The sequence below is a fragment of the Gigantopelta aegis genome, chromosome 10 (genome assembly GCF_016097555.1).
Source record: "Gigantopelta aegis isolate Gae_Host chromosome 10, Gae_host_genome, whole genome shotgun sequence".
NCBI classification, from domain to species: Eukaryota; Metazoa; Mollusca; class Gastropoda; order Neomphalida; family Peltospiridae; genus Gigantopelta; species Gigantopelta aegis.
Genome location: NC_054708.1, coordinates 75,919,211 through 75,991,299, shown reverse-complemented (window position 1 = coordinate 75,991,299; position 72,089 = coordinate 75,919,211). Strand labels below are relative to the sequence as shown.

Genomic DNA, 72,089 nt, shown 5'->3' with positions numbered 1-72,089 from the left:
AGTGGGGCGATTCCAAACTGACTGATCTAAAAACTAGCTAAGATGTTTGTATGTTGCACTGGGCCAGTAAGGGCGGGGCGTAGCTCGGTGGTAAAGCGCTCGTTTGATGCGCAGTCGCTCTGGGATCGATCCCCTTCGGTGGACCCATTGGGCTATTTCTCGTTCCAGCCAGTGCGCCTCGACTGGTATACCAAAAGCCGTGGTATGTGCTATCCTGTCTGTGGTATGGTGCTCTAAGACTATATGTCAAAATTACCAAATGGTTTGACATCCAATAGCCAGAACAGAACAGAACAGAACAGAACAGAACTTTATTTCACTCAGGCCGCTATTCAGCGGCATATGAGGTACATTAACAATAATTATATGACAGTAACAAGATGGGATTTACGGACGAAAATTTACATGTACAAAATCAAAACTAAAATATTTCTAATAATAATCATAATACAAAATGAAATATACTTCTAATAGTACTAATCTATATATATGCAAACATGGTGTTTAAGGTGGGCGGAATTTGGAATACGAATTTAGTAGTTATGTCGAGGGACCTAAAGCCAAAAGGAGCTGCTACATTCGACTCATGTCTGGATAAAATTGCTCGGCCAAAAAGTTGTTAGGGTGATTTGAGCAATTTAGACTGGCTGCCAAAGTAAAGTGTGTCGGACTGTTTACAAAAAAATGAACATAAAATTTTGAACCACGGCCCAAAGATTTAAAGTCCAACTAAGCCCTAAAAAGGAGGTTCCTGCCCTAGGAGAGGTTTGGCGGAACTCATGGCGAGATGTTGGGGTGATCGGTTCGGAACCTCGGGAAGAAGTGAGGCAGGTCAATGTAGCACTCTCCCTGAGGTAAGGCTGGGTAATCTTCTGAAAGTATCAGCCTGATAATGTGATGGACGATTGGATTATCCATGTCTGATTTTAGCAATCCTTGTCGATACACCCCGTTCCGCTCAGACGTCAAGTAGAAGGTGCGACTCTTCTCGACGTACTGGAACTGGTACCGCCCCTGACCAGATGGTGTTGGTCTCCAACTCTTGGGGATGAAGGGGCCTGGCAGTTGGGAGGTAGCAGTGAACTCCCCCTTGACACACTCGCGGTACCGTCCTGGAAGCTTGTCGCAGGCGATCTGCCAAGTAGTGGGTTGGGTGTTAGACGGGTCCTGAACCAGCTATCGCAACAACACGTGAAGACGCCGGTGGGCTGGCTGGAGCTGACGACACTTTAACATGTCCTGTCTCCATCGGCGCTGGTGCTGCAGGGGGAGGGGCCGCCACTGCCAGTTGAGCTGACAGCTTAGGCCTCACCTTTGCCGCTCCTGGCGTCTGCTGCTTCTGAGTAGTGGGGGGCGGCGAATCAGAAGGGACCGCCGCCGGCAGTTGAGCTGCCGGTTTTGCCCCCCCCCCCCGAACTGCTTCTACGAAGCAGAAGGGACCGCCCCTGGCGGTTGAGTTTGGAGTTTGGTCCCCCCCCCCCCCCCCCCCGAGCCGCCTTGGGACGCCTTCTCCTCCTACTGCTCGGGCGCTTCGGTCTATTGTCACCGTAATGCAAGGTGACAATAGCTGAACTCCCATTGTGTTCAATGCCATACTTGGCCAAAGGACCAACCTCGCGCAACACAGCCCCAAGGATGGGGGGTGGGTGGGGGGTGGGTGGTGGGAGAGAAATCTCGACGTTCGCTGAAGACAACCGCATTCTTCGCTGTCTCGAGTAGGAATGGCACGTACAGAGAAGACGGTTTACGTATCAGTACACCAATTAGCATCTCACGGGGTCAAATGTCGAAGTGCACCCAATGTTTAATATCACATTTAACACTACCAGTCCTGCCACTGGTGATACATGTGACAGTGTTTGTTGTCATAAAATACTGTTTCATCTGGTTAGAAATTCCTGTAATTTATTGTGAACCAGTGTCAGGGTACAGTTACTATTTGCCGTGGAACGTTCTGGGTCTCCCCAATTTGTGATATACATGTACTGTAAGGGTGAGGGATCATAGTATTTATATCCATAGTAAATATCTTGGCTGAAACGCTGCATCATGTAGCATAGTGTTGCCACATAATGTTACTTTTGTCGTCTATAGGATTTGATTTAGTGGTATATACCATGTATGGACATGATAAATTAGAACATGTTCTTAACTGGAAGTGTTTTATTTAACGACACACTCAACACATTTTATTTATGGTTATGTGGCGTCAGACATATGGTTAAGGACCACACAGATAATGAGAGAGGAAACCCGCTGTCGTCACTTTATGGGCTACTCTTTTTTGATTAGCAGCAAGGGATAGTACATAACACGGCCTTTGATATACCAGTCGTGGTGCACTGTCTATACATGTTAAAGAGAAATATACTGACATACATGTCAAAGAGAAATGTACTGACTTACTTTCACAAAATACCGCGACTTCCTCTCCTAGTTTTACAAACATTGAGTGTAGCTGCACATCCATGACATCACTCAGTTCCGTTATTAGGGTTGTCCTGCAAAAAATATTCAAGAGGTTTCTTTCTAAAACTGTGTATGTAACACATCTTTCAAAGGATTACAATTTCCTTGCTTCAAATAGTATTCTATGGACATCCGTGTGCGCATTCATATGTGTCGCTGTTTACAAACGCTACAGCAAGGTTTTGGAGTATATTAGGGCTAATTCACAAAGGTATCTAATTCTTGGCACACACCTATCGATTAACGCCGACGCGACGGTCGCGTCGACGTTAATCAATAGGTGTGTGCAGGCCAAAGGCGCGACAGTACAGTCTAATTTTCAGTTTTGACCCGATTAGGCTGTCGCGTCGGCTGGTGTGTATATATCATGTATGTATGTATGTATGTATGTATGTATGTATGTATGTATGTTTGATATATGTATGTATATATGTATGTATGTATGTATGTATGTATATTATAGTCTAGGTCTTTTACTGGCGAGTAAATAAATATATTGTCAGCCTTCTTAGAAAAAAAAGATAGGTCTCGTTTTGAAACGTCCGTTTAAAGGGAAGTACACCTGAAAAGAAGGTATTTTTTCTCCAAGTACATTTACGATATATGTGTTAATCTATTGGTTTGTAGTGCTGGGGTGTCGTTAAACATTCATTCATTCATTCATTCTATTAGTCAGTAATACACGAAAACAATACAACATGTTAAAATTGTGTAACAGACTCCGTAACAAACATTACGATTGTGAATCTGCCATTAGCATATCCAATAGCGTATCTCTAAACAAGAAGTGATGATAGAGTCGTGAGCAATATACTGGTCGCAATATATTGGTCGGGATGGGTAAAAACTACTAAGCAGCTATAATTAAATTGCAGTTACGTTCATTACAACATAACGTCATCCCATTGGTCCAGACGGGAATTTGTTCATTTCTCGATGAATGTTAAAATTACGTCATCAGGGAACGTCATTTTTTATAGGCAAGTTGTTTATGAACCAAAAATAATTCAAACTAAAAAAAGTATGAAGTTTTAGTGCTAATGTTATTAGCAAGTATGATTCAAACTTAATTATAAGTATTCTCTCCTCTGTAGGCGAACCAATTGGAAAGAAATGAAATGTTTTGTTTAACGACGCACTCAACACATTTTATTAACGGAATGAATTGAATGGATGTTTAACGACACCCCAGTACAAATAATACATCGGCTATTGGGTGTCATACAATGGTAAAAATAAAAGGTTAGGTTAAAAACAGTGTATAGAGCTGTGCGGTGGTACATGAAATTTGAAATGTTAAGTCAAAGACAGTGTAAAGAGCTGTACAAAATAATACACACATATCACATTTGTTATAAAGGTAAAATTCATGTTACAAATCAAATATTACACAAAAGTAAATATAAATTTGGAATAAAATCCAGTTTCTTTTAAAAACTTTAGTACAAGTTCAGGGTGGAATCTAAAGGATTCCACCACATCCCTTGCTTCGAATATATCGTTTCTAGTCTGGATCAGATGATTACACTCCACCAAAATATGGTGCACCGTCAGTGTACACTGACAATGCTCACACCGAGGTGGAGGATCCTTCTTGAGAATAAATGAATGGGTAATGTAAGTATGTCCGATGCGAGCACGACACAAGACTATTTCATCCCTTCTGCACCGCCTGTAGGAGGACTGCCACTCTCTCAGGACTGGCTTAACAGAATGAAGCTTGTTCCCGACCGCACCGTTCCAATCATCTTGCCAAGTAGAAAAGATATAATTATTTACGTGATGTTTGAGATCACTATAGGGAATACCAGCATTGGCACGTGGCAAAGTCAAAGCAGACTTGGCAGCACAATCTGCCTCTTCATTGCCTCTGATGCCAACATGGCTGGGTACCCAACAAAACACAATATTCTTATTGTTAATAGATAAAAAGACACACTTTCGTATCAGCATCCCAATTAAGGGATGTTCCAGCTTCATATATTGTAAAGACTGGAGACACGAAAGTGAGTCGGTATAGATTATAAATTTAGAGGAGCTAGAGGTTTTGATTTCCTCTAGGGCTTTAATAATTGCCCAAGTTTCGGCACTAAATATAGATGCCAAATCAGGCAATCTCATAGAGATTATTTTGTCTGATGGAAAAACTGTGGCACAAGCCACAGAATTCCCATCCCGTGACCCATCCGTGTAAATAGGGATGTAGTCACAGTATTTCTCTTTTATTTCCATAAAATATTGGTTATAAATAATTGGATCCGTGCGATCTTTCTTCAGATGCACGAGATCCAACACAATTTTAGGTGGTTTTATGCACCCTGGTGGCAAAACAAAATATGAAGGTGTTTCCTAAATGTCTGAAAGATCAATGTTGGAAGCAGATAAAAGCTGCCTAATGCGAAGACCAAATGTGCAGATTGCATTTGGCTTCGCATCAAACAACTTCGTAAATCGGTTGTCAAAGATAGCGTTATGGGTGGGGTGTTTTGGCATTGACTTTATCTTGGTAGCATACTGCAGAGACAGCTTTGCACGTCTAGCACCCAAACTAGGTTCGTGTGCATCGACGTACAAACTTTCCACAGGAGATGTTCTGAAAGCACCAAGACAAAGCCCAAGTCCCTGGTTGTGTATTGGATCAAGCATCTGCAAGTAAGTCTTGCGTGCCGACCCATACACAACAGAGCCGTAATCTAGTTTAGATCTAATCAAAGATCGATACAGTCGGAGCATAACCTTACGGTCTGCTCCCCACTCTGTGCTGGCAATAACTTTGAGAATATTTAGGGCCTTTAGCCCTTTCTTTTTAACATATTTTAAATGAGGTATGAAAGATAGCTTCCTGTCAAATATAATTCCCAGAAATTTGGTCTCCTCGACCACGGGAATCGGGCTTTTGTCCAGAAACAGCTGAGGGTCTAGGTGGTGACCTCTTTTCTGGCAGAAGTGCATACAGACCGTTTTTGACTTTGAGAATCGAAAGCCATCGTCAGTTGTCCATTGTTGAAGCTTATTCAAACAAAGCTGCAACTGACGCTCAATGATACTCATATTGGACGACCTGTAACAAATCTGAAAATCGTCAACGTATAGTGAGCAATCGACACCAAGTTTTAAACACTGGGCGATGCTGTTAATTTTAATTAAGAATAGGGTAACCGACAGGATGCTACCTTGGGGCACCCCCATGTCTTGTGAGTGGGAATCTGAAAACGTGGATCCCACTCGCACTTTAAAAATTCTATCTTTTAAAAAGTTAGAAATAAAATTTGGAAGAAGACCTCTTAGGCCCATGCCATGGAGGTTTTTTAAAATCCAGTACTTCCATGTGGTATCGTAGGCCTTTTCCAAATCAAAGAACACTGAAACCAGGTGTTGATTATTGACGAAGGCCTCGCGACAAAACGTTTCAAATCGAACGAGATGATCAACCGTACCTCGACTGGATCTGAACCCACATTGCACGTTAGTAAGCAATTTGTGGGACTCGAGAATCCAGACAAGTCTACGATTGATCATTCGTTCCATAGTTTTGCAGATGCAGCTTGTGAGAGCGATGGGGCGGTAACTGGTAGGGTCAGTAGGATCCTTGCCAGGCTTTGGAATAGGAATTATAATAGCCTTCCTCCAATCAGAAGGAAAGTCACCAGAACTCCAGATTTTATTAAAGATGTTCAAAAGAACTAAAAGAGAAGATTTGGGTAAGTGTTTTAGTAGTTGGTAATGTATTTCATCTGGTCCCACCGAAGTATTATGGGCTTTTCGAAGAGCATCCTGCAACTCCTCCGAAGAGAAGGACCTGTTGTATACTTCAGCATTCTCAGATGAAAAATTAATAGGTTGCTTTTCAGCTTTAGTATGGACAGATGTAAAAGCATCTGAGCTGAACGCAGAAGAGGAGTTATGAGAAAAGTTGTCTGCCAGTGCATTGGCGATGTCACGTTAAGATGTGACGTTTGTGTTATTGACAGACAAATGATGGACAGTACTACTGGATTCTTTTCCCTTGATTTTACGGATCCTATTCCAAACAGATTTCACAGAGGTTTAGGAATTCAACTTGGAGACATATTTTCTCCAAGATGTTTTCTTACTTTGTCTGATCTCTCTGCGGGCCTTTGCCTTAGCAATACGATAGGCAGAGAGGTTGTCCCATGTGGGTTCCCGTTTAAACCTCTCAATGTGCCTCTTTTGTTCCTTAATAGCATCTTTGCATGATTCATTGAACCATGGTTTAGTGAAACGTTTCGGCACTGCCGAAGTCTTGGGAATAGTTTCTTCTGCAATTTCTTTCAAAATGGAAGTGAAAAAGGGTATGGGATAGTCAGCATCGTCAATGGCAGATTGTTGCAGACGAGTGCTGCATAGATGCTGAAACTGATCCCAGTCAGCCCTCCATAACTTCCATCTTTGAACTCTTTCAAGTGATGGTGGTCCATCATTCTCCAAAAAAATCGGAAAGTGGTCACTGCCACAGGGGTCTGGACCGACTTTCCAAGAGAAATCCAGAAACAGTGATGGACTACATAAAGTTCGATCAATTGAAGTGAAAGAGCCACTTGCAGCGTGAAAATAAGTTCGACTTTTATCGTTAAATATAATTAAGTCATTTTTGAGAATTAAGTCTTCTAATTGTTTGCCTCGAGTATTTACATCCTCACATCCCCACAAAGTGTGGTGACCATTAAAATCTCCCATAACCACAAAAGGGCTAGGGAGTTGGTCGAAGAGATCTTGAAGATCTTTGGGATTGAAATTGAAATTATTACGAGGAGGCAAATAGAGAGAGCATAAAGTTATAGTTTTATGGGCTGTGACCTTTACAGCCACAGCTTGCAAATTAGTATTTAATGGAATTACATTCTGAGGGATATTTTCATTTACTAAAATGGAAACACCCCCAGCTCTGTTATCAGTTTCCTGAAACTTGTGATAGAGGTTAAACCCTCTAATATTAATATTGTCAGTGTCCTTCAGGAAAGTCTCCTGAAGACATACCGCAATAGGATTATATTTTTGAATTAGAAGACTTAATTCATCAAAATTGGGCCTAAGCCCACGACAGTTCCACTGGATGACTTTATTCGCCATCGGGAGGAAGTATGGGAGTTATCTTTGGCTTTGGTGGTGGTCGTTTTGTTCCTGGATAATCAAGTGATGAGACTTCCATCTCATCACCTCCATCATCCAGAGCCTGAAACATATTACTTGTTGTTAAGTTCTGTTCGGCTTTTTTAAGCCGCCCAGAGGTGTGATCCTTCTTCGCTGGTTTGCTTTTTAACTTAGGTAGGCTGGGAACTGGCATACCAGTACTCAACCCAACCGATGATTTGTTTGTGTCCAAGGACACCTGTGTGGAGGTGGTAGCATTGGCAGGAGCTTGCTTCTTTTTCTGAGCTGCCTCCTTCTGCTGCTGAGCAGCTTTTGCAGTTTTCTTCTCCACGTTTACAACATCGGATAGTTTTTTGTACTTTGCATCATCGCATTGCCACGTCTGTATTTATTGAAATACTTCTGGTGGAGACCTTCACTGCAGCAGCAACAGCATATGATGCTGCTACTTTAGCAGGTTGAAATCTCTCCACCAGTTTTCTGGCATCAGCAAAGGTTAGACGTTTCTCAACCCTAACCTCTTGAACCTTCTTTTCCTTTTTCCACATCGGGCACTCTCTCGAGTACGCAAAATGATCTCCCTTGCAGTTTGTACAGACAAGGTCTTTTTTGCAAGTTTTACTGTCGTGGTCAAACTGACCGCAACGAGCACATGTCAGTTTGCCTCGACAGGTATTTTGACCATGGCCATATTTCTGGCATTTGAAGCATCGAAGTGGATTAGGAATGAAAGGCTCAACAGGAATGTTGAGGTATCCAGCCTTAATCGAAAGTGGAAGGGTAGGAGTACTGAATGTTAGAATAAAGGTATTCGTTGGAACCAATTCGTTGTTCCTCCGAACCTTTATTCTCCTGACGACTGTGACATCTTGTGAAGTAAGATTGTCACAGATTTCCTCATCACTAACACCTTCCAAATCTCGGCATCTGATAACTCCCTTCGAGGAGTTGAGAGAAGTGTGTGGCAGTACGATGATGCGAATGTTGGCTAGAATAGTCGACTTCAGAAAACATTTAGAATGCTTTTCTGTCGAACATTCGACCAACAGCGATCCGTTTTTCAATTTTGTAACATGTTTTGGCTCCCCAGCTAGACCGACGAGCCCCCTTTGAATTGCAAAAGGTGACAATTTTTTCAACGCCCCGTCATCAGTGGAACTGATGACGAGGAACCTTGGCCAATTTGAAGAGATCACACGTGATTTCTTCGTAATTGATTTTGAGGCAGTCATGGACTCTTCATCAAAAGATGAGGAGTCTGAAACATCGGTGTGGACCCTTTTCAGGGCCCCATCTGTTGTTTTTAATTTAGTAGTATCCATGTTAAATGAATCATTATTCGTCAACCATGCCCCCCACCAACAAGGGGACACGATGCTGCGGATAACCAGCAGACATACATGCCAGGGATACATGGTTAATATACGCAGGCAAAGTAAAGAAAAAACGTTAGTTTACCCGATTGACCCTAGCCACCGCCCCAAGAGCAAATAATACAAGTGGTATTCTCAGCAATGTTCGTTCGTGACAAATTAAACAAAACAGGGGTTGGTTTGCTCTTGAGCTTGACGTGACCAGCCGATTGATCAGGTCGGGCCTTCCTGACCACCCGTCTAGGTGAACTCCAGGCCAAAGTGATGTATTGCCAGAAGTCATACCCGCAGGTATGCCCCAACTCAAGCACCAGGATCCCATCGTCCATTTTCACGGGTCGCACCTCACGGCAAACAAGGCACCTCATACGAGGAGTTGTGCATTTATTGGCCATTCTATAAAAGAATGTTCACCCCTGCACCACGGTGAGGTTAATGCACACGCAGGGGATTTTATTAACGGTTATATGGCGTCGGGCGAACCAATTGGCAGCGAGTCATTTAAGGATTGTCTATTATGTCTTTTACGTTCATTTGGGTAGGGGAACAAATAATCATCCGAAAACTTATGTGAGAACGATTCATAGTTTGCAGATGATTTTTTTTTTTTTTTTTTTTTTTTTTTTTTAATTTTATTTTATTATTATTTTTTTTTTTTTGGGGAGGGGGGGGGGGGGGTCATACCCCGATGCACGTAAAGGAAATAACAGACAATCCTTAAATGACTCGCTGCCAATTGGTTCGCCTACAGAGGAAAGTTAATTTCTACCACTATATATGGTTCCAACTCCAGTACGGGTGTCGAAAACCTGTCTACAGCTGGGGGAACTGGGAAACTCTATTAACGTGCCCCTATCCACGAAGGTTCAGGCACGCCCACTACGGATTTAGCCTCTGACTTCGCCAGTGACCAACTCCGGAGCGGGGGGGAGGGGGGGGATTGAGTTTGAAGTGGGCAGATTTTGGAAAAAAAGCCATTTAGTGCGGTCAAACGCGAGCGCGGACCGAATAGCAGACACTTCGCAGACCTCAAATAACACCGAGTGGGAGCCGTGCTCTGATTGGCTAAGTTTCGATTCCTCGGTGAAGCCTGTCAAATACCTAAGTCTACAAAGAATAACTGCATCCAAAAACATGTCTGGACTGTAAAATTTGACCCAAAATAGTTAAGACTGCTCGGCCGAAAAGTTTTTAAGGTGATTTTGAGCAATTGATCGGGCGCCAAAGTAAAATGCGTCAGAATATTTATAAAAAAATAAACATAAGAATTTTGAACTCGATCGAAAACGTTTAAAGTCCAACTAGCCCAAAAAGGAGGTTGATACCTGTCCTAGCAAAGGTTGGCGTCTAGGGGGATCCGATGTAGTCGGTGGTCTCAAGCTGCGGGAGGAACTGCCGGTATGCGGAGTCTGCTAAGGTCTTGGTGTCGACAGGACTCGATGTAATGTCGGGTTGTCCATCTCCGATAGTAGCAGTCCTTGATTGTGTCTTCCGTTCCGGCGGATGGTGACGCAAACTGCGTTGTGTCCCTCCTGCATCCTGAGTCGATGTACAGCGAATTCCCCTTCATTTCGTCCGTCTGGCAGAGGTTCATATGCTTCTTCTTTAGGCATGCTGATGAGGTGGCGTACATCCTTCAGGTTGGTCTTGACCAGTTGTTGGTAACGTTGTTGGAGTCGGCCGGCCTGCAGTGACCACTGCTCCACTGGTTTTGTCTCCGGTTTCGGCGGTTGAGAGGGGCGACTTGGCTTGGCTGGAGTGGCACTCGGAGGAGTGGTCGCCTTCCTCTTAACAACTGTCCCCTTCCGGGCCTGCGCCTCAACGGGTGTCGCCGATTAAATCGGCGACAAGTCCGGAAGCGCTAGCGAAGGTTCTGGTGCAGGTGTCCGGTTGTACGGTGTGACACAGATCTCTGTGTCGAACTCCGTCCTCTCCGGCTCTTTCGTTGGCAGAGAAGCTGGGACATCCGGGGCCAAAACCTCTTCTGTCCTTGTCTTCCTGCTCGGGTGAGCGGTGTTCGGCGGTCGAACAGAAGGAGTCGCCGCCGGCGGTTTAGCCACCGGTTTTGACCCCCCCCCCCCCCCCACTGCGCCGCCGCGGGATGATGCATATAAAAGATCCCTTGCAGCTTCCGTAAACAAAGGGACGTTCTCACTTTATAACGTTATACACACGTGACCCAGTATTAACCAATAGAGCTCTCACTTTGTCATGTTATACACACGTGACCCAGTATTAACCAATAGCGCTCTCGCTTTGTCATGTTATACACACGTGACCCAGTATTAACCTGCACATTTTAAACTAAACAACACAAAGTTTTATATGTAACGACACACAGCTAGAGCAGGCCCGCAGAAACGATACCTGAAGGGGGCCAAAGTCTCTAGTGGGGGTGGTGGGCACAAGCCACTTTTTAAAATCTATATTTATGTAGACAACAAGAATATAGTACGTTGGGGTGGGGGTGGGGCTGAGGGGCTGTGCTACCCTGGACCCCCCCCCCCCCCCCCCCCCATGTAGAGGGCATTAAGTAATAATTGGCCATTGGATGTCAAACATTTGGCAATTCTCACATGTGGTCGTCAAAAAAAAAAAACAAAAAACACTTCGTTGTTCTATTAGCTGCAAAGGTATAGTGATTATTAGGCCTATGTGTGTCATACTGATTTACGAAACGAGTGTCACGATTTTTGTATTGCCCGAGCTAGAGCGACACCATACACAAGCTCGTATAACCCTTCTAAGACTATATTATTGGGGGGTGAGGGGATGGGGGGGGGGGGGGGGGGGGTTCCATCGTGCAATTTTAAGAACAACGATGTTGATATAAATTTTCGTTACATAATATACGCTTTTTAGAGAATGGGTGTGGGGGCGGGGGTGGGGTTATTACCACAAAAAAGTACGATTTGTGTTATCGTTACAATGTTGATACCTATTAACGGAGCCTCAGGGTATCAGATCGTAACGACTCTAACTCTTTATGGCGTGTGTCACTGTTACGTGTTTTCAGTATATATTAATTGCGTTCATGTCTTTAAATATATTTTCTTTTATAAACACCAACAGTAATTATGAGAATTCAACTTTGATTGATAAATATCTTTTCTGTTGATCATTAAGAAAAACATTAAAAAAAATATATGGCTCGCACAGACCAACGGCGGGACGTAGCCCAGTGGTAAAGCGCTCGCTCGATACGCGGTCGGTCTGGAATCGATCCCCGTCGGTGGGTCCACTGGGCTATTTCTCGTTCCAGCCAGTGCACCACGACTGGTATATCAAAGGCCGTAGTATGTACTACCTTGCCTGTGGGATGATGCATATAAAAGATCCCTTGCTGCTAATCGAAAAGAGTAGCCTATGAAGTGGCGGCAGCGGGTGTCCTCTCTCAATATATGTGTGGTCCTTAACCACATGTCTGACGCCATATAACCATAAATAAACTGTGTTGAGTGCGTCGTTAAATAAAACATTTCTTTCTCTTTTCTTTTTTCTTTCTTCTTTTTTTTTCGCACAGGCTACAGCTGCCTTTGTGGTAGTGTGAAAATATAAGGCATGTTCTGTCGTCTGTTGCAAAATCTGCCAAACTGAGCTTCGGTGTGTTTTGGGCCTTAGTTTTGCTATCATTTCAAAATGAGATGAGCAAATCGAAAAATAATCGTTACCATCGTCGTCATTTCAATTATTCTTGCTAATATGGCAAAATCCACATTTACTGGGGTACTTTAATCTACGTTTAACGGTGTACTTTAATCTACGCTTACCGTTATACTATAATCTACGCTTACCGGTGTACTATAATCTACACTTACCAGTGTACTTTAATCTACGCTTACCGTTGCACTTTAATGTACACTTACCGGTGTACTTCATTCTACGCTTACCGGTGTACTTTAATCTACACTTACCAGTGTACTATAATCTACACTTACCGTTGCACTTTAATCTACGCTTACTGGTGTACTTTAATCTACGCTTGTTTCATCTCGATGTGCCAAACACAAAGGAATAGGACCAAGATAGTAGGACAAAACTTTGTTGGTGTCCACCGGAGCGTTGTGCTTATTCGAAAGAGCCACAAGTCTACCCAGAATGTCTCTTTCAATTGTCAGTTCTTTAACTTTGCCTTTAACACATAGCTTCACCCTTTTGTTTGCACCCTTGAATGTTCAAATAGGTGCTTTTGCAATTGGCATGAAGAACATGGTTTTGGTTTCTTCTAACCTATCTTTGGCAAAGGTTTCATCTAATCGTTTTCCTCAGTCCATCAAACTAGTGAGACTTTCTTCAATTTCTGTTGCAACAGGTGCTCCTGGTGACAAATTGAATAGCCTTATCGACAAGCCATTGATCAAGCTGGGGAGCAAACTTACAATCAAAGTGCAAAAGTTCCAGGCGGAATAAAACTGTTTGCTGGTATCCAAGGGGCCTATGAGAAATGGATGTTAAATCGTCCACACCTCGCCAAATTTAAAGATGCTCTGTTGAAAATAACTGGCCTTCAAAGTTCATAAGAGAATACTCAAAAGACATGCAGGCTATCTGAAATTACGAAATTGGAACAGCGGGTGAAAACAATACTGAATGTCCTGGTCAACGAATTTATCAATCCTTTCAGCACTGACCTTGACGTGTTAAGGTTAATCAATTAAGTGCAACGCTCTGGTGAACATCGACAAAGTTTTGAACTACTACCTTGGGCCTGTTCCTCTGTGTTTGGCACATCAAGATGGAATAAGGAGAACAACAATGAAAAGTAAGCTACTAAATATCTTCAGTGAGAACTGCCAGGTTTTGGACTCAGCCAAACTGCCAGCAAAGGAATCTATCTCTGCTTATATCATTGACCTGATGGCAACATTGAGGGCTATTACGCAAATTCCCGAGACGTTTGAATAATTGGCCATGCAGATATTCAACCTTCTTCCTATTGAATACAAAAGAATTGACATCGTTGCTGATACATAGAGGCAAGTCAATCAAGGAGACAGAAAGAAGGTCACACGGGATGTAGTGACCAGTACATCATATAAAGCCCAAAGACGAAAGTACCAAGAAACTTCAGTCATTTCCTTTCAAACGGCTCGAACAAGGAATGACTGATTGATCTGATTATGAAGGTTTGGGGAGATACTTGTTCTCGATTAGTGAATGATCCAACTATTTACTTCTCTAAGACTGACAACTGTTACCTGGTCCCAAATGAAGCTACATCAGTTGTTGAGATCCTTTCTTCTGATCAGGAAGAAGCCGATACAAAATATCCCTTCATGTCCAACTTGCACTCACCACCATTCCTGGTCCCATCATTATTCGATCACCATCTGGAGACACTGACATACCAATTATTCTACTGGCACTGTTTCATGATGCTAAATATGGCATATACCTGGATAATGGCCATGACAACAGCAGAAAGATATATAATATATCCAGCTGTGAACTGTCTGTTCCTGTCAAGAAGGCTTTGATTGGACTACACTCATTCACAGAAAGTTATTATGTGTCTGCATTTTTTCGAAAAAGGAAAGATGTGCTTCGCACTCCTACAAAAGGATACCAAGTACACTGAAGCTTTTGCTGAGCTTGGAAGTGACTGGAATTTGGATGACAGAATACTGAGCATATTGGAAGACTATGTTTGCAAGTTATATGATAGAAAGCGCACCGAGAGTGTCAACACAACACGATAGCAAATATTCTGGGAACAATACAACAAAGACGGACGAATAGTTGACCTGTCTCTGCTACCACCCTGCAAGGAGAGCTTGGCCTTACACTTGCAGAGAGCCAACTATGTGTACAGCATATGGAGATTATCGTCTATGGCAGATTTCGATGCTCCAAACCCAACGTTGTATGGTTGGACAGACGATATGTCTATTCAGTAAACAAAAACTCCGTTCCCGGATGACATTATGTCACTTCTCTGTTATGAAGGCGAGGACTCTGATGATGCTGCACTAGATACAGAAGAATAACAAAATGATATAATCGACTACTCGGATGATGATGAATACATCTGAATCAACATACTGAGCCATGAGTGATTTAACGAAAACTGAACTGAGTTACAAATGCCAATGTTTGCCACTGAAACATTTGCAGCTAAAATTATACATATATTTTCATGTCGCTCTAACCACCACCCCGTCACCCCCAATCTGAAATTGTGTAGCCTCCCCTGGTTTTGACAGCTATATGTGTGCAGTGTATCTAAGACCACTTTTGCAAATCTTTGCTTTGGTTTAAATGAAAATATATGGCTACATACTTCACAGAGTGTCCAAATAACCCAGTTCTGAGAGTAGGAATATACTTTAGTTTTTGATGTTAATAGCGTTCTAAAATTATAGATATTTCCACAATATATAAGCACTTTATTGCTAACATACTGGCCTTGGTAATAAACATAAAATTATTGACAAAGACTCCAACCGTTTGTAATAATATCATTCGAAATGTGATTTTTTTCCAAAACAATGCTAAAAAATTGAGGGGTAGACTCGTATATACACCATGCATTGTTGATTAAATGGTTATATTCGTTGGAAAGCTATTGTATCCAGCTGTCCAATGGTACCAAGGTTATTAACATAACTTATTTGGAGATGGAGTAAATGCCTATAAACCTTCATATCGATAACGAAAACAAAAGTCGTAAAATAGGCCGGGTAACATCAAAGAAAGGGGTCAAACTAGTATTTTGCCCTAGAGTTGGATAGATAGATAGATAACAATTTAACGTGTCCATATACCACTAGGGTTTCGAACACGCCCATCCATAGTCCGACCTCCGATAAGATCGGTGGCCTGACTCGGATGAGGGGAGGATAGAGTTGAAAATGGGCAGAATTTTGAAGATAGCTATTAGTAAAAAAGTTAATAGAATTTAAAAAAAAAATTAAATAAAAAGTTACAAGCCAAAAATAAAAGGAATTAACTGCTCGGCCGAATATTTATATAATTTGGAGCATTTTAGATGGACAGTCCAAAAATAAATAAGAGAAAGAAGAGAGGATCGGACTATTTAATAATATTTTTAAAAAAAAGAATAATTTCGACATATAATTTTGAACGGAGGTCTAAAAGTTTAAAGTCCAATCTAAATGGTCCGGGCCGGGGGGGGGGGGGGGGGGGGGGGGGGGGGGCGTGTGAGTTTAAGGTGGGCGGAATTTGGAATACGAATTTAGTAGTTAGGTCAAAGACCTAAAGCCAAAATGAGCTCATTCATACAATTCATGTCTGGACACAAATTTAAGTCCAAAGAACAAAATTAGACTGCTCGACCGAAAGGGTTTTAAGGTGATTTGAGCAATTTAGACAGGCTGCCAAAATAAATTGCGTCGGACTGTTTAAAAAAAACAAAAAAACAAAAAACAAAAAAAACAAAACAATTAAAGTCCAACTAAGCCCTTGGAACGGCTGGCGACTAGGGGGACGAGATGAAGTGCTTGGCGTTGAACTGTGGCACCAGTTTCCTCCAACGGTGGGCTAGCAAGGTCTTAGCTAGCTCGACGTAATGGGCGCCGGCGATGATCTTCAGTACTCTGTGGATGGTGTAGTTGTCCATGTCTTCGAAGAGTATTCCCTGTCTGTAGAGATCATCTTGGCGCGACGTCACCACAAGTCCAAACTTCCCGTCTCGTAGTTCCATGGCGTGGATGGCACACTCAACTCCGTCAGGAAACTTCTTAAAGTTGCCCTCAATAATGCCTCCCGGCAGTGAGCTGGTGTCCGAGGTGTCCCCGACCAAGTATCGAGCGTGCTGGCCCTTGATCTTGGAGATGGCTAGGCTCCAGGCGGCGTCCCTGCCCCGGCCGGTCGCGGAAGGCCGGGCCTTGGCTGGCTGGCTGGTCACTACTCGGTGGGGTGACGGCCTTCCGCTTCGCAGCAGCGCCATCCATAGGGGTCTTGGCGGAGCCCCCCGGGGGTGGGGGACTCGACGCCGACCGCCTCGAAGGGGTTGGAACGGGAGACGCACGCCGTGGAGTTTCGCAGATCGCTGTGTCCAACTGGCCTCAGATTACAGTTATCTTCCCATTTGGTTGTCCAAAATCCGCGAGTTTGACCGCGCAAGTAGTCTGCTGTTTGACTGTGATTATTTCATGGCAGACAGCTATGAAGTGGCAACTGTTTGACTGAAGTGACAGGGGATAGCATGTAGTTTGTAAACATGTGTAACTTGTTGACATTGAAGACTTGTTTGTGGTAATTCCGGCCCATGCATAAGTAGTGCTTTTTGTGTAAAATGGGTGTACTCCGGCCTGGTTTAGAGGGTGTGTCTGTTTAAACCAATATGCTGGGAGAAAGAGCTGGACAACAGGGGTTGTCCTTTTCAGGGTATGTGTCCCCCATGCAGGCAAAGGTACATACAAAACATCACGGGCCTGCTGATATTAATAAAAATGTTATAGCCACTAAGGCTATATAGAAACATATAGCGAAATTAATTGTGGTCTGAGGCCAACTGTGGCGTCGACTGGTCCACTGGCTCAGTCTGTTCAGAGTTATCTGCGTCGGCTGGCACTAGTTGGTCGGGTCCCGGGGGTGAGGGCGGCGACGCAGACAGGACCGCCGCTGGCGGTTGAGCCGCCAGTTTTGGTTCCCCCCCTCCCTGGTGCAGGTTTCCTCTTCCTCCTTCCTCTTCCCTTCCTCTTCGTCGTGTTTGTTACCGCGTCGCCATACACCAAAGTCACGGTTGCCCGTGAGCCAATGTAAGCGACGCGGTACTCTAACAAAGAGCCGTAGCTGGCAATAAGTCCCCCCAGGTGTGTGTGTGTGTGTGGGGGGGGGGGGGGCAACTCGAGAGCAGAGCGTCTTTCCTCATCGAAGGCATAGCTCGGGTATTGGGTGGATTTATAGTGGCAGTTATAAGCAGGTGACCGTTATGTACAGGTGACCGTTAGACCAGGGGCCTAAAAAGAACCCACCCCCACCCCCCAATATTGTGGGGGGTGGGGGGTGGGGGTGGGTTGTTTTTTGTTTTCTTTTCTTTACATTGAAAAATCCGAGGTATACAGTCAAACCTGGGGCCTAATTCACTGAACTCTCGTAACTTTGCGATCTCGCAGTGCATTGCTAAAAGACTTGCAAAGAGGATACTTTGTTGTCTAGTAGAGCCTAAGAGAGCTTTGTGAATTAGGCCCCTGGTCTAACGGTCACCTGTACATAACGGTCACCTGCTTATAACGGCCACTATAAATCCACCCAATGCATTTCCTTCCTTATTTGACCTGTACATAACGGTCACCTGTCCGTAACGGCCAGCGGTCGCTATTTTTCACCCCAAATCACAGGTTGAACCTGCTATAACGGTCACAAGATGATCGTCGTGAAGACGTTTTTTGGTTTATTTTTTTGTCCCTGATTATGTCTTTACTTTTTTAATCATCTTAAAAATTAGAAATTAAATGTGTTTATATGGCCATGTCTGTAGCTTTGGGTTTATTTTCCGTCAAAGTAAAGTTCCATTGTGATTCGCCGATCGTAATTGAAAAACAAACAGGCACTCAATAACTTCCGTGACACGCAGTTACTGGTGGTGTAATTCGATTGGTTCTCAGCGTCCTCACTGAACAGTAGACGACTTCCCATTGAGTGTACTTAATGTAATCTGTATGGATGGAGGGGTGGGACTTAGCCCAGTGGTAAAGCGCTCGCCTGATGCGCGGTCGGTCTGGGATCGATCCCCGTCGGTGGGCCCATTGGGCTATTTCTCGTTCCAGCCAGTGCACCACAACTGGTATATAAAAGGCCGTGGTATGTGCTATTCTGTCTATGGGATGGCGCATATAAAAGATCCCTTTCTACTAATGGAAAAATGTAGCGGGTTTCCTCTCTATGACTGTGTGAAAATGACCATATGTTTGACATCCAATAGCTGATTATTAATAAATCAATGTGCTCTAGTAGTGTCGTTAAACAAAACAAACTTTCTGTATGTATTTTGGTATTTGTTTATTGACCTTAAGCTGTTCAGCTCATAAGTACATAATTATAACAATATAACATTACAGTACACAGGTGAACTGTCATAGTTTACGTGCAGTATACGTTGTAGTATCACATAGAAATAAGTATATACATAAATAGATATATCAATAAGAATTCTAACATGAGAATGCATAGAATTGATATTAAATAAAATTATCTCTCAGTTTTGTTGCATGGAATAAATATTTGCCTAGGTTGCAAAGCTGCTTAATATTATGGGAGTTAAATAGTTGAATGTATTTAAATACAGATGGATTTTTCCAAAAATATTTTTTGATATACAATGTACTTAACCGATTATATAGTGGACAAATTAGTACAAAATGATATTCATCTTCAGTATCGTCGGTACAAATGAAACACACTCTTTTTGAATTATCTACATTTTGATATCTGCCAGTTTCGATGGCGAGATTGTGAGTTGATAGGCGGAATTTACTAATATATTTTCTAAAATGGGTAGGTATATATTTACATAAGTAATACTGTAAACAGAACATTTCAATAAAATATTTATAATAGATACCTTTTGGAGACGCACATATCTGGCCTCTAATAACTTGCTTCGCTTGATCTAACAATCTTTGCTTAATAACTGGCAAGAAAGTGGTTTCTAGTTGTTATTTAATCCATATGTCTCCAAATCCAAGCGTGTTAAGCACACTTTTAACCTGATAAGCCCAGTTATGTTCGTTATGAAGTTCGACATAGTCGTATAAGTGACGATAGCAGTTCTTCAGAATGCAGTTGTCGGTGTTCAGGATTTTACACCAATGTTTTATCATATTAAATAATCTAATATTTCGTAGTGGGACTCGACCGAGTTCTGCATAAATCACAGAATTATTGGTTGACCGTTTGGTGTAGGACGTTCTCAGAATAATTCTATTTTTAAAAGGAAAGCTGATATTCTTGACGATTTTGACAATAATGTTTCAGCCGAAAGAAAATGTGAGAAGAAAGCAACAGGCAATGATGACATAAAGGATAAATTTGGGTGGGCCGTTGATTAAAGAGAAAGCATTTAAATTTTCCGAAGATATATATATATATATATATATATATATATATATATATATATATATATATATATATATATATATATATATATACACACACACAGTCGCGAAATTGTTTACCATGTTGTACTGTGATGTACATCAATTGCAGCTGCAACACGATTCCATACCACGCTGTTTGACACTTGAGAGTACAGAACATACACAGACAACACGTCAAAAACCTGCCACTGATCGCTGGGAATAAAACAATAATATAAACACAATAAAATAAACACATTCCTCCATTGTAGACACTTGGGAGAACTGAGACTAAAAATAAAAATGGGAAACAATGAGAATGCAGACATTGCTTGACAAGTACTGAGGTATTAATTTAGACCCAATATTCCTGTGCCTAGCAAATTAGATATACATGCATGAAATAGAAAGGTGGCTTGTAGAAAATTCCAAAGACAATGGAGCAATTGTAAAATTGCACCAAGATTAGAGACTGAAACTGCAAAGTATCGCACTTCTGGCTTTTTGGCATGTGTTGGCGGGGAAGCCTTTGACAACTTAGATGAGTTTCCTTTTGGCGAAGAAGAAGATGCAGCTAACATTGACGTCGTGCTAGCACAATTTGAACAGTTCTGCATAGGCGAAGCCCATGAAATATATGAAACATTTCTCTTCAGCAAAAGAAACCAAGAGAATAGAGAGACAAAAAGGATAAAAAGTTTACTGGCATAGAAGTATGTCGAACATAGGCCTGCTCACATCTACAAGCACTGCACCAGGGATCATAGACAGAATGAGTCGGAGAAATAGCCCGGTAACCAAATATACTATGCAGAAAAAGAAATGTGGAAGGCCACGTAAACCACAGGATGTTTGTCCAGCCAAAGACGCTGAATGCCGCACATGTTCTAAACGGAACATTATGCTGCAATGTGTTACAGCAGGTTTGGAAATCTTGGTGGTCTGACAGATAGATAGATAGATAACTAGTTTAACGTGCCCATATACCACTAGGGTTTCGAACACGCCCATCCAGAGTCCGACCTCCGATAAGATCGGTGGCCTGACTCGGGATGAGAATTGAAAATGGGCAGAATTTTAAAAATAAAAATTAGTAAAAAAAGTTAATAGAATTTAAAAAAAAAAAATTAAAAAAATTTACAAGCCAAAAATAAAAAGAATTGACTGCTCGGCCGAATATTTACATAATTTGGAGCATTTTAAAAGGACCGTACAAAAATAAATCACAGAAAGAAGAGAGGATCGGACTATTTAATAATATTAAAAAAAAGAAAGTAATTTCGACATAAAATTTTCAACGGAGGTCTAAAAGTTTAAAATCCAATCTATATGGTCCAGGCCGGGGGGGGGGGGGGGGGGGGGGGGATTTAAGGTGGGCGGAATTTGGAATACGAATTTAGTTGTTAGGTCAAAGACCTAAAGCCAAAATGAGCTAATTTCATATTACTCATGTTTGGACAAAAGATTAAGTCCAAATAATAAAATTAGAGTGCTCGACCGAAAGGGTTTTAAGGTGATTTGAGCATTTTAGACGGGTTGCCAAAATAAAGTGCGTCGGACTGTTTACAAATAAATAAATAAATTAAATTAAATTAAAAAATAAAATGGAATAAAATTTTGAATGCCGGCCAAAATTTTTAAAGTCCGACTAAGCCCTTGGAACGGTTGGCAACTACGGGGACGAGATGAAGTGCTTCGCGTTGAACTGCGGCACCAGTTTCCTCCACCGGTGGGCTAGCAAGGTCTTGGCTAGCGGGACGTAATGGGCGCCGGCGATGATCTTCAGGACTCTATGGACGGTGTTGTTGTCCATTTCTCTGAAGAGAACTCCTTGTCTGTAGAGTCCATCCCGGCGCGACGTCACCACAAGTCCAAACGTACCGTCCCCTAGCTCCATGTCGTGGATCCCGACCTCAGTGCCGTCTGGGAAGCGCTTGAAGGATCCTTCAATGACGCCTCCCGGCAGTGAGGCCGTGTGTGGTGTGTCCCCGACTAAGTACTTCGAGTACTGGCCCTTTATCTTCGACACTGCGAGACTCCAGGCGAAGAAGTCCCTGCCTCGGGCGGAGGCGGAAGGCCGGGCCTTGGCTGGCTGGTCACTCGTTTCGCAACACCAATATCTGGCTTGGTCGCTGCGGAGTCCCCCGGGGGTGGGGGTCTCGACGCGGACACACAAGCGGAGGGGCTGGAACGGAAGACGCCGGCCGTGGAGTCTCGCACATGGCGGTGTCCAACACTGGCGTCGACTCGTCGAGCTGGTCAGTCTGCGTTGAAACAGCTGGCTTGTCGGGTCGTGGGGGCGGCGACGCAGACGGGACCGCCGCTGGCGGTTGAGCCGCCAGCTTCTTTCTCCCCTGTGCCGACCCTGGCGCACGTTTCCTCCTTCTTGTCCCTCTTCCCTTCCTCTTCTGAGTGACTGCGTCGCCATACATCAAAGTCACAGTTGCCCGTGATCCGGTGTAAGCGACGCGGTACTCTTAACAGCTTCCCGTAACTAACAAGCAGTCCCCCCAGGTGGGGGGGGGGGGGGGGGGGGGCAAGTCGAGAGCACATGAACATACGTCCAGCTTCATCGCGTGTTATCAGAGAAGTGTGACAGAGACGCTAGTGGTGTGACAGGATTCGGGAGAAAATGCATTTCTAGGTGCAGTTTCCAAGACGACGCGGACTCAACCTTTGCGTGTAAATGTTTTCATGAAGAATCAACGTGTGCATTTCAAATTGAAAGGGGCGGGATTTAGCTTAATTGGTTGAGTGGTATGTGCTTTCCCGTCTGTGGGAAAGTGCATATAAAAGATCCCTTGCTGCATTAGGAAAGTGTAGCGGGTTTTTTCTGATGCTTACGTATCAGAATTACCAAATGTTTGACATCCAATAGTCGATCATTAATTAATTAATGTGCTCTAGTGATGTCGTTAAACAAGACAAACTTGAAACAAAACAAACTTTCAAATTGGACATGCAAATGTGACTGATGCCATAAAAATGTATAGAAAAAAACAAAATGACCACTCGACTCTGAAACAATTGTTTTGCTCTGAACAAAACTCACTGAATGTGTTGTACAAATTAAGATGATGTGTTTTAATGCGGCCCAAAGCACAACGGTCTGCGGGTGTGGCAAAGACACCATATTTGGCTTGCTGGTGTATTTTGACGTCTGGGTCTGTAATTGTCACGAGTTTTCAATATATATTAATGCGTTCATATCTTTAGATAAATTTACTTCTATAAACTTCAGTAATAAGTATGAGAAAACATCATTGATTAATGTATACATTTCCTGTTGATTATTAAGAAAATTTAATTAGTAAGGTTCGAACATTGTCCAGCTGCCAGTCTTGCAGTGTTAAAATATAGCGCATGTTCTGTGACGTCTGATACCAGATATGTAGTTCACGCCAGCACAGACGCGGTTTGTTTTGTCATATACGATTCAATGCGTTTCATTTTCGCCAGATTCAGACCCAGGTCCGGTGTGTTTTGGGCCTAAAGGTTCTGTTAGTATTACAACGCAGGAAGGAAGGAAGGAAGTGTTTTATTTAACGACGCACTCAACACATTTTATTTACGGTTATATGGCATCGGACATATGGTTAAAGGGACATTCCTGAGTTTGCTGCATTGTAAGATGTTTCCGACTAATAAAATATTTCTACGATTAAACTTACATATTAAATATATGTTTTTGTTTAGAATATCAGTGTCTGTATATTCAATGTGTTTCTGGTCGTCTTAATATTTGTAAGAAGCCCAAACTGGATTTTGTCTTCAAATAATTTCGTACGTACGAAAAAACAACCGTTTTTAGGAAATAAAATGAAAATTTAACCTAATACAAATATTATAACGATCAGAAACACGTTTAATATACAGCCACTAATATTTTATGCAGAAAAATATATTTAATATGCAATTACAATCGTTAAAAAGTCTCTGTTAGTCGATAACATCTTTAAAATTGCAACAAACTCAGGAATGTCCCTTTAAGGACCACACATATATTGAGATCTAGGAAACCCGCTATCGCCACTTCATGGGCTACTCTTTTCGATTAGCAACAAGGGATCTTTTATATGCACAATCCCATAAACAGGATAGCACATATCATGGCGTTTGAGGTATCAGTCGTGGTGCACAGGCTGGAGCGAGAAATAGCTCAATGGGAACACCGGTCGATCCCAGACTACACCGGAAAATTTGCAATATCATGATTTATGGGTTCTCAAAACCAAGGAGCCGTGCATTATGATCTCAAACGGAATCATACGTAACGTTACATGACCAACTGGAAGTCATGTAGAATGTGAATGAGCTAATGATTCCTGGAATTGGAATTCGCGGCTCATTTAGTTTGAATAGATAGCTACGTCATGAGCAGTGGTGTAGCGAGGGGGTACGGGGGCCATGCTCCCCCAATCAAACCTCTTGTTTTTTACTGTATTTAATTTGATAAAATCATACATACATACATAGTATAGGTCCCCCCGATAGTAGTTTGCCCCTTAGTCTAAAATCCTGGCTACGCGAGTTGGCTAGAGCCCCTCACCTCCACCCCATCCCAGCCCACCACCCTCTGCTCCGCCATATCTGTCAAGGTGGGTACCACTGCCGTTGCAGATGAAAGTAAAACCATAACTGAAACTCCCGGAGGAGATGGATATGGTTCGTCCATTGACTACACCGACGGACTAGTATGCACCAATGGTAGTAGTACAACAAAAAGTAAAGTAAAGTTTGTTTTATTTAACGACGCCACTAGAGCACATTGATTTTTGTATCTTATCATCGGCTATTGGACGTCAAACATATGGTCATTCTGACACTTTTTTTAGAGGAAACCCGCTGTCGCCACATAGGCTACTCTTTTTACGACAGGCAGCAAGGGATCTTTTATTTGCACTTCCCACAGGCAGGATAGCACAAACCATGGCCTTTGTTGAACCAGTTATGGATCACTGGTCGGTGCAAGTGGTTTACACCTACCCATTGAGCCTTGCGGAGCACTCACTCAGGGTTTGGAGTCGGTATTTGGATTAAAAATCCCATGCCTCGACTGGGATCCGAACCCAGTACCTACCAGCCTGTAGACCGATGGCCTGCCACGACGCCACCGAGGCCGGTGTAGTACAACAAGAGAAGAAATATACTATCCTATTGTGTGTAGATCTGACAAAGTTGAATGAAAGTGTCAAGCAATAAAACTACCCAGTTCCTTCCACGGACCAGCTGTTGGCACAGCTTGCTGGAGCAACAGTGTTTGCTAAGTTGGATTGTAATAGTGATTTCCATCAAGTGCTACTAGATGGACGTTCGCTGAAGCTAGCACTGTTTATTACGCCGTTTGGACGTTTTGTTACAAGCGGCTTCCCTTTGAACTTTCTTCAGGTCATGAGGTGTTTCGTCGCATCATGTTACAGCTGCTGTCTAATATCTCAAGGGCGATCCGTGATATTGATGATGTCCTGGTTTCAAGGCACACCCAGCAGGAACATGATAAGACACGCTGAAGGGGGTGCTGCAGTTCTAAACTGGAAGGTGCAGGTGTAACACTAAATGAAAAATGAGCTTACATTCAGAGCCATATTAATTTTCAGGAACATATCATCTCCAAGGAAGGTGTACAAATGGATCCAGCTAAAGTGGAAGCGACCCAACAGTTGCTCGACCCCAAAACCTGTCAGACAGAACTGCGATGTGTTTTGGGAATGTTGAACTGTGTGCAGAAGTTTGCTCAGTACCTTGCTGACCAGATCACACCTCTTCGTAAGTTGCTAAGAAAAATATTCAGTGGACTTCGGGAGATGCACAGGAACAAGCTATTGTCCATGTGAAAGAGCAGTTAAGTTCGCCACCAGTGCTAGCTCGTGGCTCGGTACATGGTTTGTTCTATCGACTGGGGACAGTCCTACTTTAGGAGGAGGGTAGGTGACACCCTGTCTACTGTGTTTCCAGATCTATGACCTCAGCAGAGCAACGCTATGCGCAGGTGGAGAAGAAGGCACCGACACCCACGTGTCGGTTAATGGACAACAGTTTGCTTCCCAGACATTTACTCGATTTGCTACAGACTATGGATTCACCTATGAAACTAGCAGTTCGCAGTATCAGCTCAAACTAATGGAGAAGCAGACAGAGAGCCGTGCAGACGGCCAAGAACTTTCTGTTGAAAGCACAGGATCCTTATCTGACGCTACTCAACTACTCCTCTCCAGTGTGGTTTCAGTGTGGCAGAAATGTCTATGGGCCGTTGCCTGAAGATAAGAGTCCAAGTAATTCCTTATACCTTGTTTTTTTATGATTGGCCTAAGTTGTCCGACGTGAAGTTAACAAATGTAAACCAGAAGGAAGTGCAAAAAAGGATCTTAGACAGGCGGCATAGAGCTAGCCTACTTCCTACTCTGTAACTTGAAAATAAGGTTTCGATTAAGGAACCAACTGAAGCCCGTGGATACCATAAAGCTTTCAGCATCACCGTCGTGTCATCGGATGAACAACGTACAATTCGTCCTAAGGAAACCATAACCAGAAGTGGTCGTTTCGTTTAAGCGCCACAAAAACTGGACCTTTAAACTGGGAAATTTTGTTTTAAATCAGCAAGTGCAACATGTGGGACAGGATATGCTCGCTTTTCGCAAACACCTGATGTCATAACTGGTTTTACAGTGATCATTGTGTGCATGCCATAAGATGCTGTCTTGGGGTAGGTGGTGGTTTTGCAGGCGGTGCAAGAGGGATTAATAATGTTTGGGGAATTTTAGGACTGAGCCATAAAATTAGAACTGTGGTATGAGACATATCCGGAAATTAAATGTACCGCCTTTACGGACCGAGACTATTGGCTGACACGCGTGCGCATCACAACGGCGTCCGGTTGTCAAGAATGGAGAATTACAGGGTTTGTTTGTAGTCTTTTAACTAAAGTTTCCACTTCTATATTTTATTGACAGTTAATTAAGTATGATAATTTTCACAAATCTGTAGATCATAACAAAAAGAGGTGATTAAATTAATTACTATTATTTTGTTTTATGTTCCAGCTTTTAGAAAGACTTGGGAAAGGTGGCCAAGGTTCTGTTTACTTGGCTGAAAATAAAACTGATGGAAGCAAGTGCGTTTTAAAGAAGGTAATATGAATTTAAGGTGCTATCTAGAGGCAAGCTGTGTAGATTGATGCCCATTCATTTTCAGTTACTATGTATTAAATTAATTTAATTAAATGTGTAGTCTGATGTCACATATTTAAATACCAAAATTAAAACAACAAACAAAAATAAATAAATAAATGATATGAATATACTCCTATCACTCTGAAGGCAACTTAAGGACTTTGGACCAATGGTGTTGCAGATGTTATTCACTGACAAGCACACCCCCCCCCCCCCCCCCCCCACCTCCCCCCTCCCCACCCCGGTAGGCAGAAGTCTATCATAATGGTCATTAGTAGCAAACTAGCATAGCGTGAATGGCAAAGAATGGCCAAAACGTGCTTAAATTACCGCTTGTAGCACGGGAACGCTATTCTACATATATATATGTACATATAGATACACATACACATACATACACACACACACACACACACATATATATATATATATATATATATATATATATATATATATATATGAACATTTGTAACAAATGAACAACCAGTAAACAATATATAGACAGTAGTTATATATATAACACATCAGACTTGTCTACTGGTTCATTTGTAAGGCTTTTCATCAACAATAAATTGAAGCAAGTATCTTATTAGAAAACTTTACAAAAAATTTAAAACTATTAATTTTATCAAGTCCTTTTTTATTCCTTAAACTTGCTAATATCGGATACATATTAACACATTGTATTAAAATGGAGGAACCTAAATTTAATTTCCATACATGTTCCATGACCACACATACATTTTCAGTTACTATGTATTAAATTAATTTAATTAAATGTGTAGTCTGATGTCACATATTTAAATACCAAAAAAAAAAAAAAAAAAAAAAAAATGTAGCTACAGCGTCCCTTTTTAAATATTAGTACAGAACTTAGCCTTTTAAACCGGATACATCTCAAATTTACTTGGTCCCTCACCTTTGCGGTTCCATCTTCAGAACATTTTGTAGCATTATTTTTTATATATATATATATATATATATACATAAAAATTGCCATTAATATTTTAATCGCCTAATTCCATGCAGGCCAGGACATAGTTTAATACGCAGTCGATCTAGGATTGATTCCTGTTGGTGGTCCTCTAGGGCTATTTCTCATTCCAGCCAGTGCTCTACAACTGGTGTAATAAAGGCTACACTATTTATTATCCTGTCTGTGGGCTGATGCACATAAAAGATCCCTTATTGTTAATCGGAAAGAGTAATCCATTGTGTGACAGTAGCAGGTTTCGTCCCTAATATTATCTGTGTGATCCCTAAACATGTCCGACTATATATCCGTAATTAAAATGACTTGAGTGCATTGTTAAATAAAAGATTCCTTCCTTTCAAATCTAAAACAGTGTCAGTTACCTTTGACAAGAGGCACAGTTTCGAAGGCTATCACTTTCAACCTGATTAATAAACCAGTTAAAATAACAAATTACTGTAAATGGTAACAATACAATATTTTAATTTAAGACACACATTAACACAATGCAAATATCATTTGATCATTGGTTTATAATGATAATAAAGTCTGTTTTTATTAGAAAATAGAGATCATGGTAAAAAAAAGATTAAATCCAAGTGTTATCAATGTCATCATCACATACTGAATAGCCCCAATAATATTGCATATGGTAGTTTGGAAAGTCAGTGAAAAAAGTTCTGGTATCCTTCTTATGCACAGAAACATGAGATACTGTAGAAAAGAATCGCTGAATCTGATACCAGTGTTCTCCTTAGCATCCCTTAATTCACCCTGAAACTTAAACGCCCTTAATTCATCGTGAAAGGCCCATTTTTCATCCAAGAGTTGCTTGTTCTCTTTTTGTCCATAAACGGGGATCACTGATACCTAGAAAAAAATATGAAAATTGGTAAATTTCTATGATATATAAGTATGAAAGTTTTATATTGTGTACATATTAGTACTAGTAACTATAGCATTTTTTGACTGTATCATGTAAGCCCAAGATGTTGGTCAAGGACATATATATTGAATATTATTGAAATATTTGAATACACATAAATGTATTTGTGAAGACATATTGACATCTGTCACTGATGACAATAATACTTATAAATACAATCAGCTCCCCTTTTCTTTCTTTATTTGCTGCAAACAAATTCAGATAACTTATATAATAAATGCATGTAACATAGTTTATGTTTTTAATAAAATATGGTGGCTATCACCAACTTGTGGATCAATATCCAGTTTTATTATTATTATTATTATTTATTTATTTTTAATCCCAAACAAATGATTTAATACATCTGATATCCCACCCTGAAATATTTATACCTTTTATTTTATTATTAAAAAATCAACTTACACATTACAAATACACCTGTGGATCACTTCTTCAATAAAAAAAAGTTAAACATTATAATTAACATATAATATAATTAATAAATGGAAATATTTCAGAACCATTTTCATATGAAACAATATATATATGCTTGATTGCACACACACACACACACACACACACACACACACACACACACACACAGAGCTCCCTGTTATTTAATTAAAAATATAAATACTCCAGCCACCTACATATTTTATGGCATAATACAATATAAAATATATTCAGATTTTTGTTTTACCCACTATAATGGATCTGTCAATACAAACAAAAAGTTACATAAAATGTTTGTCGATTGACTGGGTAGGCCTACTGTTCACAGGGTATCTTTGTTTCCATGTCAGTTTGGTGGGGACTTTTATTATTACAGTATTCTTTTTTATTTTATTATCTTTTCAATTTTCATTTCAATAAATACTGACGTGTATTAGTATTACGAATGAATAACATACAACAAACCTTGTATAAAATGACGATCTCCGTTGTGGGATGGGCAGAGTTGATTGTTGTCAGCTTTAACTGTTCAACGTTTCGCTTCCACTGTATTTGATGAAACTAATTTCATAATCCTTACTACAGTGACTTGTGCATCTAACAACATCGTATGAAATTACCATGACAAAATACCATTCATCAAAACTAGTCTACACTGATTTAATTGACGGAAAAACATTCGATTGTTCATTACTACTAATGCCAGTATTGTCAACTGGTTTCTTGCCTACCAGCGCTCACACGGTACCACGTGATCAAAACATGTGACGTCCCTTCTCCTATTGCATGGCTCTGTTAATTACATGTAGCTGACCTTGACCATGGCTTTTATTAGAAATTTATCTCGTCTTCCAGTTACCACGAAAATCAAGTTGCAGATATATATAATATGTAGAGTACTGAATTAATGACGTCCTATTGTACATGTTATCTAGATGTACATGTATGTAGATGCTTGTTGACCTTGTTATTAACTGTTGATGTTAAGAATCTAGATACTTGTAAAATAACATACACTTGTAGCAATAATATACACTACATGTACATTGTATACATGTATCTTTTTATTGACATAAATTTAATAGATATTAAGAGCTTTAATTTTTAACTTTTGTTTGCAGGTTGAATGTCAAGATGAAAGCGATGCCAATCAGGCCTTTCGTGAGGTGGGTTTATTGACGTTTCTGCAGATGACTATATATTCAGTGTTCAGGCCTTTCCCCAGGATTTTTTTAAGGCGCTTACATATTTAGCATCATTATAACACAAAAATCAAGCCAAAAGAAGTGGGGTAGTGGGTTGAAAACAGTTAAGTGTTTGCCTTCAATCCATCAAATCATGCTGGGTTTTTGTTTGTTTGGGGGGGGGGGGGGGGGACTTAAAACTTTTTTTAAAATAACCCATCAATTCCCCACCCCCCACAATTTCATAATTTGCACCATGTTGTTGCTGTTGATTTCAGCGTCGTGTTAAATGCTTGTGATTTCTGCTTGTAAAATACCTAAGCTGACTTCACAGTATATTCCATTTATAAATAAAAAAAAAAAAAAAAAAAAAAACAAACAACCCTTAATAAAATAAAATTTGCCGGTCTTTTTAAAATCCAGTTAACTTATTAAATGTCACCTCACAGTTTTACAAATATATATCTAGCATTATCTAACAAATATGATTATTGTAAACTAATTCAGTGTACGTGTAACTGCAATTTGTATAAATATTGCATGTTAATTTTCCGCGATCTGCATGCATGCTCACCACCATAGGTACAAAATTAAGAAAGACAAAGGAAATAACCGAAACTGCAGTTAGGTATTCATTGATGCAAACAACTATTGCTTTTCTACAAATTTACATCAAGATTTACTTCTGTGTAATTGTATTGTTTAATGTCCGCAATGATGTCTCTTGACGCACCGGTGTCAGCTGATTCTGAAACGTGACGTATATTACGCCGAGAGCTTTCCTCAGTTCAGCCAATGAACATTCTTCCTAACATTCGCAAACTATTTGATTGGTGTCTGTCGTGTCCATTTGGTTTAACGTGAAGCTCACAAACCAGTGTAGCGAACGTTTTGTTTTCGCTCGGTCTGGCTGAACTCAGCCCTTGGGAGAGCCGACATGTCTTTCGGCCCTGAACTGGCATGTGTATTCAAATTGACATGCATTGTCGGTTTGTTTTTATTACTTTGTTTCAAAGACTTTACAAAATTAAAATAGCAAGTTACATATCTTCCAGACATTGAACCACCATCACATTGCTGTCATACATGTCAAATGCATGCCGTTAAAATTAATAACCTTGATTATTAAAATTAGCAAACATAAGGCTTACGCTGTATTCTGGATAACACCGTTTCTCGTTACCGGTCGCGAGATCGCTATTATGCTAATTGAATATTTGGTATTATTATGTTTGAGGTGTCGAATAGATTATGTAACTGTTTGTTCACATCAGAAGATAGAAAATGGCTCAGCCAAAATTTTAGCCACTTGCAAATTTTATTAGCCATTTTTTTGTAAAAATAATTTTTAATTAGCTGATGGCTAAATTGGTTACCGACAGCACGAGCCCTGGATGTTTTCAGTATGTGTTTTGGGAAAGGGGTGTTAGGATAGAAATTACTGATTGCCAACTTAACTGTACTATTAAAAAGTGCTTCACCTATTGTTTATGGAGTTAAATAGTACAGTTGATTCTGTCAATGGGCATCTTCTTTGATCGGCCTTGAAGCTTGATTGCTCGGCACGGGAATCCCGTTACGCGTAAGCGCCTTCCTGACGGATTAGCGGTCCCAGTAAATGTGGTAAAATTACCAAACACCAATTGTGAGCAGACGACTGGTCCATTGTTAAGTAGTTAGGAAGTGTTTTACCTGTCATAGTGATTAGGTGTGCATGGTATACTGGTACACAAGCTGTTTGCAAGAGGTAGTTGACTGCCACGCTCGTACTTGTGATAATAGTTTTTTTAAAGTACTTCAAATCAAGGCGTAGCGGCAGTTGCTTTAAGGCGCTTCCACGCCGTCAAAGCGCTTACTTAACGGACCAAGGCGTGTCGGGCTGCTATGCCTAACGGCCCTGGGGAAACCCCTGGTGTTCTCGCTGCTCCATTTAATGGGGCAGCCTGCCCTGCTATTGCATTTTGCCACCCTCCTTTCACGTTCTCCGCCCTCCTTTATTTTTCTGCGCCCTACTATATTTTCCAGCACCTATCTCCGCTATTTCCAAATGCACACTTTTTTCCACACATAAAAAACCCACAACGATCAGTCTGCCCACTGGACATCAAAGAAAACAAGCCGCGTTGTGTACGATAAAGCAACTGACGAAACATTTACGACGGTTACCGTAACATTATTTAATAGTATTTTTAACAGCCTCTATTTTGTCCTATACCTGTATCCATTTATATGTTTAATACAAACAATAAAAGTTATATTTTATTTGAGCAATGAAAACATTTTTATTTTTTATGGATTCGGCAATCGCCGACTAAAAAAACCCCCACTTATTTGGTGCCAAATTTGTCACGTGATCAGAATGGTCACTCTATCTTTTGTTTCCACTAACTGTCGTCTGATATTTTGTCCTCAGTTACAGATATAATTGATTGTAACTGATGATTTTTACTTTCTGTCATTTCTGTCATTCTGTTTATTCAGCAGTTCTTATAACATATTGTAAACTTTTCATTTTGGGGGGATATCAACGCTTATAAAATCAACGGAAGTGGTAGTGTTTGGCATTAAAATCATTCATCTTGGGTGCCAAATAATATATACACCGCCACTACAAAAACGATCAGTTGGCGATAATATTTTATTACAGCGATCGATTCATTCGATGAAGATGGGAATAACAAAAAATGTTTTCGACATTTTAAATCAGCCATTAACTGGTATTGTTATTCAAATGTGATGATAAAATAAATATTACATTTTTCATCCCCTGTCGCTCTGAGGATAATGACCTGCATTATTTTGTGTGTTGGGGGGGGGGGGGGGGATGCTGGACATATCTCAGTAGTAAAGCGCTCGTCTGATGTGTGGTCGGTCTGGGATCGATCCTTGTCAGTGGTTCCTTGGGTTATTTTTTTTTCCAGACTGGTATATCAAAGGCATTGGTTTGTGCTATCCTGTCTGGAGTGGTGCATATAAAAGATCCTTTGCTTCAAATGGAAAACTGTAGCAGGTTTCTTCTCTAAGACTCTGAATTACCAAATGTTTAACATCTAATAGCCAATGATAAATAAATCAATATGCTCAAGTGCAGGGCTAAAAATTCAGCTTTTCTCACGAGAATCCAGAGAACTTTATCAACAGTTTTAGTATATAGAATTATGTGTCATATGCTACTAACTGTATATGGATTAGTGTATATAAAACAACCCTTACTATTTACTGGAAAGAATAACAGATTTGTCAGTAACAGTGTATTCAAGTTTATAGCAAAAAAAACAACAAAGAAAAATGTGTTTTTACTAACAGTTTTTTTAGTTGTTGGTGCCATTTTTCTTTACAGTCAGTTTTTTTAGGTGTCTTACCAGCCCCAAGTTCAGCCAGCCATTTTGTCTACTGTGAAGTGCATAAACCAGTCTAGCGGACCTTTTCCCTCTCAGTCTGGCTGAATGCAGCCCAGGTTACTTTTCGAAGATTACTTATTCGTAAACAGCGCATGGGATACTTTTGCCGATGTATTTTGCGCATTGGTTCAGTGTTTGTATGGATATTACTGAAGTACATTTCCGCTACCGACAAAAGATTTATTGATTAAAAAGAGCAGGTAATTTAAGGTTAGGAACATAATATCAGCGAAGTGACATAGAAATGTTTGATGTATTACTAAAAGTGGCACACCACTGTCTATTGTTATTATGTAAGAACTGAACAAACATGTTTCTTTCGGTTCTCTTCGTTGGCAATTTGGTTCATAGAAATGGGCGAACCATCGCTTGGCTCCAGGCCAGACTATTCTTGATAAACCTCTGTTTCAAACATGCACGGATTCGAATGTATGCTACGCTTTTGAAGCCAGTTTAAACTGAAGCTTGATAACTCTTGATAAACCTCTATGTTTCAAACATGCACGGATTCGAATGTATGCTACGCTTTTGAAGCCAGTTTAAACTGAAGCTTGATAACTAGACTTTTTTTTTTTTTTAATTCTGTAAAATTTTACTCACTAATTATTCAATTTAATTAACTTGTGGAATTATTTCACGTGAATCCAAACAGATTCGGATGTTTTATGCTTGCGCGAATCGGATTCGGAGATTCGCACAAACTTTTAGACCTGAAGTGGTGTTACACACATTTTAAACTTTTAAAGTGTTTTGTATTGGCGATAAACAATATTTTTTCCTTAAAACATATATGTGATGCTCGACATACAATATTTCAATTGTTCTCAATATAAATAATAAAATGTTACCCCTTCCCTTACTTTTCATATCAACTACATATATATGACTGCCTGTTTTGTGATTCTGTCTCCTACTTTGAAACAAAATGAACACCCTATGCAGATGTGGGAATATACTAAAACTGACTTGTTTTTTTTTTAAATTGCTTTGATCTGTTAAAACAAATTTTATCCCATATATACAGATTTAATTAGTCATGAATGTATTGTAAAAATTAATCACTAGCAAATTTGGTTCCTGACAGTGTGAGTCCAGAGATTAATTGGCAGAACATAATGGGTACCTACCTGTACCTATCTATTTTGGACAGATAGTGTTTTTAAACACCAACACCTTGCTGTGATTGGTCTCATATTACATGTTTCTGTTTTGCAGGCTCTTGCTTTACAGAAGCTTAAACATCCCTATGTTTGTGGCTACAAAGATTTCTTTGTTATGTGGGACAAAGAGGTTGGTATTTGTTCTGCTTTTTACATATTCATGTAATCTTATTGTAGTACTTTATAACATACTTTTTTCTTGACCTGTTCACTAGCCATTAAATCATGTTATCTAGCCCAGTCGTAAAATGCTCGACTGATGCACTGTCAGTTTAGGATCGATCCCTGTCGGTAGGCCCATTGGGCTATTATCATTCCAGCCAGTGTACCAAGACTGGTATATCAGAGGCTGTGGTATGTGCTATTCTGTCTGTGGGATGGTGCATATGAAACATCTCTAAGAATATGTTAGAATTACCAAATGTTTGACATCCAGTAGCCAATGATAAATAAATCAATGTGCTCTAATGGTGTTGTTAAACAAAACAAACTTTTATTTGTCGGGCAACTTTCATGATAATGTACAAAAAGATCTGTAACGACTGTTATATAAAAAAATTAACAGCTGCAAAAATGTAGTTATGTGAATAGCCCTAATATAGCTGGCAAAGTGGTGTGGGGTTTGTTTTTTCACTATTTGAACCAAGATTATAATTTGGAACTTTACTGAACAAATGTAGAGTGTGACTTCTCCCTTTTTCCTTTTTTTCAGTTTTTGACAAAGCATATTTCATATTTGAATGACTTTTTAAAAATTAATAAGCTATGGGACTATTTACAGGGTTCTTCTTTTTTTCAACATTTTCATGGGCGTAAAAATCATTCTCTTTTTTTTCTGGGTTTTTTTTTTTTTTTTTGACCCTCATTTAAAAGTACACAACCATGTTGATTAAATTTTGTTTGTTTTAAAAGCATGTAGATATTATCCCTCTTATAATGGGTTGTTGAAAAATGTATTTATTGAACAAAAGCATCTTGGATACATTTATAAACAGCTTAAAAGTTGTGTGTATATTTCAGGCTTAGCATAGTATCAGATACGCAACCCCGATAGCATCGGACCACGACGCCATATAACTGTAAATAAAATGTCTTGAGTGCGTCGTTAAATAAAACATTTCTTTCCTTCCTATTTCAGGCTTGTGCAATGTTCTTGTGCATCGTGATGGACTACTACACAGATGGAGATCTCAGAAAGTTCATCAGTGGATACCAGGAAAAGCGGGAACCCATTGATGAAGAGGTGTGTAATAATACTGGATATTATTAACATATTTCACGGCTAGCTCTGGGTGAACAAAACATTCCGCCAAATTATCTTTAAAAAAATACAAAACAACAGTTATTTTTCAATAAAATACCAATTGTTAAATGAAATTTTTTCGCCATATTAAAATAAAATTCGCAGTTGGTGAATCTGGCGAGTGCCAGAGATAACCCTGTATTTTATTATTATAAATATTGTCTTTCACTTATTTTATAGGGGCCGCACCATTTGTACAAATACTAAGTCTCGTAGAGTACCAAAATTTTAAATGATTTTTAATGTTAAATTACATTAATCATATTAAAAGTTATCATAGGTGCAAATATATGGTTAAAACATGCTGGCATTATCAGTCTGTTAGTGTTGGGTATCGGCTGGAATTTGTATCATCAGTTTTCATTTGTAATCACTTAGCTTCAACTTTGAGCAATTTACCATTGTATACAATCTGTTACAATTCAAGTATCTGTTATGAATTCAAGTACATGTACTTGAAGTATTAGAAGCTATTTTTGTGTTAACCCTATACATAACTAATTTTACCTTTAATACTTATTTAGTGTATTTTACTTATTTTTAATGTACATATGAAAACCCCCACAGACCCCAGCATATTTATAACAATTCTTTTACCTACATATTAACTGTAGTCTTAAACAATGCAATAACAGTATTCATAGGAGTGGGACATAGCCCATTGGTAAAGCGCGTATCAGAGGCGTGGTCAGTCTGACTCTAGGATCGATTGAGTTATTTCTCATTCCAGCCATTACACCACAGCTGATACATGTATTTCAAAGGCCTTGATATGTGCTATCCTGTCTGTGGAATGGTGCATTTAAAAGATTCCCTGTTACTAATGAAAAAAATGTAGCAGGTTTCCTCTGTAAAACTGTCAGAATTACCAAATGTTTGATATCCTAGCCGATGCTTAATAAATCAATGTGATCTGGTGGTGTCATTAAACAAAAACAACTTTAACTTTTCATTTCCAATGATAATAGATTTAATTATATAATAGCTAGCATATATCCAAGGTAATCAAAGTATGTGATATTTTTAAGATTACATACTTTCAGAATTTAATAACTTTGCAAATTAGATGTAATTCAATTAATATGTTAATTCAATCATTATGAAAGGCCTTTTAGACGGAACAGGACATTAATTCTCTATAGGGTATATACTACCAAATCAAATCCTATAGACGACAATAGTAACATATATGGCTAAAACTCCTACCTGCAGCTTATCAATCCATGTAAACACCACAGATATAAATACTACCACCCATTTCAGAGATAATGGGTAGCGTCTATGACTACCTTAGTTCTGCACAAAATTTCAGTAGTGTTTTTTACAGGTACCCCATACATGTACATGTTTCAAGCACAAGGCTACTTGACACAGTGGTACTACAATGTAGATGAAATAAAATTGCATACATTTTTTGCCCAGATGAAACTTCTGGTTTTTTTAATGCAACCAACACACTCACATTTATCACCAATCATAGGACTTGTCGTGTTAACATCTTTATAAAAGTTGGGTGCACCTCGAACTTTGACCCAGCCAGAAGTTATTTGGTTTAGTACTACCTTTAAGGATATCTTCAAATTGTCACCAGTTTTCGTTTTGATTCCAGATTGTGAAAAGGTTCTTGGGTGAGATTATGGAGGCATTGATTTTTGTACACAGACAAGGAATTCTTCACAGGTTTGTTTTGTATTACATCTATTAGGTATATTATTTAGCATAATATTTAATGATTGTCAGTCATGTGAAGTCATTTATCTTTATTTAAATTGAGTAATAAATGTTTAAAACGTTCTTTATACAATGTATACAAATAACAATCCCACCATATATATTATATGAATGAAAAAACAAGTTTATTGTGAATACACACTGTACAGTGTAGCTTCATAAATGGTACATGTATACTAATTATGGGGCCTTGCCTCTCCTCCAAAGGATGCCACTTTCCCTTAGTCTAATGGACTGTCCTGCGAAGAATGTCATGAAAAGAGAAAACAATGTAAGTTTCAATTTTAGGCCTCAGAAAATTACTGAAATAAAGGTTTAATTTGTGTTTTGTTTAAGAAAGTGTAGTGTTTTGTTACCAATTTTTTATTTGCATATTAAATTTAGGATATCAGTTACATAATAGTGTGTTCATTGGTATTAATACATGTAGATGGATGGCCTCAATTTTTGATGGCTATCCAGGGATTTTTCCAGGCATTCTGTGGTACTTACCGAACATAAGCCACTTCCCAAAAGAACGTAGCACTGAAATTTCCCAATTTTATTTGTAAATAGTTTTGTAATTATGTATGTTGTGGTAAGTTAGTTTAATGATGGTGTACAGGGGTCTATAACAAAAAATTTAATTCACTTGCCATGGTGCCAGTTGATTTTAAACTTCACTGGCCGTGGTGCAAAATTCACTTGCCCATATTTAACTGTTGATAATAAAAAACCCACAGTAAATTAAAATAATTAACTTTTCAATGTAGGCTACATTTTGTATACTGTGATCATGTTCAATCAATTTGTCAATTTACACAACAGAAGAACATACAAACAATTTTCATCAATTTAGAATAAAGTTACCTGTTAAAATTTTAAAATAATTGTTTCTACTAAAACCACATATCTTATTAAAATAATCCATGTTACCATTACAACAATTAACAGCATTAAAAACAAATGAATATTTTGTCACTTATAAAACTTATAAATGAGTATTTATTTATTTATGAATGGGAACTCCTCCCTCCGCCCCCACACCCAACCCCCCCAAAGAAATCCTTTAAAGTTGTACATGTATCAGTTTAATCCTTACAAACCCCTCCCCCACCACCAAATTAGAAATTTTTCAATGTAGATACTTTGTTATATGTTATTTATATATTTCATGATATTGTGTACTTAATTATTATTACATGTGTATTATTGTAACAGCATCAACAAACACAGTAGTCGTTCTTGATGGTTTATTCATAGGGTTCGAAGTTCATCATAATAATAAAAGCCCTATAAATATAAAATATATAAATATTACTTACAGAAATATTAAAGTTGGGTCACGAAAACCCTACTTTACTTTCATAAAAAAAATACATCGCAATATTATTAACATAATATTGTATGTTATAACAGTTTCAAAAGTTCAACATTTCATAGTACATAACCTTTCGTCCCTTGTGATAAACCTTATTTCACATATATAATATATCATACATATTACATTAACACATACCAATATACATTATATATATATTAATATATATACCAACACATATATACATATATAATGGCATACACAATATAACGTACATAATAGAACATAGATATAATATATCATTTGTAATAATCTTTGTTAACATGCATGTTCTACCTACCAGGTATATGGACCTGGGCTTCCAACAAGTAAAACTGTCAATTCCGTCGTAACTATCAATATCCGTTCACCTGCATATAAAAATTACATATCTTAAAATCAAATATCAAAACCATACTACAATACAATTAGTTACAAAACCATGGTATTTCAAACCACCGTAATTTAATGTCGTCTAAATGAAAACACATTTCCTAACAATTCAAAACCCCAAAATGGTTATTAAAATACATACAGGTAAACAATGAAAATAGCGCATACCATAAATAGTAATTATAACCCTGTTTTAGTTGATCGGTAAAGATAATCTACAGTAAACGTTAATACATTCATACCAATACTAAATCTAAATATATTATACAAGAACTCCTACCATGAAATATAAAATACTATTAAATCAAAACACACTAACCTGACGACAATCCGATCCTCCAACACCCAGTGATAAGTGACAACGTTTCCCCAACACACCCGTCTATTTATGTAACTACACGATGGACAAATCGTGCGTGTGCAATAAGCTGCAGTGCTACATGTTACGCTGTATATCGATTTTGTACCCGATAGTGCAATCAACAAATCATATTTTCTAAATTTACATTATACTTTAGTTGCGGACAACATATTACTAAAACATTAAACATAAAACTATGTACATACATAACACTCCCCCATAATAAACCATCTACGACATTATTATTTTTTTTTTTTTTGGACAAATCTTGCAATTTATGTGATATTTTAAAAATGAAATAAATAATTTACACGTTTAAAGTTTTGCAAACATAAATGGTGACATCCAACCTTTAAAAGACTGGTTACCATTTTGCATATTACGCTTGCACTGTATCACTATTAGTATTAGAGTAACAAATATTTGGTTTCCAGTGTAAAGAACAAAATAGCTGCTAAACAAACCAAATTGTGTTTTCAATATTTACACTTTATACCTTGAATAAAATTACATGGGTAGGTATATTGATGTCATGGATGGGTCAAAGATTACTGGTGGCTAACTATTTGTTAGTGACATGTTGCATGTAACCTCAAATTGAAAGAAGTGACTTGTAGATGTTTTGTAGATATTTTCTATTTTATTTAAAAACAAATTTACCACTTGCCATCAAGATTGCACAAAATAATTTTTAGTGGCCCAAATCTAAAAACCTTGGGCATCGGCCCACCGTATTCTAGAACCTCTGAGTGTATTGCATCATTTAATGACCTGAAAAAACCATCCCAGTTATGATTAAATTGGGCTGATTTTCCCAATCCCATCAGACATGCAACCATGACAAAAATCTGCTGCCTAATTTTGATGCTTACTATTATAAACTTCTCTGCATTCAGTAAATGTAACTGCCACCTAGTTGTAACATAGTTGTAACAAGTGAAATGGGTTACATTAAAATGTTCCATTCTCAGAAGCCTCATTTCTGGAACAGCTGTCATTGAAAATACATATTATGCTAATTTTTTCCATCCTTTGTAATATAGATAAATAATTGTAATCATGTTACACTTCAAGAAACATACATTGACGTGAAAATAAGATACAGTGAAACTCCTCTAAACCGGACACCTCGGGACTAAGTAAAAAGTCCAATTTTAAGAGGTATCCAGTTTAGAGAGGTTCTCTTATGTACAGATATTTAAAAAGGGACCATAAAAATGTCCGGTTTTCAGAGAATTCCAGTTTACAGTGTCCGGTTTTGAGAGGTTTCACTGTATTAAACAATCCCTACCTAACCTACAGTTAGAGCCTACTTGTTTTTGTTTTGAGCACTATCCTCATGTGATTATTTGTGTTTAATGCAGAGACTTGAAGCCTAGTAATATCTTCATCAACGGTGACGGGACGTTGTGTTTGGGAGATTTTGGGGTGTCCACCATTATAGGAGACATCAGAACAAACACCAGATGTCCTCCTGGTAAGTGTTTGACTCAATTTTTGTACAACATAAAGATAGTAAAGTAAAGATGTTTGTAAGGAAAGACAATAGTCAGGTTCTGTTTATAAGCAGGTGTTAAGATACTGGTATTTGTGAGTAAGAGACCAATCTCAGCTGCTCTTTATAAGCAGGATGTCAATCAATGAATGTTTAACGACACCCCAGCACAAAAATACACGCTGGCTATTGGGTGTCATGTCAAATACAGACATGTTTGTTTAAAGGACAGATCTCAAATGTTCTGTTATAAAAAGATGGGTGTTGAATGAATGTTTAACAACACCCCAGCACAAAAATACCAGATGGGTGTTGTGCAAGATACTCTACAAAAAATGTGTGCTTGTTATATATGTGACATACCCATGCACTAGTATTGGGTGTTTTTTTCTACAGGTACAACTAACTACATGGCCCCCGAGGTTGCTAACGAGCAATACGATGAGCGGAGTGATTTGTGGTCGCTGGGCTGCATCCTGTTTGAGCTGGCCAGCACTTTCCTGTACAATGGATCGACATTTGCCGAGCTGCTCAAGTCCATTCAGAATGACGACGAAGTCCTGGAGGAGTCCCTCGAGCATATTGCACAGGTGTCTTCCTCTTCAGGTTTTTGGGGTGTGGGGGTGTGTGTGTGGGGGGGGGGCTATTTCTCGTTCCAGCCAGTGCACCACGACTGGTATATCAAAGGCCGTAGTATGTACCACCCTGTCTATTGGATGATGCATATAAAAGATCCATTGCTGCTAATCGAAAAGAGTAGCCCATGAAGTACCGATAGCGGGTTTCCTCTCAATATCTATGTGGTCCTTAACTATATGTCCAATGCCGTATAACTGTAAATAAAATGTGTTGAGTGCATCATTAAATAAAACATTTCTTTCTTTCCTGTTCTTTTGTATATCCATGCTGTGTATGTATACCTTAAAGCTTCCATCACGCCACTCCATCCTGTAATATCTTTTACTGTAATTACCCATATGGACAGAATGATCCATGGCAAAATTTGGCCAGACAAAAAAATATCAAATTCCAATGCCTTGAATTATAAATCACTGATGTTATATAAGTGACTTGACAGAATTAAGCAAGAGACAACACTTCCATTCACTATATAATCGTCATCTGCAGTAACAAATGTATCCCATTTCTAGAGTGCAACAGTAAGCCATCTGTTTTATTTATTCTTGTAAAATTTGTCATGCACAATGTTGATATTTTTAGCTTCCAGGTTTAAAGGAGATGACTTAATAGAACTTGTTTTTCTTGCCATCTGCTGCAGTCCACACCAATATGGTTCACTATGGGTTACTTTTCTTTTTCTTGACCAATGGTCAAAATGGTCATCGTTTACAATGTGCTGAGGTGTCATTAAACAAACCTTCCTTTCCTTTTCTTTCTTTGTAGAAGTTTTCTGGTGACCTCATCAAGACAATACGAGCCATGCTAAAACCAAACCCAGAGCTTAGGGTGTCTCCAGAGTGAGTTATATGTAGTGGTGGGAATCGGACGATATTTGTCTTCATTTATCGCAGGCATCAAAATAAACATAGAGCTTGGTAACCCATACACAGGTTGGCAGGCCATAGGATTTCAAATTTCATGAAACAGTTTTTCGATTACATGCCTTTTGATCATGGGAACCCGTTGGAAATTATTTAAAAAAAAATTATATATAGAGGATTCGTCACGAGTATTTTTTAATATGGAAAATATCAACCGAGTCTATGTTAATCGGTATTTGTAGAGGCTCTGCTTAACTAGACGAAGTTGATATTTTACATATTAAAAAACACGAGTAGCAAATTCTATTTATCCTATAACACTTCTAAAATAACATTTTAATTAAATTTTTAGTAAATCACAGTACTAAAGTCTCTGCCATCGGTAATATGAAGTCATCTTGATTAGCACAAATTAGTTTGAAGTCATGCATTTTAACTAAACATTATGCTTAGGTACACAGGTCTTGTTGGCTTGTAAGCAAATGACCCCACAGCAACACATTACCCAGAGACCTTGCAAATTTGAATACCGTTATTAACCGGGTTAATACACTAAAATTATCACATGGGTATATGACATTGATATCACGGGTAAGTTATAGGATAAATATATATATATTATTTTTGTTGAATAGTCGCACTCGATAGAATAATCGTGGGAATCAAAATTGTGTATCCGTGATTATACCGACACTGTAGCGGAAACGATCATTTCTGTGAAATCTGAAGGCCTGGGTTACCATAAATTAATGGGCCTGGTAACCCACAGGTTACGACAGGTTAAGAAGTTTAAAGTTACTACAATTATCATTTACACCCCCCCCCCCCCCCCCCTCCCCTCCCCTTACGGCTAGTAGTCTGGTCCGAACATCCCAAAAGCCAATTGACTCCAAAACGGAGCCAAAGAAAAGATGTCCGGACCCGATAGTGAAGAGGTAAACAAGGAAGGTACAGTCACGTGGACGAAACTAGAGAGATCATACAGTAGAAGAATTAAGGATTTTGGGATTTTCTGACGAGACTACTAGCCGTAGGGGGGAAGTGCACTTGTTTGAGGACAGGTAATGTATCTGTAAAAGAGAAAACACTCCCAAGTTTTCTCCATTCTTTCATAAATTCGCCGATACTTTGTTGTTCATTCATATCGCTATCCTCGTACTTTAACTTGTTTGTAAAATTTAAATTTAATCAGCAAGCTATTGACCAAAATTTAGATGGTATTTTTGTTCAAAATATTTTGTGGAGACTGAAGTACTGTTTTCAACTTTCTTGACATGTGGTAACATGAACGACCATTCTTGACTTCTCCTGGTGGTTAATTGATTAATAGGTTATTAAAATGTTCTTTATATTTTTGGGGTACTACATCTGCTATTTTATGATTAATTGGTCAACTGAGCAATGCTTGATGAACTGAGTGAGTCAGAACATAGTGAGTTAAAGGAGTTAAAAATATTGAGTTAACAGAGAAAGTAATGTACACATGTGCATGTGCAGGAATTTTTGCAGGGGGAGGGTCTCAACTGGTGAGCGAAGCATTGTCAGGTCATGCTCCCCTGGAAAATGTATTGAAAAACCCCATTTGTGTTAGCTGGGAGGGTTTTTGACCCTGCTACCTTCTGCTTAAAAAGTATGACTTAAAATTTTAATTATTGTGAAGTTAACTAAAATAATCTTGAAATTGTATTTTCATGTAAGTCTAAAGCACATTCTTTAATATATCCATCACCTGTGTTAAAATCATTTATAAATGTTTTCAGAAACCTTGTAGAAAAGCTACCATACGTCCGTTCGTGTGTTGAAATCAGTGACTCCAGTTCTGTGGAAAAGAGAAAGAGACAGCTTTTGTCAAAATATGGATGTCGTACGTATTCTATTCTAAATTAGTGAGTAACCATTCTTTTGAATTTGGCGATGCCTTTGTAATAATGCTGTTACTTCACCTGAGGCAGTGTACTCAGAAATGAAGGAAATAAAGGGAAAAACAGAAATCAATTGCTTCTTTTTCTTTATGCATAAATGTTTGTGGTGTATCAGGCTAAAAGGAAAATGTATGATTGTGAGTGTTTGTGTTAGGGCGTTTATGCATGTATGGGTCTATGAGGTGTGTGTGGGTGTGATTATGTGGGCATGTGGGTATGGGTGGGAATCTGTTTGTGTGTAAATCGTTGAGCAATGTGTGTTGAGCAGTAATTAAGTATATGGAATACCAGTCGTTATGTATGTAACAGTATGGGTTTTTAGAGTTGAAAGAAACGTAAAAGCTGCTCAGGGTTCAAAACTCATATTTATTCCAGGTTTGGGTCGTGTCCGAAATAATGATTAAAGCCCCTGATATAATTAAAATAAAATACATAAACATATATCCGACCAACACGACATATTACACATATACATACATATTGTTCATGGCCATTACGTCGTATATAACATCATCCATATTATTAATATCATATCATCAATTATGACAATGTATCATAATGTACACTTACACATGTCGCAATATCTTAACTGCACATAGCATACACAATAAATACAACTCATGTGAATACTTTAAACACACTCCAGCACTCAATTACATATAATAGTTTTACCTAAGTGATTGTTATATCTAACATTTACATTTAGTATTGTCTAAGTGTAATGAAATTAATATATATTAACTGCAAATAATGCACCAAATATATGGGATCTGGGTCCAACATTAACCAGATAAAAACTCAGGTTTCAATGTCTTCAGAACAAAATAAAGTTAAAAGCTAAAACACAACCAGCACATCTGAAGTCAACAAGTCAACTGAATATAGCAACTGACTTGAGGCAGAAAAGAAACGGAAAAGCTCATGCTCAGACAATAGAAAGAGTTCATGTGCTAGTGAACTTTGTTCATGCACAGTCTGTGCTTTATTTAAGTTAGACTTGCCTAAAATCAATTTCAATAAATACATTAAAACCTAGACTTTATCAAACTATATTAAATTAACTATATTAAAACCTAAACCTGCCATAACCTCAATATGCAACAAATACAAACCTGCCACATGTACACAATTTGACACTTAACTAGTGTCACTTTCTAAAGTTAATTTACTAGGTCGCATTTAAAAAAAAAACTCATTCTTTATTGTTAGTTCCTTTCTCAATGCAATAATATTATGATGCATTATTTTCCAGAAGCCTTATTAATGATTTACAGTATCTGTATTGTTGTACTCACAGAGCCGTTACCGGACACCTTGACTCCGGAGTCGGTGCTGGAACACATGGCGGGCACGATAGACTTCGAGGAGTGTGTGAAGGAGTGCCTGAGCCGGCTCCTCGAGCTGTTCAAGGAGCAGGAGACGATCCTGATGAACGACAACAGCAAGCGCCTCATCGCCCTCGCCATGTCAAACAACATGGCCGACCCATCCATCCAGACCGTCGGCTGTGATGTCCTTGGCAGTCTCGCACTGTCCGGTACGTTAAAGTAACACAACATACACACGCACACACAAACTGTCTGCTGAAAACAAAACTAATATGATATTTGTTTTATCAAATACGTCTCATCAGATGACAGTTTTGATATATAATATTTCTCATTAAGTCTAATTAGTTTATTTAAAAGTCGGTCAGTCCAGTTTTGTGACATATATGATTAATGCTGGATATTTGATTTCTTTTCAACTTCACTTGTCATAAAAACAAATGCATATTGCCCTAAAGATAGTAGTCTAATCCTAACATTCCAACAACCAATGGGATGGCCTAAAATTCTTCCAATGTGTCCTCTTTCCTGTTCCAGTTATATGACTAAAGCTTCCTTCTTTCTCCTTCCTTGATTTGGTTCATCCTCAAGTTTTCTCCAGTTTTGTTTAACAACACCACTAGAGCATGTTTGATTTATTAATCATTGGCTGTTGGATCTAAAAAAATGTGTAATTTTGACGTATAGTCTTAGAGAGAAAACCCAGTACATTTTTCCATTAGTAGCAAGGAGTTTTTTTATATGAACCATCCCACAGACATACCACAGCCTTTGATTTATAAGTTCTGGTGTACTGGTTGCAGGGGACAATATTTCGAAATCTGAGGTAACCGGAAGTCGGTTCACGTGGTTTTTACCTAGGTAACCGATTATTCGGTTATGTGAATTATATTTCCGTAACCTGTGGATTACCTGATCGGTTACCTCAAAGTTACGTTGAAATTATATTTTAAATACATAATTTTTAGCTCAAACAAAGTTAAAACAAAGTACAAAAGAAAACGTTTTATAAAACAGTTTCTTTAATGATTGCAAATCAAAAGAAGTGACTTGTAGACGTTTCTTTTGTTTTCGTACGATCATAGCGTTGTAGATTTATTATTATTATTATTATTATTATTATTATTATTTATTATTATTCAGCACTTGCCATCGGGATCGCAAAAAGTAATTTTTAGTTGCCCGAATCTAAAAACCACTGTCCTCTGGCATCGGGCCACCGTATTCTAAAACCCCTGTGCAGCTTGCGGAAGTTAACACTATTATAAAAGGACTAAATATCAGCCCAGTACTGAAACAAAATAGATACATTTGGAGGAAAAATGCCCATATGCATGATTAGACTAATAATTTTCTTTTATAAATAACAAATAAAGGCTACCATTTGTCACTGATATGTAAAATTTAGTATACAGCAGATTAAAAACCCACCACCAAAAACTCAAACAACAAATGTCCAGTTCCTCTGAACTATAAAACAGGCTACTCATTGGTGCATGATTAGATTAGTAAAAATAAATCTTATAATAACATAAAAAGAAGGACCACAATTTGACACTGATATTTTGCAGTGGCGATGCAACTTTCACTTTATCGATGGTACTTCTATACTACAGTGACGTTCCAAATGTTTGTTATTTAAAGCTCATTATTCGATGTTAGTATTTTTCAGCTTTTGTGACATTTTTGCATTTTTGTTTACGTTAAAACCATTTTCAACCTTTGTAGAATTATAGGTATGTCTACATATATTCCTTTAGTACGGAAGCGTATTAGTGCCACCAAACGCAATAGAATAGCTCCAGATAATTTAGGCGCCTTAGCGGTCCGTGCACATTTCTTTAAAACTTTTGGCTCGACTCTATACTGAGCCTTTGGTCGCAAGTCACAACCCTTGCAATGTACCGTTGTCTACTGGTTTGCCGCGCATCAAGTATCTAAAAATCAGTCTAAAACATTTGTCAGAATAATAGTAGTATGTCTGCATGAATACACGTCTTGTAATCGTGAAGTTTGCAAGTTTTAATTTCTGAACGTCTAAAGATCACGACGTAACCGATTTGCGGTTCGCGTAAATTTAATTTTGCGTAACCGACACGCGAACAGAACGACGGTTCGCGTGAAATATTGTGCCCTGTGGTTGGAACGAGAAATAGTCAAATGGGCCCACCGACAGGGATCTATCCGAAACAACCGGCGAGTGCTTTATCACTGGGCTACGTCCCACCCCTGTCCTGTACATTGTTTCGGGATTTCAATTTTCCACAGCTTTGTAGATTTCCTCTTCTCTTATTTTCATCATTTAAAGTTTGTAATCATTGGGAGTCTTTAAATTTGGGTTCATGACACTGTTTCACAGAATGTTTCCATTGTGCACACACTTCCATGATATCCTGCATGCTACGAACTACAAGTTTTACAAGATTGGCTCTTATGGCTTTTTCTTCCCGGAGGGCTCAACTTCAGAATTTAAAATTTTTATGAGTATATCGTTGAATAACATGTTTTTTCCTTTCTTTCTAAACTGAGTAAAACCCCCACTTCATTCTAATGACTACTGAAAGTGGATTATAGATTGATGAAATGAAATTTGATTTTGATCAGTATATTTTAAAACTGCTTTGTAATTTTATTATAATTATTAGTCGAAGAAAAGTTTTAATTGTTACTTGAACCAACAATGCAGAAGAATCTACATATTTGATGCAATCAAAAGTACACACGTGCTTACAATCGGTTTACCCCTGCTCACTAAACAAAAAATACATACATTTAACTCTATTGAGTCATGTTATTTACTATTTTCAAGTATAGAAGCGAAAAACGTCCTAAGAACAAAGTATATAGCTGCAATTTGCTTGGTTGAATTTATGTCTTGAAGAAATCGATAAAAAAAGGAACTGTTTTTATGAAAATATTTATTGATTTAGTAGTCAGCAGGTTACTGCATGGTGTTTAAAATATCGCTTGCAAGATAAGGTGGGACAAACCTCGTTTTTGTTTTTTCAATAGCTTTGGTTATTTCTAATTGTATTTTTTATCTAAATATTTGTTTAATATTTATTCAAATATAATACTCACTATACATATTGTAGTAATAGCCATATTTTTAATGCAAAACTGTATTAATCTACATCTTAGTTTATGTTTTCAAATTGTAGTGCCCTTATTTGCTTGCATGGAAAAACAATTGACGTGTGACCTCACATTTTTACTGACGTAACTCACTAATACGTAAAAATAAACATGCACATGCAGACGATACTTCGATATATATTTTGGCATGATCGTCATAAATTACGAAAACTACAAATGTTTTAATTGGCATATGGGTCATGTGATTTTGACCTATTTTGGTTCATGTATACAAAAAATAATGTTTTGAGTTAAACTGTAGCAAATAATTGGATGTACTTAAAATTCCTTAGCTATTTGACTGTCTACACATCTTACTGTGAGACTTGGAATGTAAACAAACAGTAAGTGGTGTATTACTTTAAAAAGGGGGTAAACTCCCAAATAGCACGACTTAATAGAGACAATGACTCAACAGGAAGGAAGTAACAGACAGTGCACCTGAGTAACAGAATACAAGCAGTGTTCTAGTCAACCCATTTGGTTTGATTGTTATACATGCCTCTTAAAAAAAATCTTCTTTTTTTTTCTTTTCTTTCGCAGCAAAGGCAGGCGATCTCTTGTTTACTCCTGAAATCATCACTGTGATACCGAAGGCTATGCAGGTTTAATTATCTTATATTATATTCAGTTTTTAAACTATATAAATTTAAATCGAGTAACTTCTTTTGTTATTTGTATGTGGATATAACTATTAGCAACATTATCATAACGTGATTATAAATGAATAATGAATTTGTATTTTGACATTTTGGTTTGTATTTAAACTATGCCTTCACATTAGAATGTGTGATGTAAATAGTCAACTGGAAACAACATATTAAATAGTTTGTTAATATTCAGTTCAATTTATTGCCCCCAAAAGCTACCAGTTAGATTAGTTTATATTCTGTATGAAATGTTCATGCAGGTCATTTTTAATTGATGTACAGTGAAACCTGTCTTAAACCGGCCAAGGTTCATAGTCTGAATTTTTATAAACTAAAATTTTACCCTGTAACCACCAGGACCCATATTCGATTTAATGCTCTCACTGGAGAAATTTAAAAAAACAACATTAGAAACGAGGGCTACTGGTAAATAACAAATGTGCAAAACGCAATTTCGTTTGGTGTCTGCTAACAATAACGGCGAACCATGGCATTTTGGTATTGATGAGGATCCACGTTTTGGTAGTACGAATTTGAGGAGTTTTCTTAAAAAGTAAAAGATAACTCAGGAAAAATTGGCTGAGTCGAAAACATCCGTTCGATTATCAACAAAAATATGTTAAATCCGTGGACGTTCGCCATCGCAAACTGCTTCAATTATTGGAAATGCTGCCAGTTTTCGTAAATAATAGTAAATAATGGTGATCGTGCTTGATTTATTATATGTACACACTTATGTGCAGCGTTAGTTGTAACCGGAGGCACTCTTATATTTATGTCCAACTTTACACATAACTTACGTTTTCGTTGTTTCGTGAATAGCTCTTCAGTCGTAGATTTACATTTATGTGTAAAACTAGGCTTACAATGTTTTGTGAATATGGGTCCTGATCCTGTCTATATGGGATAAATATTAGGTTCCCAGTGTGATCCCGTTTAGACAAGTTTCACTGTTATTTCTTTTATAGACCACGTACATACTAATAGTGTGCAGTTCAGTGTAGTAATAGTATAGTATATAGAGAATAACTAGATAATGACGTAGGGTGTTGGCTTTATCTTGTGATAGTAAGAATGGGAAATTCTGTGAGCATTGTCGAGCAGAATTTTTCATTTGGCCTGAACAGGATAAACCCGATATCTTATGTCATTAACTAGTTATTATCTTTATCCTGGAGACCATAAAAAGAAAGGGGAAAAGCAATTATTTCTGTTATTTCAGCTACATTGTATGATGACCTACATTTACATATACATTGTAGAGGTCAAATGATCAATTTTGTAATGTAGATATGCATGTGACTTCACATGAGTGATGTCAAAAGTCATAATCTGCTAGTATACGTTTATGACTTTGCTTTAATCGGTCATAATCGGCCGATAGAAACGGTGGTTGCCGGATAAAGTGCAGTAATAGCATTGTACAGTACAATAATAGTAAAATAATAGCATTAATACAGCGGCAGATATTTATAATAATCCAAGTACTGTAGTAATGTTGTAATTGATTATGACAAAACTTGTATTAATGTCAGTAATGCACCATGGCTTTTTGGACAGTTTTGCTAAGTATTTCTGTCTGATTTGTGCTGTGTATTAATTACTGGTTATCAATGCTCTAGATGTGCTATCATTTGCTGTTGCAGGCTCATCCGGACAACTTGGAATTACAGCTGGCATGTGTCACATTGCTGATGGCTTTGTCAGATGCAAGTAAGAATACAAAATTAATTATGCTGTTACACTTAGTGTTGGAGCTGGGCGGTATTGAAATTGCAGGTTCGGGATCAGTATTGATATTTTGGGGGTGATTTACCTTGGTATCGGTATAGTATTTTCGGTATATTCAGCTTTAAATCCATGCTTGAGTTAGTCTCACCTGCTAATTTCATCTAAATAAAATTAAACTCATACACAAGGCCCTCATCTCTCTCTTCTTTTCAGCTATTTTGCGTTTGTCAGATATATTATTTGTGCCTTACTAAATGGCGAATAACATTTTAGTTTTTCTGTATTTTGAAATTTGCTCGGTACGGTAAATCAGTATTGATATGATACTTATACTTATTTATAGTATATTAAACAAGTTACCATTTCATATCAAGTTTATGTTTTGAGTGCAATAATTTTCAGTTGTTTTAGTGAGTGAAAATGAAAATTATTTCACGAGGGACAAAAACAATAAACAAAATGATAGCGAGTTTAATATCCTACTTTATACCCATAATCGATTTTAATTTATATCACTGGTCTTGTTTGGTTGATGTTCTGGTACGGTTGTAGTGTGCCAATCGATGCATGATGTCATCATATGACGTTCTAATGGGACGTAACACTTCGATATGCACCAAGTTATTTTAATCATACAATAATCATGTAATAATAATATATTATTTTCTTACACACAGTTTGGAGAGAACACTGTGTGCGATTCGAGGTATCACACACAGGGCTTTAGATGGCACCAAAGTCGAGGTGATAAACTTTGTGCCCAAAATACGAGTGACCAAAATAATCACGTCCAAATTAAGTACAAACATGCTGACGTCAAAATATTTCACTTCAAAACCATTGACATATTTTTGTTTAATTAAATTAAAATAACTTGAAATGCATTTCTGAATATTGACAACTCTACAGCAGCTGTTAATGACGGTACTGAAGTAAAACAATCTTCCTACACTGAGAAAAGACAAAAGTCCCCATTGTGCACAAATAAGTGAGATCTAAAGCCCTGCAGACGGCGACATAAATCATATGTTGGTGATTGATTTAAAAGCATCTGATTTTATGTTCCATAGTGATAACCTAGATGCTAAAGCCAAACGATCCAGTGAAATGAACACACCTGTAACCAGTATTTGTGTATGAGGTATACATTAATGGAAAGTACTAGAAATAAGTTCTGGTTGGAAAAGTTGCTTAAAGTTTATTTTGTTTTAACCTGGTTTTTGAAGATATATAATAAGAAACAGCAACACTGTTAATATTTAGAAACATGTTGGTCTCATAAAATGTGTATTATGTTCTTGCTCATAATTTTGTTATTGATTAAATTATTTAGATGACACCCCCCCCCCCCACCCCACCCCCCAAAAAAAACCCAAAACCCCACCAAAAAACCCTCTGTAAAATAATATAATAATTTGTTATTGTAGGTCTATTTTTGAAAGATAAATACAGTATGGTAGGCCATAGTCATGAAAAACTGGATAGACATTTTGTGGATGCTTGATATTTATCTGTTCAAAACAAAAATACTGAAGCATTGAATTTTAAATACCTTTTTGAATGTTAATATAATGTAAAAATAAAGAAAATATTATTTTTAAAAATGCCTTACATCATCAATTTTAAATATGTTTTTACTGGTTTTCCTCCTAAGGGTTTGAGAGAAAAAGACATTTTATATTTGTTTGGGGATGGATTGGGAATCCTTTGGTTTTCAGCTTATTTAATGCCTCTATCCACCTCAAACAATATCAAATACATGTAGTCTTATATTCTTATGTTTAAAGCTGTATCCTAACCGAATGCGAGTGATTATTTTAGAATTCATTGAGTTCAATTGCCGCATCCTAACTGCACGCCTGCGATGTGACACATTTATCTGTCGCACCGTATATGTGCAGTTAGGATACGGCAATTGAAATCAACAATTTCTAAAATAATGGTTCGCGTCTGGTTAGGATACAGCTTTACTTATATGCAGTTAGAGGCCTTGATATATAGGATTTTGACTATTAACCAATCCCATTAGGTCACCACATATTTGACGGTGAATAAATATTGTTTAAAACAATTGTTTTACCAGCCATATTCCAGTACCTGTTTAGTATAGTATGAAATTGTTTTGTGTTATTTTAGAAAGAGCGAGTGTGATCATCGGAGAGTTGGGTGGAATCAAGCTGATCGTGAATGCCATGAGGAACCACTCTGACAGTGCCCAACTGGTGGGGGCATGCTGTCATGCTCTGTGGAGTCTTACTGTCAATGGTGTGTCTACATAATATTTAAAATGATTAGTCCCTTATCGGTCCAACCTGAAGGGACTGTATGTTTTGTCTGTCCATCCGTCTGTTTGTCCCACATAGTTTTTCAGATTTTTTTTTCTCTCAAAATTTAAAGTTTAAAATTATTAATCCCCTACCAGTCCAACTGGAGGGGACTATAGGCTTTGTTTGTCTGTCTATCACACATATAGTTTTGCAGACTGTTTTTTCTCAGTGTCCCACAAATCAAGTTTGAGATTCATTGGGATTTAACCATTTTTGACAGTTGTGGCCAGGTCAATATTGACGTTCATGGGAATTTATTTAAGGGCCATAACACTGTCGAAATTGGTACATATCCAATTTTATTTTTACAGTTATGGCTCTTGAACTTGTAATGTATGTATTGCGTTAGCAGTATTGTCAGAATGTTTGTTTAGTGTGTCACATACAATGTACTGACATTGTCACCAGTGAAGGAAGGAAGGAAATGTTTTATTTGACGCACCCAACACATTTTATTTACAGTTATATGGTTAAGGACCACACAGATGTTGAGAGGAAACCTGCTGTTGCTATTTCGTGGGCTACTCTTTTTAGATTAGCAGCAAGGGATCTTTTATATGCACCATCCCACAGACAGGATAGTACATACACAGCCTTTGTTACACCACTGGCTAGAACGAGAAATAGCCCAATGGGTCCACAAATGGGGATCGATCCTAGACTGACCATGCATCAAGCGAACGTTTTATCACTTGGCTTCGTCCTGCCCCTTTGTCACCAGTGTGTCTAGTATACTCACATTGTTACCAGTGGTCTTAAGAGTCTCGTATACCAGTAATTCCACTGTCACCACTGTTAAATGTTCCATAATTACTTCCATTATCACTGCATTATTTAATGTTTCATATACCTTATTCTCACCATTGACACACAATGTGTAAAAATCTGTGATTTTGTACTAGATTTGTTTTCTGTTGCAGAGGACAACATGTTTGTGGCATCCGAAGAGAAGGCAGTTGTGGAGATAACCACAGCACTGAAACTTCATCAGTTAAATGCTGACGTCGTAGAAGCGGCTTGCGCAGCCATTGTACCCCTTTGCCTTGATGGTAGACTATTAGCTTTTAGTCTGTGCCAGTTCATTATGTACCCATTCACTTGTTCACCAGTTCACTCGTTGTGTTCATTATGTACCCATTCACTTGTTCACCAGTTCACTCTTTATGTCTTCATTATGTAGGCTACCCATTCACTTGTTCACCAGTTCACTCGTTGTGTTCATTATGTACCCATTCACTTGTTCACCAGTTCACTCTTTATGTCTTCATTATGTAGGCTACCCATTCACTGTTCACCTGTTCACTCGTTGTGTTCATTATGTACCCATTCACTGTTCACTTGTTATGTGTTCATTATGTACCCATTCACTGTTCACTTGTTATGTGTTCATTATGTACCCATTCACTTGTTCACCAGTTCACTCTTTATGTTCATTATTTATCCATTCAGTGTTTGCCTGTTCACTCTTTATTTGCTAATATGTTTTTACACACACACACACACTGTCTGTCTCTCTCTCTTTCTCTTTCTCTCTCTCTCTCTCTCTCTCTCTCTCTCTCTCTCTCTCTCTCTCTCTCTCTCTCTCTCTCTCTCTCTCTCTCTCTCTCTCTCTCTCTCTCTCTCTCTCTCTCTCTCTCTCTCTCTCTCTCTCTCTCTCTCTCTGTCTCTCTCTGTCTGTCTGTCTGATATTGACCATTTCATTTGACCAGCATCAATGTCATAAAGGTTGATCCTCAAGGATACAGTGTCACATTCCCCATCTTTACATTTCTGATAAATAACTAAAAATTAATTGATCCCACACGTTTCTAGGGCACCCCTCCCAAACTGTTCCAAATAACTTCACAAAGTGTTGTACACATAGCAGTCTTAGTGGTCTAGTAGAGCCTGTTTCTATTTTCAGATTCCATTTTCAAGTATGCCAATGACCTAGACTTGGTTGGGACCATAATAAGTGCCTTAAGTCACCACACCAAAGTGCCAAAGGTTATCAGGAATGGAAGTATGGCATTGGCAAGTCTAAGTGAACCCAATGGTAAGAGTGACTTGTATTTTATATAACATTTTTTCTTTATTTTACAGGGATTTATCCAGGTGTTCAGTGGGTCCGAACATAGGCCTCTTCCCAAATGAAAGTGGTACTGAAAATTCCCAATTTTTGTACTAAAAATCCCCCCTACCCCGTATATATATATTTAATTATGTCTATTATAATAAATTAATTTAACAGTGGTGTATTGCATCATTCAGTGGCCTGAAAGCATATCTCAAATATTATTTTCTTGCATTAATTTTCCCTGTTGAAATATTCTGGATAAATCCCAGTTTTAGCCCAACGAGCAATGGAGTGAATAACTTTATTAACTGTTGGTTATGGTATTAATAATCTGTTTGGTATGTTGTTTTTTTTACTAATTTTTGCTCAGCACTAGCAAAATGTTTAATTTGCTTTCAAAAAGGAACCAAATGGTAAAAGTCTTAGTAAGTTAACTGTAATTTGTTTTGCATATCTTTGTGCAAGTTTAGTTCAAGAACTAAGAGTGTGTACATACAATGTAATTGTTTTATTAAGTGAAACAAATAGTAATGTCTTTACTGTATTATCATTCAGCTGAGCAGCTAACCTGTGTATTATTTTATCAAGACTTTGTGAACCAAATGGTAATATCCATGTAACTAGTATTATATCAGTATATCTGTAAGTACATGTACTTAACAGTGTGTATTATTTATGAGATCTTTGTGAACAAAATGGTATTATAACAGGTTTTCTTTATACTCTATCCTGACCTCTGACCGTGGCATTTCCCCCCTTTCGATCTTACGGTCCGAACATTCAAACGCCGAATGGCTACGAAATCTTCCATTGTACACCTTCGGCTGTTGAATGTTCGGACCGAAAGGTGAAAAAGGGGGGAAATGCCAAGGTCAGGATAAGTATTAATAAAAGAAAAAACCCTTAAAGTTTTCTTCAATTTTCTATAATCTGGTTGTATAACTATGAATAGTTTTAGCTTCCCGGCTGACAGTAAACATAAAGTCCTTTGCAGAATTAAATTGTTTAAGAGAGAACGAGTATTGAACTGTGTTTAAAAAAAGAACAAAAGAAAAGAGATATGATCAGTGGGTTGTAAATTTGGTTTGTTAACATAAGGTGAAATATTTACATACACGTGCTGCATTTTAAGTTGAATGTGGTTGAAATATTATGCTGTGATTTACAGCCTTAAAACTGTTCTAACGTACATATATGTCTACACATTTTCCACTAGATTCTCAACCAGATAATTTATTATTTAAATAGGTAAGAAAACTATTGTAGAGTGAATGTAAGCAAGAACAAAAAGGTAATTAAAATGTAAACATAGTTATTGACAGTAAATATTTTAAAGTTTTCTTTTTTCTTTTGCAGAGGAATGTGCTTTTCGCATGTTAGCTGGTGAAGAATCCAAAACTGAAACTCCATCTGGCATTCCTGTTATAATGAAGGCGTACGAACTTCACAAAGATAATGCAGAGGTGGTGGAGGCTATTGTTGGACTTTTCGCGGAACTTGCAGAGTATGGTAGGTGTATTAACAAAACAGTTTTATATTACAAGTTTCATGGTCTCTCGAAATCAACTGGATGTCAGCTTTTAAAGCTACATTTATATTGGATCTGTTGTATGTATAATACTGTTCATTCAGTGCAGATATACAAGAGATGTTTTTTCCATTCCAACCAGTGCTTCATGATTGGTATGTCAAAGGCTGTGATGTGTACTGTTTCTTTCATCACAGTAACTGTAACCTGACCTCTGAAACATAGTGCATTTCTGATTCTAGTCCGTGATTGGGTGATAGATATTCAGACTGGTCGGTCCATTTTAAAAAGGGTGTGGGGATGCAATAAGATGTAGAGATCAGGTTACGTATTTATGAAAAGAGAAAAGTTTTCAATTTGCTCAGTTGGTTAGTATAGTGTACCAGTCATGAAATATTGGCTGGAACAGAACACATCACAAATGGGTTCAGAATTACCCAATGTTTGACATCCACTAACCTATGATTAATTAATCAATGTGCTCTAGTTGTGTCTTCAAACAAAACAAACTTTAATAAAGTGCCAGCGATCTGTTAGCGTGGGGTTCAATCTTAAGGTCTTTTGCACACTTGGCGTTCTTTCTAGCTCTTATCAGGAATCACACATCCCAATTGGAGAAATGATTAGGAAATGTTTTTCTGAGCGGTAGTTCAGAACTCGTGAGCGAGTATTCCGTTTTAATGTGGGTGCACATCCAAGAATTATTTGAATGGGAATAAGATTGTTTGAATATGACACTGAATTCATTGCCTAAAAGAGGACCTAGGCAGAGCATCACAGTGATACTGTGTACCAGTATACTGTGTAGCTTATGTAACAAGGTTGAGAAATGTTTTGATTTTTTGATAACAATCTAATTAAAATTAGCTCCACTATTACATGTGGATCTAACAGCAGCCAGTTGGAGCTCATGTCCACCAATCAAAACCTTACTTGCAGAATCATGCCAGTGATTTAAAAATAATTTGAAAACATTCCGATATGTTTCGTGTGAATTACGAATACCTTATTTAGACCAGTAGATTGCTAAAAACACTGCGTAGTCTCCAATGTCCAGGTAACATTTCGTCTGTAAGTAATAATTTAAATATTGACCAATCACACTTCGCCTTTTATAGCGTTATTCGGGAGCATACAAATGCTAAAAATATCGGGTGAGTCTATTTTAGTGGCCGCAGTACAGCGAACCATACCAATACATACGGGATGGGTTATCAGTCTTCAATTTTACATTAAAAATTATTTATTTATTTATATAAAAAAGAAACTAAATCAGTCTTCAGTTTTACATTACAAATTATTTATTTTATAAAATAAAACATGTTTTACGGCATTCGTAATTCACATGAAACATGTTGTATACCCTTAGGATAATTCGGAATGTTTTCAGATTATTTTTAAATCACTGGCATGATTCTGCAAGTAAGGTTTTGATTGGTGGATATGAACTCCAACTGGCTGCTGTTAGATCCACATGTAATAGTGGAGCTAATTTTAATTAGATTGTTTTGATAATTTCCAGGAAGAACTTAATGAAATGTTTAGTTTGGACTGTGATTTTTCTTCTTTTTTTTTGCTTAAAAATAATTTTCACAAAGGGTATAGATTTGATTTGATCTCGAATGCTGAAAAATTACCTTTTTAAAGATCATTTGAACTTTTATTTCTAAATAGGTATCACACCCCAGTGTGATGTTTTAAGAGTGGACAGGTTTTCCTGACCCCACCTCAATCCACTCCAAGTAAATTGATTAATCAATATACCCAGATGACGTTTAGATTCAAGTTGGCTATCAGGGCATTGATTTTGATGTATAGCAACTTCTATGACCCTGCCACATAACATTCCATTCTAGATGGTATATGCAAAGACTTGATCAGCTACAAAACTTCTGATAAGTTGAATGACATAAGAAAACAGTATTCTAAGAACAAGGTGAGAGGGCGGTGTAGTAGCTGGCTTAACAGATGGGTGATGTCCCATCATCGGCTTTAGCTGTCGGCTTCTGTCAGTGGATGTCATGCTGATCTTCATAACATAGTCTGCTTAGAACTAAACCTGGCTTAGTGTGTTTATTTCATAGTCTAGTAGTCCCGCTTTTCATGGCTATAGTAACTTATAATTTAGCTTTGTTGTTGTTTAAGTAAACTTACTTTTTACATATATGTAGATTGAATGTGTCTTTGTTTCTTTTTCCTTTTTTAAGTCAATGTTTAGTAGCAAACATCAGAATGGCCAGATTTCGAAATATGATGCAGCGAAACTGAAGCAATAAATATTGAAATACAGTGATTCAACAGGGCTTCTAGATTATGGTAGCCCCACTCCCATGGCTAATGAATTTCAATGTTGGGCTAGTAAATAACTATTATTGCCATGCCCAACGGTTAGTGAAAAGCAATTTGTCAAATGCTGCAGTTAAGTCTGTTTTGTAAATATGAATATCCTGCCCCACCAACACCACCCACTGTTAGTGTTTTTAAATTCTATCTCCCTCTTTAGGTGACATATCTGATTATTAATATTAATTAGTAAAATTGTTTTAACTTAAAGTACAGTAGGGCTAGTGAATTTTTAATCGTGGCTAGTAAATTTTTAAAATCACTGATCCCATGGCTAGTGGATTTTATAAAAATTCTAGAAGCCCTGTTCAAAAATGCTAAATTATTAGGGCCAAATTTACGAAGCCCATGTTTATTGTTTTAAATGCAGGTGTTTAAGAATTGTAAATACATATAGTTACACACACATAAGACCAGACCTGTCAACCCTCCCGGATTCCGCGGGAGTCTCCCGGTATTTGATCAAATCTCCTTTTCTCTGTGCAGGAGACAGTTTCTCCTGTTAAATGACATTTTTGTAAGCATAAAAAAAAATCAATCCTCTTTCGTCAAAATAACAGAAGGGAAGTAACTCTGCCTTTTTTTTCTCATTCGAAAAATGTCGACTACTTTCGGTTTCCGAGAATGTAACAGGCCGAATTGTCCCGACTGTTTAACCTTTGCCGAAGTGAGAATTGTGGGATAGCCTATTTATATTGTTAAAAAAGCACATGGAGTTTATAAAATGACGTGTTATTATAATGTCTGTTGTCATCGTAATGGCTACGAAGCGTGTTGCCGCTAATTCAACAGGCTGTGTATTGACATTCAGTGTTGCCATATAAAAAAAAAAAACTATCCAATTTAGTTCTAATAACACCTCTGAATTGTAAAATGTCTTCCCACTGGATTACATAATGCAACTATGACGAATCTGAACTGCCAGACTCACGAGTTGACAGCGATACACACGATGCATGTTAAAATCACATGTCACAGCAAGACAACGAAAAGACCAATTAGCTGTATAAACATACTTGTGTCAGTTAATTTTGTATGTTTGTGCGGTAAAATGTTGGTTATAAGGGTACACTTCAAGAAATTATTTTTGTACAATTAAAAAATGTTGTGTTTGACATTGACATAAAGTTACTCACGGAAATGGGTATAATTCCGGTATATTTCACACGATGTCCGTAATGAGGTTTTACTTATGATTAATGAAAATACAATGTTTATTGCATCATTATAATGATTTTAAATAAGTACCACGCCACCGTTCCTCATTATAGTAAAAACTGAATATTAATTTATAAGATTTATATAAATTTGTTTTTGGTACTTAGGTACACTAACCACAAATGATAATGTAACGCAACCTGTAAGGCTAAGTGTAATACCGTAAATGTACTAATTAATTATTATTTTTCTTGTTCATGTTCTTAACATTTTTGGATAAAATATTTTTTTTTTTTTAAATATGTTTTAAATTATAATATTTAAACTTAAAAAAAACAAAAACAAAAAAAAACAATTTAATATATATATATATATATATATATTTTTTTTAATGCCAAGATCTAAGGTTAAGAAGTATATATGACATTATAAAGTATTCATATAACTTATTGTAATAATGTTTTTTTTAAATCTTGCGATTTTGGGTTAAATTGTGTGAATTTAAAAAATCTCCTGTTTTTTGACAAAATCTCCTGCTTTTTCAACACACACCTCCTGCTTTCTCTTGACTAAAGGTTGACAGGTCTGATAAGACCCAAACAGGCTTTGTAAATGCAGCCCATACTGTCTGGTATGAAATCTTTTCAGGACAAGCTGTTACATTCTTTTTTTTAACGCCTTGTTTGTTTAAAACTAGTATGTTCTAATTACATACACATACATGTAGATGCTAAAAAATACAAGCAGTTTGGAAAATGTATAGTCATTTTGACTGGGTTTTTTTTTTTTCATATGAAAAAGGTACATTAAAGAAGTTAAGTTTAACTGAGTTTTTTGACAAATATTTTATAAAACACATTGTTATTAGTTTCAACTACAGTTTGCATTTCACGAATGACAACTTGATTTATTGTAAAGTATGGAGTAGAGATGCGCCGTATAATCGATATACCAGTATACCAAAATATAAATCATGAACAATATGTATAGCAGTATTTTTCTATCGTACTGGTACATTGCGCTTGTACATGTATACACATATTTTGTATGTGTGTAAAAAAGTACGACATATATTTTCAAACAAAAACTACTGATTTAAGAAAAGAAACTATCTTTACTTGTTTGGAACGAATGTTGATTGACTGGTGTATCATTTTATTAACATATATACAAAATGTACATGGAATTAGAGAACTTTATAAATAATTTAGAATTGGTCTTTGCAATATTTCATGGTACGTATCACAACTCTGGTTCCTGTATTGCAATATGAAATGTATGGCAATACCAATCCCTAGTTAGTACAAACAAAGGATTGTATTTCATGTTTAATTTAGTTTTGTACTTGTATCCAATTACGGTTAATGCACATTGTCCCTGTAAGCACACCAAGCTATCTGTCTAGGACAGTGTTTAGGAAATCACATTACAGTAACACAGCATGTGAATCATCTTGTATTCAGCTGTCCTGTCTAGGAAATGATCAAATAATAGTGTCATGTACTTAAATGTATGTAGTGTTTGCTTTTGTGACATAGTGCTGCTGATTATGATGCAAGCTATTTATATATTAACTGAAATGTGTTGTATAAGCAGAGATGCTGCCTTTTCAGAAATCAGTTTTTGCATTCCATTGAATTATGTCAATTTAGATACTTTAAGATTCCACACTACTCTGCAATCCTGCTTATCATATCCAATCCTCCACACACACCCACACACCCATTGACATTATTATCTTTTTATGGACCAATTATATGTTGAGAAATAGTAGCTTAGTGTTATATCGAATTCAACAAATTTCACTGTAGTACTCAGTGGTAATAGGACAAGTTTAGTTAAGGTATGTAACAACTTGATTACTCAAAACGATTGTCAATTTTACAATTTGCTCTATTGTCATTGATAAAATCGTATTGAATGACTTTTTTTTTATTGAAACTGAAATCTTTTTTTTTCAATTTCAAGTTGAAGCATTTAGTCCAATAATACTCTGCCAATTAACTGTATTATTATACTTAACAGAGATATGTTTTGTTGTTTGGGTTTTTATATTATTATTTTTTTTTTTTAATTTAACAATAAAACACTAATAATACTCTGTAGAATAGTTCTTTCACTGTGCATGGATTTCATCTTGTTCTTGCTTCCTTGTATCACTTGAGTGTGTTCAGTGTTCTCTTTAATTTGGTGCTGCTAGATGAGATTAAAGCTGAGATGATTTGCCTGCATGCAGATACTAAACTGCTTTTGGAAATCTGTAAACGCTTCAAGCACTGTAAGGTAAGACACTTAATTCTAACAAATCTTAGACTGTGTACATGTGTGTGTGTGTGTAGTGTCTGTGTGTGTGTGTAGTGTATGTGTATGTGTGTGTGTAGTGTCTGCAGGTGTCTGTGTGTTTGACATTTGTGGTGTGGGGGTGGGGGGTCTGTCCAACATTCACATTGATAAACAATTTGTGGCATCATACCTGCTTCCTACTAGAATGTAATGTGAGGGTACTTACTAAATAAAAAACAGATCGTAAGTGCCTCTACTCAGTGGCTAATGGTTTGAAACAGTTTGAACATGGACACTGCATTTCATGTACTTTGACAAATTTTAAATACCACTTCTCTTACTATCAATGTATCGATAAATTTCCCAGATTTTAGGGTACATAATTTTACCCTGGCAGAAACCTTGTCATATATTTGGAACAGCACACAGCTATTTGATGCTGTTATTTATTTAGTTGACATCTTCAGTGATTTAATATTGCTATATACTTACCTTTTCTGACACCCTATAGCTGATGTGTATTTTTGTGCTGGGGTGTTGTTAAATATCCATTCATTCATTCATTCTTGAGTGATTTTTTTTACAGAAGTTACATAGAGGATAATAAACGAATTACCATGTATATAGAAACAACGTAAACTACTTTACTGTTCTGGGTATTGCTTTAATTTTGTATTTTATTCATGGTTCACGGATAATATTCAAAACCCAAAGTTCTATATATTCTGTAAAAAAAATCTATAATGAATTGCATTAAACTACCATTTTATTACAAGTTTAACACTGAAATCAAAAAGATGTAAACACAAACACTTTAAACTACATGACATCATTGTTTGTGCTTTGCAAAATCATGATAATGTCATATTTAGTACCGACAAGGGAGTGTGAGCGATTACTAGCCTTTCTTGGTATAGACTGGCATTTTGTATGAATGATACATGATTAATTATGCATATCAGTTGCAGGGATTTACTATGTCAAAGATTTCTGCAGAATGCATTTTTAATGAATTAGCTTATCTGAAGATTGCTACAGCTTATATATGTATATACATATCTATATTATTATTTTAGAACAATAATGCTTAATGCTTAGAATTGCTTAAATAACAAACAGATGAGTCTTTTATAGAAGGAACATTATATAACAATTGCCTGCTTATAAAGAGCTCTTCAGATAAAGTGTCTAGTGTTTAAAAAAAAGACAACAAAATAAAAATTTAATTAACATTCTACATTTGTATTTCTTGAATCAATTATTTTCATGAATTTATTATGAAATATATTTTCCAAATTCAAGTTTAATTTGCTTTTGATGATTTTATAAGTTACATACATACATACATACATACATACATACATACATACATACCGGGTACATCCCTTCTGCATACAACTACATGTACTTAAGTGTCTGCACTAACTTCCAAAATGGGCAGGACGTGCATGTAGCTAGTGGCAAAGTGGTCACTTGATGCACAGTCGGTCTGGGATCTGTTGTTGATTTCGGGGGTTGTGCAGGCATATGCATGTACACATGACTTGTAACTGGTGGGTGCATAATGGACAAACTGTGGACCTTCAGTGGCAATAATACATAAATTTGTTGCTAATTTTTCCACGGGAATGTGGATTAAATGGTTGTCTTGTTTTTTTGTCTTGTTCAATATCCTCAAACGATGATAATTGTCAATGTAGAATTACATTATGTATTAGAAAAACATTATTGTGACAAATAATGGAAATGTTATATTATATACATGTATACCAGTATTATTAATTAAATTGTTTATTTTTCAATTTGATTTCGATTTGAAATTTTATATATATTTCAGATAACTGTTGTGTTTGTTGTAAATAATGTAGAAAGATAAACTTGAATAGATATAACTGTTTCAGTTTTATTAATAATGAATTGAATTCGTATTTGCAGGATTTCAAAATTTTATGTCTCATATACATGTACATGTACATGTTTATAATTAAGGATTCATCACAAGGATTTTTATATGCCTGACTTTTATGGATCGTAATATGATATGTCCATCCATCTGTAAACATTTCATTTCCAGAGCATATCTTCATCATCAGTTCTTATAGGATCATCAAACCTTGCAAGCAAGTACAGCTTGGAAATTGTAGGGTGTCACATACCATAACTAGGTCACTGCGACCTACTTTTGAGAGGTGTATCATGTACATGTACCTCACCGGTACTCCTGTTTAATAACAGAAATATCAACCATGGCTTTGTTAATCTGTTTGCCAAGTCTACAGTGTATATGTTCAGTTTGTAAATAAAACAGCAAAACTCACCTCTAGAGAAGATGGAGTTTAAAATTATATTTGATTAATTAGTTTATCCTACTAAACTCTATATTTGCATAGTCTTTCATTAATCTGTCTCTACTAGTTGGAGAAACATTTTGTATGTATATGAAGGATTTTTTTTAAATTAAAAAATAATTGTTTAAACATAGCAGATGACCTTCTTCACTATGGTATGGTATAGTATAGGGATTAACGTGCACATTCAGAGAAAGCTGGTTTAGTGCACACCTGTCATGGGCATAGGTGCCAGCCATGACCGGCTCCTCCGTCCAGGACAGGAAAGGTTGGAGTGGGTGGAGAAGGGACCGACTGCATTGGCAGGTGCAAAAGAGCATTAGCAGTCCGACCAGGTTCGGTAGCAGGCGGATGAGTAGTGCTGTTTTATATATACTATTATCTTTACCAATGTGTTTACAATTTTAACATCAAAATTAAACATTATTATTATTATTATTTACAAAATATTTTCCTTTTCTTTTTATATCAAGCCAGTAACAGAGTTATAATATGTTCATTTTTTATGATGTAGACATTTAAGCAAACTAAGTTTTCATTTCAGAGTATTGTGGATCCTTGTGAAGAAACTCTGAAGAAACTTGATGGAGGAAATGTCACACAGAAGGCAGGAGAAAGTTTCTTCAAGCAAAGTACAAAGTGACTGCCATCTTGTCACCCCATTCACATATCATGCTGATATCCTCAAAGTATTTGAACATTGCAGCATTTTAGTGTATTGCCAGTTTCACCCAAAATAATTTACTGGGTAGAATTTACGAAGCTTGTTTTTTTTAAAACACTGGTCTTTAAGCACTCTAAATATATGTAGTTACACAAGTGTAAGATGAAAATAAACTTTGTAAATTCAGCCCACTGATTTTTAATCCTACTCGAAGTTCAAAGTATATTAATTTCAAAAATACATATTAACTTAGTAGAAAAAAAACGACCAAATATGTAAAAAGATTTACAACTATTTTTGTGTATTGATACATAAATATGCATTTTAAGATGTGAGAGCTTTTAAACTGGACTGAATTTATCCAGTATTATCCATATACCATTTATATCAAATGGTTTACAACAATTATTGTGAATTTGCTAATTAATATTAAACGATTTACATTTTAACTTCTATATAAAACATGATGCTGTTACACCTGTAACAATGGTGCACACCATATGATGATTAGGTGTGTGTGTGTGTGTGTATAGGTGTCTCTGTAACTTCTACAAGTGTACATGTTGAGTGGTGTGGTGTTAAGTAATTCATACATTTCCTTTATTTAACATTATATCCTATTCCTACATGTAATTCTGGACTGGATATACATACATGTACATTTATCATGCAACCAGGCTTCCTGTTGACCTGATAAGACCTACCTGATAATTCAAAGTGTTATCATGTCAGGAAATGAGTTGTGAGCATGACGAATGTTTGCTCAATATTCAGATAGGTCGTTTTCTCATTTTTCAAACATCCATTTACAGCAGTAATTGTTGGACTACATAAATAAATATAACATTTACACTTCGTGTAACATCAAATTACCTCTTATTTTTCAATTCGCTATTATTCGCTCCAATTCAGAACTAGCCAGCATTTTGAATTAAATATTTTGAAACAAAAAAAGAAAGTGGCTTCCTGCAAAGAATGTTTACTTCGGAACAGTATCTGACGTCACAGTCAATAGCAGCCAGTGATGTAGATCTTCTTCAGGTCACACATAAACTTGAGTTTATTTTCACAAAAAAAGGTACAAAAATTGTAATGTGACACAACAGACTTTGAAATATAATCAAAGTATTTTATTTAAAATTTGGAAACGTGGTTATTTGGATCGGTTTGATAACAGTATAACAGGCTCGCTGAAGCTCACTGTTACACCGTTATCTAAATTTGGCCAAATAACCACGATGTCAAAACATTGTAACCTGATATTCTATATGTATCATATTCCTAATTATGGGCTAGATATATCATATTCCTAATTCTGGACTAGATATATCGTATTCCTAATTCTGGACTAGATATATCATATTCCTAATTCTGAACCACATTTATGGGCCACCATTCTGCAACTGTGAAATAACTTTTTTTCATGGTGGTCTTAACATTTGTGTAATTCATGGATAAGTATAGTCAATGTATTTACGAACACAACGAAAACATAAAAAACAAATATATATATATATATATATATTGGCCAAAAGATGTACCATGCTAGTAATGATGGCTATTAATTCAGGATAGTCCCTTTAATTATAATTTTTGATATCATTATATTTGGGAGTCAATATTTTCATTTCAAAAGTGGAATGTGCCATATATAGCTTGGTTTATCAAACGATTATGGTTAATATCCCCACACCCTCATCCCTATGTACAGTAACTTACTAACTATATTTTCATTTTCTAAATTACGATCAGAATTAGGAGTATACATGTATACATGTAAGCCTGTTAAAAAAGTCTACCAACAAAAGACCAAACTGAATAGATATATATATTGTTATCAAAGGTGTACTGCTGCTGTACCTGATTTCAGTTGCACCATTATGTAAAATCAGGCATCTGAGAATTAAAAATGTGCGTAACCCATATACGATTGTGACAAACAAAAATTCTGGTAATCCATTTAATTTGTTTGTAATCTATTGCAACCATGTAAATCATGTCCTAAATTTATCTCTGATACATTTATACTGTGTGTCATGAAAAATAGGTTACTGTATACTTCTAGACTTGTGTGGGGTTTGTGTGAGTTAAACAGTTGTTAAAATAATTTTCAGTCCTGAAAATTTGTAAATGGTATTCATGTGGGTTAAATATTTATTATCAAAAGTATTCACTGAAGTAGATTCAGACAGTGCAGTTCCGTTGATGCATATGACACGCATTGTTACATGGTACAGTTGTACTACTACATGACACAAAAAAACACTGTTTGAAATCACATCGCAGACGCGGTAAATTGCACATATTATGACATTATTCAAGGAAGTTAATTCATTGTAATTTTACCTTTTAGGCAAAAAGCTATTTTAATGCAGGATTTTCAATAATCTTTATGAGATTGAAATTGTCTTTATTGGAATTGAAAAAAAATCTGTAATGTCAAGTGTGATATTTAACAAAAAACTTGGCAAAAAAAAATTTGGTCTGGTTTTAACTTAACTTTACCATAAAGTTAACATTTAAGAAACCCTTAAAACAATGTCTTTAATGTCCAAGAAGAAACCAGCGCCATTATTATTAATAATAAGCATGGACTCTTTCTCTCAGGTTGAATCTCTGTGTTGTTATTGTGTTGAATGTGTGTTGTTATTTTTATTAATTCAATCATTGTCTGTGATCAAATATTCTGTGATATTCCTGTTTGTGTGTATCTAAAATATAATCAGTTCATCATACCCTTAATTACGAAGTCATTAAAATCATTTGTCCTTCTTAAAGTAAAGCCTGCTAGACTCTGGAGCTGTACACATTATATATGAAGAGTTTCATAGCAAAACACGATAAACACCACTATACACGCCCAATCCTAAAAACAGTTTAGTCCAAATCACCATAAACGTCACTCCAGTTTCTCTGCAATCTGCGATTTTTGCAGTGGATTTCTTGGTGGTCCTTATTTTATATTATTTAAGAAACATTCTGTTGAAAAGAAGTGACGTGGTAGATTAATTTGTTTTAGTTGGTTGGTTTGAAACCTGTTACGGTTCAAGGACGTCTTGGGCGGTACACCTACATTATCCGGACCATATATTTTGGACGTGGATTAACGGCCAGTGAGAGAGAACACAAAAGTAGTGGCTTGACCCCTCCCCATTGAAGTTTAAAACTTTGGGTTGAGTTGATACTAAGATATGAGTTCATCAACTACCAGTCTTAGACCAGTGGCATTGCCAATGCAGTTAAATTACCGTAACATTTTTAAGCTTGGCCTTTTTTTCCAATTCAATTTCAAAACTCAAAAACTGTTCTGTTTCATCAGTGTTATTAGTTAGTCAATTATTATAGATCCAGTATTCTCACTTAACAAACTTTTGTATTCACTGTTCATGCATCACATAATATGCATTCAGACTGCATGCATTTTGTTTGACATTAGTTTAAATTACAGCCTGGGTTATAAAATTGTTTTATTTACTGAGCAGGTTATGAAGTCATAAACATTTTGTAACAAAATACATTTTGTAAAATCATCTGCCTTTTACCAGAGTGCCATGTTGTTAAATACTTTAATCATAGTTTTTGTTTGGTGAAGTGAGAATGTTTACTCCTATATCCACGAAGTCATAATACTGATATAATGTAATAACAGCTAACGTATGCATTACTTGTTATATTAGAAAGACTGGTGTCTGTGATATTTTGAATTTGTGATGTTATTACCTCTGAAAGTATTTTGTCTTCACCTGACTTGTCTAAAAACCTAATATATATATTTTTTTTTTCTTATATGTATACTTGTTCTACTGGTTTTATATTTTGCATTTGGCACTTTCTTTTAAAAAAAACTCCAAATAAATACATTTAATAAAGAACACTGGATTTGTTTTGCAATATATAGAGGATGGATTTTCAGTATTCGTTTGGGTGTTAAAGGAAAGGAAAGGAAATGGTTTATATAACGACGCACTCAACACATTTTATTTACGGTTATATGGCGTCGGACAATCTAATTAAAATTAGCTCCACTATTACATGTGGATCTAACAGCAGCCCATTGGAACTCATGTCCAGTTGACCTTCCATTCGACCAATCAAAACCTTACTTGCAAAATCATGCCAATTTGAATTTGAAAACATTCGGGATGATGCCGAGGGTATACGAAATGATTCGGGTGAATTACGAAGTATGCCGGAAACTAATTGCAATATAAAATTTTATATAAAATTCGTTTCAAGACGAAAAAAAAAATCGTGATGGTATAGCCATAAAATCTGTTTATACTAGTATACAATCCAAAGTTTATTACTGCACTTTTCCCCTGTTTTTTCAATGTTGAAATAGACCAAGTTCGCCTATTGCATAAATAGTCTCACCCGATATTTTTAGAATTTGTATGCTCCCGAATAACGCTATTAAAGGCGAAATGTAATTGGTCGATATTTAAATTGTTATTTATAGATGAAATGTCACCTGGACATGGCAGTCCACGCAATGCTGTTAGATCTACTGGCTAGACCCAGTAGAGCTCATTTTACTCAGATTGGGCGTCGGATATATGGTTAAGGACCACACAGATATTGAGAGATGAAACCTGCTGTCGCCACTTCATGGGCTACTCTTTTCGATTAGAAGCAAGGGATCTTTTATATGCACCATCACATAGACAGGATAGCACATACCACGGCCTTTGATGTACCAGTCGTTGTGCACTGGCTGGAGCCAGAAGGGTTTTAAAGGCGCAGACCCGTTTCAACCCGTGAAAATGGACAAACATGCAACACATCTGAATAAGGTTATAAGAAAAAAACTAAAGTCTGTGATGTTTAAACGGGGAAATACCGTCAAAAATAACTAGAGCTCGTCTCGATGTTTACTTCTCAGACGAACGTGCGTTTTTAGAATATTAAAAAATGCATATTGGGGTATTACAAAAGCCTGGATGACCAGAACCACTTCAGATGTACAAAAATGAATATTAAAATAATAAAATGTAAGTACTTCTAATTTAAATTATCAAACACGGATTTAATAGTGGAACATATGTTGTGCTTAAAACCAAAGGTCTGTCTGTAATTATTTTCAATTTTAATGTATTACGTTTTCATGGATTACACGTTATTTATTGGAGACTAGTTTCAAACGGACTTTCTCATAATGAATAAATTCAACATAGAAATAAAGATGTCGAAATGATATAATAATAACGGGTTAATACACATGTATATCT

At 37.2% G+C, this 72,089-nt stretch overlaps 1 protein-coding gene across 2 annotated transcripts; it reads left to right on the top strand.

Moving 5' to 3' along the window:
* Nucleotides 1-26,850: 26,850 nt before the first annotated feature.
* LOC121383209 (serine/threonine kinase-like domain-containing protein STKLD1) lies at nt 26,851-70,733 on the top strand. Of its 2 annotated transcripts, none has more exons than XM_041513089.1 (19): nt 26,851-26,894; nt 27,037-27,123; nt 30,641-30,685; nt 35,320-35,394; nt 36,403-36,507; nt 38,177-38,247; nt 41,756-41,868; nt 42,283-42,476; nt 43,291-43,364; nt 45,149-45,252; nt 46,608-46,847; nt 50,317-50,378; nt 52,070-52,136; nt 54,291-54,419; nt 55,402-55,530; nt 56,385-56,516; nt 57,894-58,046; nt 63,767-63,849; nt 66,742-70,733. In XM_041513089.1, exons 1-19 carry the CDS (start codon nt 26,880-26,882, stop codon nt 66,838-66,840), a joined length of 1,977 nt encoding a protein of 658 aa, XP_041369023.1. In that variant the 5' UTR covers nt 26,851-26,879; the 3' UTR covers nt 66,841-70,733. The 2 variants fall into 2 exon arrangements, with proteins under 2 accessions (XP_041369023.1, XP_041369024.1); XM_041513090.1 differs by lacking the exon at nt 63,767-63,849 and adding an exon at nt 59,922-60,001.
* The last annotated feature ends 1,356 nt before the right edge of the window (nt 70,734-72,089 follow it).

Excerpts from the sequence above, each read along its gene's own strand:
- LOC121383209 (XM_041513089.1), top strand. Across the intron at positions 38,248-41,755 it reads AGACAAGGAATTCTTCACAG|AGACTTGAAGCCTAGTAATA; the intron begins GTTTGTTTTGTA and ends TGTTTAATGCAG. Across the intron at positions 45,253-46,607 it reads TTTGTCAAAATATGGATGTC|AGCCGTTACCGGACACCTTG; the intron begins GTACGTATTCTA and ends TTGTACTCACAG.